The following is a 60948-nucleotide window of genomic DNA, read 5'->3' on the forward strand; positions in this document are numbered from 1 at the left end:
GCTTTAATTGCATTGTCCTATGAGAGGTTTGATTGCATTCTGAGAGATAAGGTTATGAGATTAGATCAAACAAGTTCTCGATACATTAACACATCTTTGTTCTGTCACATTTTTCTGTCTGTGATACCACAGCTGCTTTTTCAGTGGTAAAAAAAATGCCACAATTGAAGCTACATAGCGTGTTTGATATTCTAGAGATAGATTTAGGTTGAGACTATGCATTTAAACACTTGTACATCCTCAGAAAGATTGTCTGGCAAATTTAACTTAAATACTTTTGTTCATGGTGGAAAATCATTTACCCTCTATTTAAATCTGCAGACTACTCTTTTACACTTCAACACTGAGTCTGCACACCACCAATATCCTCCCAAAGAAGTAAGAGAACTAATGTAATATTGATTAGACTTTGCTTTGCTTTGAAGCCCTTACACTGCTTATACTGTATGTGGTTTTCTTTTTTTTCAGACCATTGAGTGCACTTGGCTTTACTAATGGAGCACCTTCAAGGAGCGTGGAAGACCCTGAGCAACGGCTTCGGGATGAAGGACTCGGCGTTTGAGGGCCCGTGCCTTTCCCCCACCATGGTCCAGGGCTTTCCCTACCAGCGCCGCTCCTCGGACGACAGCAAGATCCCAGACTCCAAGACTAGCAGCACTATCCGTGTCTACCTCCCGAACCAGCAGCGCACCGTGGTGAGTCGCTTTTTCCCACTGGAAGAAGATGGCATACAAGGCTGATGAAATACTGATGTACAGTTACTTACAAGAATATGGAAGAGTTAACCTTTTTTCCGCCCTCAGGTAAACGTGCGACCAGGTATGACTTTGTACAATTGCCTGATTAAAGCACTAAAGGTGCGAGGTCTGCAGCCTCAGTGCTGCGCTGTCTTCAGGCTGCAGCCAGGAGAGAGGAGGTGAGCTCAGGACTGTTTGAAACATCAGAGATTGAACTAAACACATTATTTCTTGCTACTGTTATTTTTGCTTGCTTTGATATCCCCTCATCCCCCTAAAGCTTTTCGTTGTTTTGTTTAAAAGTAAAAAATTACGAATGGATTGGCACACCGATTCCTCCTCCCTGATTGGAGAAGAGCTACAGGTGGAGGTTTTAGATCATGTTCCATTGACAACACATAATTTTGTGAGTATCTGAAGTATTTTCATCAAGCTTACACTTAATTCAGTTCAGAGTATCACTGCTGAAGTAATACATGTGTATTTTCTTTGTCATTTTCAGGTTCGGAAAACATATCTGAAACTAGCGTTCTGTGACATTTGCCAGAAGTTTCTGTTGAACGGTTTCCGCTGCCAAACATGCGGCTACAAATTCCATGAGCATTGCAGCACCAAAGTGCCCACGATGTGTGTGGACTGGAGTAACATCAGACAACTCCTGTAAGTGTCTTCAATAGCACATTCTGTAAATTCTGTACATTATGATTAATCCATTATAGAAATATAACTGACAGACATTTTGAATCTAATCAAAGCTGAGGTTGGATTCATAGTGCTTGAGATATAGTGTTGAGATAAAAAAAGAGAAAGAATGTTCTGCTGATACTACAGGTCTCCTGATTAAGCTCCTATATACGGATTTGCGTACTCACACTGAGAATAGAAGCTTATTAGTGTTATTTTGCATACAGGCTGCAGGACTGATAGTTATCATTTGTAGGATCCATATCATTGACAGTGGCGAGATAAAGCCTTTCACCTGACAACCATTGTATTCTTTAGCAGTCAGCTGTTATTTGATTAAACTCTGACACATTCCCACGCACTGAGGGTCTTTATCGCTGTCGATCTTCAGGTTGTGTCCGACACCTGGCGACAGCAGCGGCCCGTCCCTGCCCTCGCTCACGTCCCGGCGAATGAGAGAATCCTTGACACGGTTTCCAAGGTCAGGCAACACTTTTATCTCTGATCGATCCACAACCCATAAATACAAACTACATAAAAAATATTTAGCAGAATTGAGCCCACCTCTTCTACGGTCAAAGGGGCAAAAAGAGACAGTACTTCTTTTTAGACGGGTTTCCTTGTATACAAACCAAATGTATGCTTACATTCAGTGTTGCTTACCAAAGCGCATTGTGTGTATCCTTGAGCTCTACCAAATTAGTCTAATGTATTTTCTTCCACATAAAACATTTGAAAGTATTTCAAACCCGGCATTGTTTACTTGCTCACAGTCTTCCTCTTCGACTTTGCTGCATATCGCTACGTCTAACATAAGGAACATGTAACACGTCATGTGCTTCCTTGTACACAACATAAACAAAACGGGGACCTTCACAAAGAACCAAGTGTTGAACAATGGCGTATTTAGGCAGCTGTGAACATGATCATTTCCTGTTTTTTGCAAATCAGTCTTATTGTAATGTGTAAGGAACCTAATCTGAATTGAATTAAATCCTATTTCTAATGACGTCCTCAGCTTTATGAGGTTTTAGCAGTCCAAGAGCTGACGTAATGAGAGGCGTGAAAAGAGCCTGTTGTTTCAGCAGCACTTCAAATGGTTAAAAAGCACTCTGAGCTGCCAAATTAGCGCTCGCAGAGTATCAAGTTGTTCCATGCAGAGCGATCTCAAATACTCTTTGGAAACATGGTCCTGTGCTGCCAGAACGGGGATTGTTCTTAAAGAGAGCAGTGCATGGTTGTAATTGTGATTTAATATGATCTCCATGATTATACACGTCATTCACTCTTCATCGCCCCATTTTAAACAGCAGCTACAGTCCAGCTGTTAATAATCCAGTAACAGGAACACTCTTGTTCATATGTTTTTGGATATTTGAACTGGATCAGGTTTTGTGCGTTTTTAAAGTGAACATCTCAAGTCAGACTAACATTTGGTTTGTTAGCAGATTTACATATTGGGCTGGTGAGCTTTGTACTCAGCTGAGCCAATACTGATATTGGCAAACATCAAGGGCAAAATAGCTCTACTTTGTCAAGTGAGCCAAACATGGGGAAGGCCAAAGTAAAACTACTAATAACTACTTCACCAGTGTGTTTTTCCATTTGTGTTTTTTCCCCCATAGTATTATGCATGCGTGGTAGCAGTTTGTTGACGACACAACCTCAACATATGATGCTTGACTGTGGAAAAATAACAAACGAAACCTGAAAGCCACTGCATCAACCACCACCACACCCACGACAGTCCAGATTATAAAGAAGTCACTGAATTCACTGTTTGCTCTCCTGTCAAATGTCATTGGTGCATGTCATTTTGAAGCAGGGACAAGAGACGTCGACGAACAATAGCTGCTCTGTGGTAATATTTGGTCCTTGTCCACCTTTACAGCTCGGCCCACCGATATTCCACCCCTCATGCCTTCAACTACACCGCGCCTTGCACGCCCGCAGGCGGCTGGCTCTCCCAGAGGCAGCGCTCCACCTCCACACCCAACGTCCACATGGTTAGCACTACCCTGCCTGTAGACTGCAGCATGATTGAGGTAACTACACACCACCCTCTTGGGTACTCCTGTAGGTTGAAGCCACTCCTAAAATATCTCCTGCCTGAGAGGGATCTTGCCCTCCTACGTACATCTCAGGCATTCCAACTATCTGCGCCTTGCTTCTTTCTACCTCTTATCTATGTTAAGTGATTCACCTGAATAGGGTTGAGCCTGTTTTATGTTATTTTAAAATGTGCCACACTTGACTTCCCCCTCTTCAGGTCTAGTTTCTGCATTTTAAACTCATGTTCTTGCATAATCAGCTCTATATTTCCTCTATATTCTGTTCAGGTAGTAACTGAGAACTATTATTTTCCTCGCTCCTTCCTTACTTTGCTTTACTCTGTCCCTTTCCCCCCCTGTCTTCGCTTGCCTGTTGTATTGTGTACCCTGCTGGGGAGTAGCTAGACTGCCTGAATACGTCCCCCAGCTCCTGGTGCCATAGATTCTGGCTGAAGAGGAAAGTAGGTATTGTGCACTTCTCCCAGTCTTTTGTTGAGGCCTCATCCGAGAGACCAGAAAAGGTTAGAAAGCGGTGCGTCTGTGTGCAGTCTGAATTGCATGCATTGCAAACAGACTATCTGCATTCATATCTCAGTACGGAAGTCAAACCATGAGTGACTGCACAGCATGTTGTTCACTGTGTTTACTGACACCATTTCTTTTGTCTCTAGGATGCAATGCGTGATCATGACTCGTGTAAGTACGCGCTCTACTTTTCTCCTGTTGTGTACTTTTTTGTGTTGCATCACACTTCCTCCTTACACTGTCAACTAAAATCTCCCCCTTTTTGATTGTGCATTCATTTGAAGCAAGTGTAATAATTCAAAACTTGTTCTGTTTCTTGACTGCCTGGCTGTCTCTGTTTCCCACCAAATTGGGACATTTCTCATCAAAGCATTAGGTTTTTACCAATAATATTTAATAGACTTAAAAAAATAGCTTAACACTACAGGTGGTAGGACGGTAATACAAGATTAAGTTGTATGTGATTAACCTTCAAACAAGGAAAAAAGGCTCTATAGACATTGTAATTAATCTTAATACACCATTTTTACATTCATTCATATCAACAAATGTGTCGCCTATTTATTTTATCATTGGCCATCTTAGCTCCCTTTTGTTGAGCCTAACAGAAGCATGAAGGAGGAGGATAGGACAGGAGTCAAAATTGGCCTTTTTCTATTGTTGTGGGCATATAGATCACTCTTATATCCCATTTAATTAAATCTTAAATATCCAACACTTTATATAAATGTCATCCTCTGTGTAGATTCAGTAGTAAATGATTTTGAAGCAGCCTCAATCGTGAATCCATACTTAATCCCTTTTTTCTCTAATCTTCAAGCGGGTAGTTCCCCCAGCCAGAGCCCCACAGGCTGGTCCCAGCCTCCGTCCAAAGCCCCCGCCCCCAACCAGCGAGAGAGGGCACTGTCCTTCAACACTCAGGAGAAAAATAAAATTGTAAGTCCGATGCATTGTTTGTATGCAGGCGTGGAAGTAGTAAATGCCATATACTATCAAAACAGTTTCAAAGTAGTATTTTAAGAAGTGTACTTTGCTGCATTCCACTAGTGAGTAAAACAATCCTGCACCCATTTATTTCCTGCTTATATGCTGTATATAAATAGAAAATACTTTCAGACCAGTTATGGAGAACAGTGTCTGATGATAACTGGTTTGATTGATTGGTTATGAGTCTCACATACATTGCTCCTTCTTGATTTCTGTTCCTCCAGAGGCCTCGGGACAAGCGGGACTCTAGTTACTACTGGGAGATCGAGGCCAGCGAGGTCTATCTGAACAACCGCATCGGTTCTGGCTCATTTGGAACCGTGTACAAAGGGAAATGGCATGGTAGGAATGTATTTCAGATGGGGCAGGGCACTTTCAGGTGTAACAACTTGCACTTTTACTTGTCCGTACTACACTTAACAATTTAAAAAGATTCACCTGTGCCCATAAGGATTTTCATATGGGCTCACAAGGGATTATTGTGGATCATGGGGATCTGAGCACAGTCTTTTTGTTGTAGGTGATGTAGCAGTGAAGATATTAAAGGTGACCAACCCAACACCGGAGCAGTTTCAGGCATTCAGAAATGAAGTGGCAGTCCTGAGGTAAAGGTTATACATCAATACATTTACACAATAACCCTTTTTAAAGCTAGGTTTTTCAGCTGTTTAAAAAAAAAATGTAATTGCTGAAATCCTTCAATTTCACCGCAAAATGTTATGTTATCTCCAATTTGTGGTTTCCCCTTCCTTTCTACCTCGCAGGAAAACACGACATGTCAACATCCTGTTGTTCATGGGCTACATGACGAAGGACAACCTGGCCATAGTGACCCAGTGGTGTGAGGGCAGCAGTCTCTACAAACACCTTCACGTCCTGGAGACCAACTTCAAGATAATCCAGCTCATCGACATCGCCAGGCAGACGGCTCAGGGCATGGAGTAAGTCCTGACAAATGGATCTTTCCTGATTTACAAAATTAAAAGAAACCAAGATATCATAATAAAAATTCTCTCTCATTTTCAGCTATCTGCATGCAAAGAACATCATTCATCGTGACATGAAGTCCAACAGTATCCTTTCTATTAGCTGTGTGTGAAAGATAAAAGCACTTAATGCACTTTAACCTGTTAAGCCCCAAGCCTGTTTTTCAGGTCTCAGGCTCGAAAATGACATTCCCAGAACAAATGACTATAACTTCACTTCTAAAAGGGGTAAATTAATAATCTTTTTTCTCAAAGCGATGATAAACCTGTGAGTTGGATGTAGAAAAGTCAGAATCAATATAGATGTTTTTATTTTAAAGTAAATTCAGATTGAACATGGTAAAAACATGTAAATTAAAGTGTCCGTCCAAAAAGAAAACATTACTTATAGTGAAAACCACCCTTGAATGATGGGATAGTAGACTCAAAGCTTTAGGAATCCAAACTATAACATATAATAAGTACCCTGTATCAAGATTGATGCAAAACAAGTGACATTTGACCTTTTTAGAGAAGTTTAGAAAAAAACCCCACCTCTGGGGTCATTTGGGTGCATTTGCCATATCTCTGGAACCCATCGGTCGATTTTGGTGATTGACACCTCTTTTGAACCGTTAGAGCCAATAGGATCGAGGGGAAGTTCCTAAATCCATCTAAACATTACCATTGGTGAATGAGAGTGATGCACAGCCAGCATGCCCCAAACCGGAAGCTGGGTTACACTCTATAGAAAACGATGTTTATTGACATAAATGTTATGATGGATTATCAGTAATCATTTCAAAGTGACACAGAGACATTGGGTTAACCTTCAGCAGCGTTTATATGCGTTTTAATGCCCTTGAACACAACTTTTGATCAGAAAACAGCAAAGGTAAGACGTATTTGCCGTTTTGGCCCCGTAAAGTGAAGTTGTGTGTTGTCTTTGCTGGCTTGCTCCGCCGTTTTGGTCGCACAGTGATGATACTTATATCATTGGAATCTGTGGAATCTCAGCTTTCATATGATATCTAGTTTGTGTAGATTGCATGAAGTATAAACATATTGTACTGTGCTTTAGCACTCTTTCGCTTAGTGCTAATTCAGAGGCTTGGCGTTAGAGTTGTGTTTTGTTTAGGTAAACATTGTTCATATCGTCAGTTAGCTGAGTCTCTTTCCGTTAAGTGGGTATGACACATTAATAGGTTGTTAAATGTTAAGAAGCCCTGAGACACAGTTTCGTGAAAATTGTTCCGCCGGCGGGGGCTATCGGGCTTAACAGGTTAATCCTCATGGTGGTCAGGATGTGTGTTTTCTCAGTGTGCTTCAGCTGTGATTCCTTGACAGCGGTGTAGACATCTTCTTGCATGAAGGGCTCACGGTGAAAATCGGGGACTTTGGTCTGGCCACAGTGAAGGCCAGATGGAGCGGCTCGCATCAGGTGGAGCAGCCCTCTGGGTCCATTCTGTGGATGGTCAGTAACACAGCCTTCCTTTCACTGAAGCAATGAAGAAAACTGTTCTGAGACTCTTTTCATGTGAGACACAACAGCAAATATAAAGAAATGTGTGTTAATTGTGTGTCCACAGGCTCCTGAGGTTATCCGGATGCAGGATAACAACCCCTACAGCTTCCAGTCTGATGTCTATTCCTATGGAATTGTTCTCTTTGAGATCCTGACGGGAGAGCTCCCTTACTCCCTGATAGCAACAAGAGATCAGGTAAAGTCTCATCGGTTACACGTTTCATATTGTGTGTCAAGTGGCAATAGTTTAGTGGTACAAAAGGTCATATAGCTGAGACACTTTTGCCTAAACTTTTAAGTTGGGTTACAAGTTTGGTAATGTAAAACAGAGCTGTAACCCACAGTCAGTCAAGCTCTAGTCCTCGCCTGTGTCCCAGTGTCAGTCAGCGAGCCCGGGCCAGAAGGTGGTGGACAGACACTGGGTCGCTGTCTGGAGGGGGTTGTGGAGCTGGCTTAAGTCCCATCGTGGAACAGAGGCGGCCTTCCTGGAGCCACTGGCCTAATTTTAGACCCCGTAACACAACCCTGCCCGTGTGTTTGAAAAGCGCTGCATGGGAGTGCAAATGTGTGTCTGTGGTTTTTCGTCCTCCCGCAGGCCACGAGACCAAGTCTGGATCGTGTCTGGCTCCTTGTCCCGTTCAGTTTATTGTGTTTGTATTCAAAATAGGATAAAGTCGCTGTACAAAGTGTGCCCCATAAGTGCTGTTATGATCCACTGCTGACTGGCAAGCACATGGAGTACTCCTATCATCCATTATCTGAGCAGCATCAAGCACTCATGCCTCAACAAAAGCTCCCGTGTTTTAGATGCTTGTCACCTTTTTACTCTCTGGGTATTTTTTTAAACTTATCCCTGAGATGATCTGCTGATTAATCAGGTGCCTCCTGTTGTGGCACTGACTTGGATCATTAGTTGAACTCTTAAATGTTTACAAATGGGATCCATGCTCAAACCCCCCCCCCCCTCCTCCCCCCTCCTCTCAGATTATCTTCATGGTGGGAAGAGGCTACCTGTCCCCAGACCTCAGTAAGCTCTACAAGAGCTGCCCCAAAGCCATGAAAAGGTTGGTGGCCGACTGCATCAAGAAGTCCAAGGACGAGAGGCCGCTCTTCCCACAGGTGAAGTACTCACTAATTAAGGACTTCCAGCAGAATAAAGGGTGTTTGGTTGACTTAATAATTTTCTTTTCCATGTTATGCTTCTTTTGAATAGATTTTGTCCTCCATTGAGCTTCTCCAGCACGCCCTACCTAAGATAAACCGCAGTGCCTCAGAACCGTCCCTGCACAGAGCCTCTCACACTGAGGATATCAATGCCTGTACTCTGACCTCCACCAGACTGCCTGATTTCTAGAGTTTCAGACAGCCCTGCTATGCCTCCTCTCCTTACACTTACCCCTCCACCTTCTCTTTCAAAATATCCAGAACAGTCCAAATGCTAAGTATGCCCAAATGCTATACACACAGATGCGAATGTAAACCTACAAATGTACATACAATCATACATAAACCCTGTCTAATCAATACAATATGTGAGTAAGAGAGGAGAAGGAAGTGGATCTGAATGAAGATGGATTGCAGTGGGAAGAACACATGAAGAAGCTGGCTTAAGATGGTGCCTTGATTATCGCTGCACGTATTAAGAAGTATGCAGAGGCTCCACGGTGACAATTTGGTAACATTTGTAAATAAGTGCACGCACAGCTACCTAAGACGACGATAAATGGACACTGAAGGAAACGCAAGAGGAAGACAGATGTTTCTCTCTGGATTTGGGTTCTGTGATGTGAAGCACAGCCTTCTGTCTGACCGCGCTGGTTTCTGATGAAGAGGAATTTAAAGCTAAGATGCCTTAAGAGGAAACAAAGCCTGGACTAAGATCCTGCACAATTCACCTCCTCTTGTCATCACAAAGCCGTTGGAGGTAGTCCATTTAGTTGCACAATAGTAGTTTATTTTGCATTGTCTTAAAGGATAATGGTGTAGAAATGGGAAATTGTTTTTCTTTTTTTATTGTCTTTTTTGGGGGGGTCATTTTGGAGAACTATCAGCCTGTCGGACAGCGAGCATGAGTGATGACGGTAAAATGGAATTTGCACACACTAGCAAAAGCAATGGTTATTTCCTAACCGTATACATATGGCTTCATAGATCTGTAGATACACACACATTCTTATCAGTCCTCACAATGGGAAGGTTATCATGAGCTGGACATGTGGCGGTTGTCTTAAATGTTTTAAATGATTGGAAACTAATTAGTATTTGTTGTCTTTTGATGTCTCTTTCAGGAGGTTAAACGTTTTTTGTGTCCTTGGATTCGATATTTTAATAAAATTAAGTTAATTTCCTTTGCCAAATATGTGTTTGTTAAATGTTGTACTTATTATTATGGGTGAAAAAATGTAATTAGTCCACACACTGTACGTTATATAATTTTATGACCAGCATTTGAAGCAGGTGAGATTTGATCAGATTTGTACGGCCTCCTCTCTCGTTCACTCACACTAAAGTCCCACACATGTGCAAGACTTTGTGGTGGGGTGAAATGTTTGCTGTAGCAGTGGCAACGTGGTGTAACCTCACAGGGGATCCAGTGCATACACCATTATACATACACCAGGGGATTCCTCCATTGGCTGATGCTTCTATGTACGGCACAGCCATTGGCAGGCTCTGTGGAACAACAATCATTTAGCAAGGGAGGGACGTGCTGTGGAAAAAGAGGACAGTTATATTTTTGTTTTAGTATAAACATGCAACGTGTGGTTCCTGCTGGGCATGGGCGTACACATTTATAGTAAATATGGGCATCATTTATGTGATCTAAATAAGAAATTATTGATTATTTTGAATTGAAATGTATGCCAAGGCTGTAAAAAAAACATGATGGAAGCTTTTTTCAGCTCCTTATATTTCTTGAGTGACACGTCACAGGTTACAATAGTGCAGATGTCATCAAAAGTGGAGCAATGCAATAAGAGCAAAGTCATCAACTGACCGCTAGTCTTCTATTTTTAAGACGGTTTTGCTATATGTGTTTATCTGTTCTATTTCTGCTTTCTGACAAGCCACACAGGCACACAGTCATACACCCCTGGCCTACAAATAGCTCCATCTAGTGGCTGTTCCTTCAGGATGTGTCGCCCTTCTTCACACACTACTTGCAGGAATAGTGAAGTAAAAAGTACCAAGACAACAATGCAAAATATGCCAATATGAGCAAAAATCTGGCATTCAAACCCCTTGTTAAAATGGCAAGGACCCTGAACTACCTCATTCTTTTTAAAAGGAATAGTTGTGTAAGGAAACACTGGCTAATCATCAGGTTAATCATGCATTGTAGTTCACAAAAGCGTTTTTTAATGTGCAAAATAAATGTATTTTAAATATGCATATACACATTTATAGTTTATTTCATTACCAGGGTAAGTGTAAGGCAAGGCAAGGCAAGGCAAGTTTATTTATATAGCACCTTTCAACACAAGGTAATTCAAAGTGCTTTACAAAAATGGAAGACATTTTAAAAATGGCATTTAAAATCAGTCATTAAAAAGGAAAGATAATAAAATAAACATTAAAAGAAAAAATACATGGATAAAAGTTAAAAGTTACAGTGCAGTTTAAGATGTGAATAGTTCAATTAAAAGCAGCGGCAAAAAGAAAAGTCTTCAGCCTGGATTAAGTACATTTATAAATAATTCTCTTTAGACAATGCAGACTCAAAGAGAAGAAAGAACACACATTCATCTACTAATGCAGTGTAATAACAAGAGAGCCTCCAGATGTCTAGCACCAATATAAAGCTAATAGGAGCCCAGCTGCGATCGATGTAATAGTGTCTGCCAAAATCTCTCTCATAGCCTCTATCTGGAATAGAAACCCATTATATGAGTGTCACTTTATAATGAGCCTACAATGGAAGACCACATCTTTTCAATGGTGCTGTAACCGCAATCTTCACTGTATATGAGAAAGACAAGTGTGTTTTGTAGGCCTCTTGTGCCTCAAATCCACCACCAGATGGCATCAAGAAGCTTTGTGTGGTCCACCAGTATTTCCCAATCAAACTGCAATGTTGATGGTCTATATATTTTTGGTGTTTCATTGTAAACCATAAAGTATGAAAAAGGAACGTTAATATGTTAGAAATAAGAGTCTGGTACATTACATGATATGCAATGATCCCTCATTCACTCATTCTCCTTCATTATTGGAGGTGTTGGTGCTTCTCTCTCTCATCCACTGTGTTTTTCAGCAGATGGTCAGTGCACCAGGGTACAAGATTTCCATGTTGTGCAGCAGCTTGGCAGGCAGCTGGGAGGAGTCTAGACGGAGGCTCCTCAGCTGGATCTCCGGGGCCCTCAGTGTATTTCTGAGTTCTTCAGTGGCTTTTACTCCACCACCAGGCCAGGTCAGGTCAGTGTGCTCGTTAAGAGAAAACACATCAGCACCATCTGGAAGCCTCACAAACACATAAGGATGAGCATATTTTGATCCGTTGGAGATGTTTGCTGATATCATGACTTTGCTGTTTCCAAGACAAATAGCAGATGTGTTACTCTGATATGATATGTCATTTAGCTCAAGTACCTCAGATCTCTCAGCAAATGAATGCTCCCATCAGGACATAGAAAGGTCTCTGCAGCCAATTACTGATGAGTCATGTGTAGGCAGAACGTGCACAGTGCTGACCAGTCTCTGCTGTCAGGAACAACAAGAGGATAAGCACAGAAAGGCATCATACTAGTAAAATAACAAACTCAAAATGTTGAGGTTATCATTAGAATTGTGGGTTAAATGATCGTTGTTTTTACAAATATAAGACAAATACACACTCACTTCACAATGTGTTTTCTCTTTGTTGAAATAATTTAATAATATACTGTGCAGAGCAGTGGTTGCGTTAGACTTTTTCGTTGTCTGTCATTTTGACGGACAGGATCGTAACATTTCCGTCATAATCCATTATTACCCGTCATTTTATTTTTCATGTTTTAATGATGAGACATATTTAATATTTATGTTTGGGTACTAAGCAGCAAATGTTCATTCATTCCTTTTTTTTATGATTCATACAGAACTTTTAAGGGCATGGAGAAAAAAAAAGATGAACAGAGACACCGACCGTGCGGTCACTTTTCATGTCGAAACGAATATGAATGATTTATTTTTTCCTTGCCACTTGCTTGTCCCTCTGCTGCTGGCTGAACGTTGTCAGTGTTAGTCTTACTGGCTTGTCCTTCATCCTCCACTGCATCAATCCCTCTTCTTTCACCTCGTTTATCCACACCATCACAATTACTGGGCTTATTAAAAAAGCTTCGGACACTCAGCTGCCGTGACATTTTGCGATTGCTAAAGCCGGTTAAACAACGAGGAAATCAACGAGGTCAAATACAAGACTAGACAATAGCTACTTAATATGCACACACTCGCCACCAACTGGACAGGGGTGTGAATTACTAAATAATAGTTAAAGTAGAGTACAGTAGATCGCCCTCAGTCGACCTGGCCATAAGGATGTAATATAATGTGGGCCGCTGGTGGACATTTTGGCGCTGTTCCGAGTTGTGTTCTAATCTGTCAAAATGACGGACTGCTTTCAGAGTTTTCCGTCATTCTTGGAAAAATTACGTCATAGACGGAAAATATTCGGTTAACGCGACCTCTGGTGCAGAGTATGCAGGGTTTGTGCTTCTATTTATTCTTAGTTTAAAATGTAAGTAAGTTTTGAGTGTCATGTGGACATTTGAAGCCCTCCTGTGCACATACAAGGAGAATAGACTTAGTAGAATTTACTTCAAAAAACACAACTATATGTCTTAAAAACACAATATTTGTAATTGGTACAGCACACCAGGTCTGTTAACTTGACAGTAATTGCATATGCTGAGGGATCCTTGTGTACTCTCAGTCAAGGTAGCTTGGTTGTGGAAAAAAAGCATTTACAGATCTGGTGGGATGTTGTAACACTGTCACCAGTTGGCTGATTCAGTATAACTAAAAAGGCAAAACATCCAAAGCAATAAAGCAGAACAAATAATGTCATAATGGAGTGCACCTTAAGAGATATTTTTCAATTTGGTAGAAGCGTTATCAAGAGAATAATAAACCCGATTGACAAATACGCTTTGGTAAGTAATGAATGTGCTAAATGAGGTATTCGTAATATCATTTGTTACTGTCATGCAATGCTTGAAAGAAATGTTAACAACATTTTATTATATTTTATGAGCCAGAACTTCGTTTGTTGCTTCATCTAACCTCATACAATTAGATTTAAATCACAAAAGAGACTGTTCACATTCACAGGAAACTTCATTCAGGGATTGGCTTTTCGGTTTAAAACGAGGACTAACGAAACATAATCTAGGTCCAGTTGTGGAAACATTTGGATTGTTTCTGTCTGTCAAACCAAAGGCACTGAGACAAGAGAATTGTGACTCTATATCTGCAGAGGGAGTCAGGATGTTCACTCAGTAGCGATTCTATTAGGTATTCATGTTTAATCTTGTAATGTTCACTGGTTCTGGCAGAATTGAATCCTTAAGCCATTCAATGAGACAGTCAGTAGCAAGCATAATACCCAAGGCCCAAAATACAGGCAAGCTGGATGAGAACAGCCAGATCAGGTAAATACAGGCTAGAATACGCTGGAGAGTTTGGTAGAAGCAGCCAAGACAATCTGGCAGCAGCTAAAAGAGGATGGTATAAATTCTGAAGGGTAAAAAGGGACTGAGCTGCAGGGGAGGAGTGGGGCTGGGGAAATGAGGTGAGGGGAATAAGTTGAAGGCAGGATCTGAAATGACAGGGAAAACAAACTAAGAGATGGTGCATTGTGTAACGGATCAAATGCAAACCAATCTAAATTTGATGGCCATGTGTTTTTCTTGCACTGTCTTTGAAGAGTTTCTGAAAGTATGCCACCCTCATGTATCTGATATGAAAATGACAAACACATTGAAAACATCCCAATATCATTTAGTCCAGTACAACAGCATATTAAGCTAGGATCTCATTCAAAACAACATGTATTTGAATTTACACTTATTGTGAGTATTTGTGGATTCATTTTCAGAAAAGCGGTTACAGCCTTGAGGTTCAGCTTTGGAGCAGGCCTTTGTGAAAGAAATCCTTGTGGGGCCTTTAATTTTAGCAAAAGATAAATGTTGTTATGTAGGCATCGATGAAGACAGAGTGGTGAGTGAAATTTAAATGTACTTTTGCATGTTTTGATGAATGTTTTAATATACTGATCTGACTCAAAGATAGTAATGCCACATTGTTTAAGTGTGAGACAGACACAAAGAATGGCACAAACAAAGCGGAGGGAATACATTACTACAATATAGATATATTTACCACAATATGAATATTGCATCATGCATTGTTGTGTGCAGTGCAGTATGTAGGCAATATTTGGAGTAGTATGGCTTCCTCAAATTTAATTTGGTACATCCTGTATGTTTTTGATGAGGGGCGCCGCCAGGGATTTTGGGCCCCATGAAAAGATATCACATTGGTTACTTAAACATTTTTTTCTTGATGTTCTAAAATTGTTGGGGCCCCTGTCAGTCACGGGCCCTTAGAATCGTCCTAACTTTTCACCCCCTTACGGCGCCCCTGTTTTTGATCATAAGGGTTCCCTTCATAAACAGCACAACAACAGATGAGGACACAGACCATACATATATTGCAAAGGAAGCTTTATTGCCAGTGACAGAGGGGAAATATCCAGAAAGGAAGTTTTTCCACAATATATTGTATTCTGATCTTGATTTAAACAGTCCAACACCGGTTTTAAAAGTACATATATTGAGCAAGTTACCATGGCCCTTAATAGTTGCAGTCCTGCAGGTCTGAAGATATAAGTTTCACCTCAACACATCGGCCAAATAAAGACGTCCAGTTATAATTAGTCAAATATCGAGTCTCGATCACTGAACCAAGGGATGAACATGCAGCAGTTTCCTCTGCATGTTTCTCCCTTGGAGTTCAATGCCTTGACATATTTCCTATTGAACAGAACAACACACTCATCAAGCCCCAGGCATGGCTTTTACAAGGATACACTCACAGATACAATGGCACTTTATACAACTTGGTAAAGAATTGCACACAGAGCTTGCTGAACATATGTCATACTATAGTAACAAATACATTGGAAAACAGGTACAGATTTCTTTTTACAGTTGATTTGGTTGCTTTTTAGCTGTTTCACCATTTAGGGTATTTGATTTATGAAATAGCCTCCACATAAGCCACTGGACAACAACCAAGTGATTGTGATATTAGTTTACAAACGCTTAAAAAAAATTCATTGAGTGGATGACTATAGCTTTTTGAATCATTTCAATGGAAGATCTGATTTGAAAATAAAACGATTATTGAGTAAAAAACAAAGATTTGTATTGCACTTTCCATCAAATCACAGGAAGAGTGTTGAATATTCAGAAACACAGACGCTAAAATCTCAAAGAATGCGTATTGTTGTCATAGCAACACCACAATGATAGCCAATATCCAGTGTGAGGGCCACAGGGGGGCATTATATCTGGCAATTGAGTGGCAGATCATACATTATTCACCTTTGTATTAGTAGCCGTAATGCCCGCCTCCTCACAACCGGAGAGACCACAATTTTAATATATGGCATCAATTCAGTGGCTTTGATTCACAACAGTCTATTTGAAAACATAGAATTATTGTCTTGTTCTCTGGTGAAATTACACACACTGCAGCCCACTCGCTGATATTTACATTGTGGGTTACAGGAGTGCAAAGACCGATTGAAAGTAAATGATGTATTCTTTGGTTCAAAATTATATAAATATATTTAAGTTGTGTGTGCAGACACCTGCACAACCCTTCATAATATAATCTGTATCTTTAATAGAGCTAATAGATCTTAGACTAAGTTTTATTATTTATAATGTGTTTATCTATGAGTATCATAAAATCACTCATAACATAATCTCTTTTCTGGTAACATTGTGACAGTAATGATGAAAAGAAGGAGAAAGGCCACATACTGTATATCTCTATAGTATGTGTATGCACACTGGTATAACGCTTGATTGGTAATGGATACATGTAAGCTATTTAACTTATATAATATGCATTTCATAAAACACATTCACAATGCATGAATCACAGGGAACACAGCTTGGGTAAAACAGTGATGTTTCATGATTTTCCCACTTGATCAGACATTAGTAACTGACTTGCACCTTCTTTTGTATCAATCATGCAAAACAAAAATAAATATCTATTATATTAGTATGAAAATAATCACCACTACAGCCATACACACTCACGTACTGTACACATATTGAGATACACACACTTCAAACTGCACGATAGTCCACAGTCCGAACAATATCTAAGGTACACACCAAAATAGTCAACAGAAAAGGGGGTAAGGGGCAAATAAAATATTTATAGCTGGGTCAAACGGGTAGCACAGAGCAGCACTGGACTCAGTGGAGGCACAATCTGCTTTTTACATCATCAACAACAGCCCCAAAGAAAAACCACAGCTACTGAAACAAGGGTGACCTATACAAGCACACAAATCAACAGGTCAACAAGTAGACAGTACATTTTGACACTGCATAGAGTTAAAAACACAGTCCAGGGCAGCACTCAGCTGTTCCGAGCTCACGTCACCAAGATCTGATTCAAGCTGTTAGCATCCACACAAACACACGACCGCGCTTGAGTTTGGCTAAGAGACGTCGTTGTTATCTAGACTTTGAGAATTCTCTAGTTTCTCCTGGGCGACTCAGTTGGCCTGGACTTGTTTTTGGCCCACTGCGACGCCATTACAGTCGAGAATGTACTGCAGACAACCTTGAGGCGGGGCCACCGCACCGTTCTTAGCTGGGTCACCGACAACCTCTCCTTTCTGGCCAGTTCCCTAAAAAGACAAAGCAATTACTTACTCATCCCGCAACTTTGCTGGTTTTCTCATAGTGAGGTCTAAACATTTGAGTTTTTGATAGTATATAAACTACGATATGCTCATCCAACACATGTGTGTGTTACTGTACCTGGGATGGCTGAATGGTGGTGGGTCTCTGGGGAGCATTGGCTTCCTTCTCTGCTAACTGGTTCATCTGAGCCAGCACCATGTCAGCGATCAGCTGCCTGTCCTCGGCCTGGTGCTCCCCCACCAGAGGCATGGAGGATCCCACCACCTGTGGAACAAGGAGGATTTATTATAGCAGAGAGCGAGGATGTCGACACGTACATCTGTGGCATTATTCCGAAAGTACTGAACACTTGACCTTAAAGAACAGGTGTTTCATTGTACGCTTTCAAACTGGATTTTCTTAGACTCCTACCTCTGTGATAAAATCTCTGCCATCTTTCCCATGGATAGCTTTGACGGCGCAAATAGCCAGACCTCCAAAAATCTCTGAGCAGGTGTCAACCCACAGCTTGTACCTAGACAAAACAGTTCTGACTTAGACAAGCGGCAGCATAATGAGACACACCGGATTATCACAACTGATTACAGAAACAGGTTAACGCACCAATAGTTGCTTGCTTCTAATTAACATGTAACATAATACATTGAACGTCTTTTTCACACTGACATTTGTTTTTGTATTGGATCATAGGAATAATACACACCTATCAGTCATGGCCACCTGTTCAAGCATAGCTGAGCCCGTATTGGTCTTCCAGTTGCCAGATATAGACGTTCTCCTGAAGTGTGTAAAGCCCACAAATTATAACATCTTTGTTTCTCATAGTTGTACATTTGAGGTATAAAAAGTGGAGTTACACATACATGTAGGCCTTGTAGTCGTTGCCAATCTTCTGGATTCTGATGTCGTACTTGGAGTCGATGAGAGGTTCTGTGGTGGTGTACGTCTGGGTCAGAGCCACGACACTGGCTATGTCCTGGAACTTACTGTGATTGTCCACCTTCACCTGTACACAAAAACAGACATATGAGAAGAAAAACGAAAACTAATAGACTTTCAAATCGACATGGTGCAGACAATGTGTCCTAGTATTTTGATGATTTTCAAATGTCTTATATTAACAGCATATCATTTAAAAATGGTTCGCCCAACAAGTGTATATAACGTATTCTTTCCTAATACTGCACGAAGAAAAATGTCTTTACCTTTCCAATACCAGAGTGGGCATGTCCAATCTTCACAACTACAGGGAAGGATGGCATGCTGACCTGAAGTATGAAAGTTATTGCATTATATCTTTTTTCATACTGTACGTTCATCTTACATTCGCAAATAAGGAACAAATCTAGTTTAATGTCACACACATATTCTGAAATGAACTTTGGATTTGGTTCTCACCATCTCCTTGTAGTTGGGGTAAAAGGTCTGCTCAATAAGAGGGAACTTCTCAGCACCCAGCTTCCTGTGGGTGTTGATAAGTTGGGCAAACTAGACACACAAAAGGTAAATAAATCATAATTCATAAATCATTTCCCAAAGTAATCTTATTTACTTAGTATAAAACAATGCAGTCAGATTAGATCTCAATATTATCCTGTTCCCTGCTTCATTGCTTTACAGTAAGGTTCCTGCTGGGTGCTTACCGCCCATGGCTTGTCACACAGGTTGTAGATGGACTCCAGCGTGTTGATGCATGGAACGCCTCCATACTGCAGACCAATGACCAGGTTGCGGAAATCTTCATTCTGGGTCATGCTGAAGGCATGTTGACGAATGAGGACAAAGTCCGGCTTGAATGACCTGGTAAGTAAAATTTAAGCAAAGATGTGACAAAACTCTTACAAGAAATATGACAAATTGTGATAAGCATTGCTATCAGTGTGGATGATGAATGATGGAGGTGGATACTCAACATCCCTGTTGAATCAACCTTTAAATTAACTTGAATTTATGACTGTGGCGGATAAGTCTTCACTCTTTTCTTTTGTGTGTGTCTCACCTGATAACCTTGGTGCCATTTCTGTAGGCTTGCATGTTAACGATGCAGGTCCCGTTGGCATGAGCCACGACGTTGATCTCATTGAATTCAGCCTGAGGATGACCAGAGAGAGACACAAAAGGTGAGAGTAATAAACATTTCCTTTACATAATAAAATGGATATCACAGGCTTGGTAAAACACATACCTGCTCCACTTTGATCTCATAATCTCCAGGTAGTTTCTTCCCACGGAATAATTTTGCCCTGGTTAAAACAGAAAGACAACTTTCAATAAAAGCAAAAAAGGAAAAATAGTAGAGACCTTAATTGATTACAAACCAAAGGGTAAATTAAGCATTCACGTATCACTTTATATGAATTAATGTTGAATAAATCTTGCTTTGTTGGGTGAAAAGGGTTCATTTGCAGCACAGTATAGACACAATCTCCCTTTCACGCTCTTCAAACTGCTGAAGCACAGCCTCCTCAACACTTCTTCCCTTCAATCTGGCAACAAGTAAAGCGATAAAATATTGCAACACTATTCCAAGCTACATGATTGTTGAAAACCGAGCCCTTCAACAGCATACACGCAGATGCAATGAAGACTTTCCTACGGCCTGATCCACTAGCAGTACCACTCAGTGGGGTTATTTCAGGACAATGCAGTGATGAAAATGGCTGCATTCAGCACTCTTCAAAACAGGTTAAACAAAAGTGACACCTGTGGGTCTTTTAATTCCCATTTTTCCCATGGATAAATGAAACATTTTTGCCATGGGATTTAAGGCTAAGATGGATCATTGTCTACCGACACCACAGAGAGATGAAAGCTGCAGCAAATAATGATTGTCGGTGTGTTTGATTTATTTGACTTTTTCCTAGACCTATGTACCAGGGCTGGGCCTGAGAAGATAAGCCTTGAAAGTACAACTTGGGTGAGCTAAAATAAATCAATAATAAGGATGGACCAAAAAAACCTTTCTACCCTTTTACTTCCACAAATTGCCATGTAGGAGTTTTCCTTTCCACAGCTTCTCGCTCAAACTTAAACTTAGTGACATTTACTGCAGTGCAACAGTGTTAAATTGGTGTGAGGCTGAGCATTATGTAACTAATAGGATCCGTAGAACCTCCATGTTTTGGCTGTTTATATTTTTAGACGACATGCTGTGGAGTTCTCATTCCCTCTTCCTCTGAGTTTGCATCACCCTGCTGTCACGTACCCAGCACTCCCTGCCAATGTGGCGCGGAGGTAGATCTGCATTATTCATCCCCAATCTAATTAGGGCATGGGGATCTATTTGGCTAGGGAGGACAACAAGCATTAAAGTATGAATCACTGCTCATATATCTGGGAAAATGAAAAGCCTACTCTACTGTGATGAATATGCTTTGTCAAAACATACAGTGTAGACTGAGGCGGTGTTTCCATTACACGACCCCAGGAACAAACACAGACACGAGGCTAAAAATCCTATGATTTCATTTGAATGTTTGAATGTTTGAACTGTACTTTATCACTCTGCAGAACTCAGCCCAGCTTAGCATACTGAGCATGGAAGCCCCGTGTTCAAAGAGGAATCCACCCTATAGTTCCTTTGAAATCTTTCAGCACAGTGCATTAATATGCATAAGTATTTGATAGTCAACTCACATTAAGCAGCTCCTCTGCATGGAGGCCCTCTGTTTAGTTTACCTATTCTCCTTATGTTTGCTTCCATCCAAAAATAAAGGACGTTATTGTTATGTATAAGCAACATTTCTGCCATTTTCCTTGGGTAACATACTGATCTTAAAGAAAGAGTTAGACTCTGGGCAATGTGCCTAACTGCTCACTGAGATGTTTACTTGGATGTTTCATTTGAAAGAATCAATATTTGGACTCTTGACTAGAATTAAAGATGGAATGAAAAACCAAATAAGGCCAGAATCCTCTTCCTCTCTTCTGATTTTAAGAGTAAGTAAGACAACATAGACAATGAAAAATTAAGCAACCTCATTAATTGTTGCAGCTTGTCAAATTGCCAAATTACATATTGCTGAGAAATTTAAATCACTATTTATTCATTCTGATGAGTCACCCGGGAGCTTGGTTAGCGGGAGTCCATGTTGAATTTGTATGTCTCATCACTTAGCCTACTTAAGATTCACCCTTACACGTGGGTAGGGTTTGAATAAGGTACAGCTCACAGTACAAAACATTCATGTCCTGATTCCTGTTCAAAGCAGTCCCATTTGTGTTTTTGTAATGTTGAACAGTGTGACTGAATATAAGGACTCTGAGCCTCTCTACTTTAAATTGAGCGACAACACGGAGAGAATAAGAAGCAGTACATGTCGGCCATTAGTCTGATAAGACAGGGGAACATCTGCTCCTCTTGCCATAAGAGACATTTATAGCTCAGTATTCCTGGCACAAAACAAACCTCTCTGACTGGCAGCCTCATATAACAAGTCAAAGCGTTGTCTAAATGACAAAATGCTGCTTTCTCTATATGTGCTGTGAGCCCGGTAATTTGCATTGATGTTATCAGCATGCATTTAATCTACAGATAATTATTCTGCTTAACACAACCTGTTACACAACCCTTTCTTATTCAGATACATGTCCATAATGATGTGCTTTTCTTTTCTATAACTGGCTGATTCTAATATTGCAGGACATGTTTGCATTTAAAGGCCCCTGTGGAATATTTCTCACTTACAATTCAGTCACTGTGATTTTCCAGAAATATTAAGGTTTACACACAGTGTTATGTTTCCCAATATTGTCAGGGTGACACAGTATGCAGACAGTGCTGTACGAAAATGTGTTTGTGTGTAAAATATCATCTGGGATCTTAAAAATAGATGTTGATGACAGAGCCTTCTGCCAGATGCAATTAGTCTGAAGGACTCTTTCCTGATTTCATTCTGTGTCACCGGTATTCATCACTCTGGCTTTTATTTACAGCATCAGGCAGATATACTGTCACACAAGATAGATACAGCACATACATACGCTGAGAGACTCAAGGTGGGCCAACATTACAGAGGATGTTGGGTACTTAGTGAAACCTGCATGAAAATATAGACATATTTCATCTCCTTAAAACTTGCCTGCAGCTTTATTTTTTTAAGGTTTTCTTCCTGCCTCTTTGAGAGCTGAATACAAAGTACCCTTTTATACATTTCAGCTCTTTTCTCAATCTTTCTCCTCTGAATCTCACTCAATGTGATATTTGTTTCTTTATATAGTTAATGGTCCAAACAGCACAGTTTGGTACCACATAAATCACCTATAAGCTACAGATTAGACAATGTGAATGAAGCTGACACTACACAGAGTAAATCAAGATTGATTTGTTGTGCCGTTGTGACCTAAACCCCCTTGGTGAAAGATCACTTAAAAGCAACCAATAAGAACCAAAAACATGTACAACTCCAGACTCAGTGAAATTGAGCAGTCATGAAAAATAGATGCAGCACTCAGACGGAGGAAGCCTTTTGAATGAAGCATTTCAGCTCATTCTCCCAAGTGGATGTGTGCTCGATATATGAAGCAAGAAACCATTTAAAACGATACTAGACTGCAGAGCCCACGGACCCAATGAACTAACATTATATCAAGCAAATTGCACAAGGAAAGAGAAATAATGTCTGAGCAGTAAAACACTTGCTGACAATACTTCAGATATTGTTTAATACGGACAGTTCGAACAATGGAGTGTATCTCACTCCCAGCTCTACCAACTCAATATTCTCAATTAGAACGACCTTTGATAAAAGGCATGGTTTCATTTATTATACTGCGTTTCTCTGCCAAAACTGCAGAGCAGAGTCAGTGTATTGGCACATCGGACTGTAATCCTTATTCTCCAACAAGCAGCTTCCTATCCACTCACAACAAATGTGGAACAAGTGGACGCAAAAGTCCGGCGCCCATCCCGCTGATCTTATTAAAATTGATCAAAGGTTCTGTTATATAAATGGCTAGTCCTGCACGCATAAACAGTGTATACTGCAAGTCCACCTGAATAAACCATGCTGATATCCTAATTTCTGTGGGACTTGTTTTAAGGGCATTTTCCTCTGAAGATTTAATTACATTGTCTGTTTATATGCATCTAAATCAGCGTGAAATTAAATCCTGCATATGCAGTCATGAGATACAGATGACATACAGTATTAACCTTGATGTGTTAACCATGTATAAAACAAGACATCCAGACCAGATGCATCCAAAATGGGAAGGCCATCCTGTCTAATCTGTTTCCTTGATCTGTTGAACAATGTTTACTGTAGGTAATTTTCATAAATTCAGTTAATTTCACTGAGTTAAAAATCAGCTCCAACTACCGAATATTGTGATTCGACAGCGGCTCTTCTTCCTCCGCAGGCTGAGCAGGTTCAACATGGGCTCCAGGATACTCTGCAACTTCTACAGGTGCACCTGACTGACTGGCTGCAGTCACGGCCTGGTACGGCAGCTGCACCGCCCTCAATCGTAAGGCTTTACAGAGGGTGGTGAAAACTGCAAGGAACATCACCAGGACGGAACTGCCATCCATGGAGGACCTTTACTCCCAGCGGCTCAGGAAGAAAGCCCTCAGGATTATAAAAGACCCCCATCACCCCAGCCACAAACTGTTCAGTCTGCTGCCGTCGGGGCAGGCGTCACTGCAGCACCCGGACAAAAACCACCAGATTCAGAGACAGTTTCATCCCACAGGCAATAAGACTGTTAAACACCTGAACTGTTGAAACAACATCCATACCATTCATCTGCTACTTAGTAATTATTTATCTATTTATCTAATATATCATTCCAATAGCTTGCATATAGACTCTTATTTCACTATTTCACTTTTTTTAAACTATTTTTCTGTTTGTATTTACTTTTTAATATTTACTTGCACTATATTTTTCTGTTTATCTGTATTATTGTGTTGCACTGTTGGAGAAGCCTGTGACCTAAGATTTCCATCAACATAACTACTCTGTAGCTATGTTCGTATGACAAATAAAGAACCTTGAACCTTGGTATTATCCAAGCATTTGGAGTCAAGGGTCCATGAAATCAGTTTACCATCCAGTGTGAAAGTGCTGAACATTAAAAAGGCATCATAAAGCTGAGTTTTGGTTTCCTGATTTTTAACTGGTGACTTTCCATAGATGCTTTGCAACAGAATGGAATATCACATAAGATGAGTTGTGGGATATTCAGTAGAATGTGATATCCAGATACACAGCTCTACACACACACCTTGCTGTGGAAAATGTGTCAGCTGTGTAAACAAGTGTTGATCACGAGGTTATAGAATCAACATAATGTTTAATTTACAAAAATATATGAATAACTACACAAAATAGGTTTTGTCTAAGGCTGTGTGCATACTGATTTGAAGCAATTGAGTTCCTTACTACAGTTGACTGACAACAATGCTTGTTCTAAGCTACCTCAGAGTTAGATCCCACAGGATGCTGACTGTCAGTGCATCAGCTTTAATGTCGTAAAGGAACCCTCTATTGACATTAACGACACAATGGTCCTTGCTCCCAGCAGGATGAAAATATGCAGGCTATGACCACCCTATATACTGCACATGACTTGTATGTTCGACCAATGGAAACCACCATGTGCTGCAGATACATGTCATGTGATCTATCAGTGAGCAGGGGGCAACCCCAATGATGGAGGGAAAGCACTGCAGTATTTAGATCACTAGCAGGGAAATAATGTACATTTCCATATTTTGCCCAACTTGTGGATCATCTTTTTTCAGAATTTCCAAAAGTTACATTAAAGGGCGTATGTTGTGAGTTAATGGAAAACATGTTTTACAGGCAGCTGTCATAAACCCTGCTTTCTGTTGCTACGATAGTATAACCAAACCAAATGCCAAAGAAAAACCCATCCTAAAACACAGACAAATAGAGGACAATAAAAATGATATATCTCTATCTATTGTAATTACTCCTGAAAATGAATAGACCGTATTTACTTAATTACTGTCTGCCTCTTGTAATATCAATACACAGGGATGCTAAACCATCAAACCACAGGAGTAGTGCCCATTTCCATCTGCAGGGTGCATGAAACACATGTTGTTGTCAAAGGATTCATGTGTAGAAAGGATGAGCAAACAAATAATACATAACCCATAAATGATTTGAGATGGATTTAATGACTGAGTAGAGAAAACATATTGTCTTACCACTCCTGTTGTGGTTCATCAATTACCAGGAGAATCTTGAACTTCTTAGGCGTCGTGACTTGTGTCTGCTCCACTAGCCCTGCTGAGGCAGCTGTCTGCTTAACAACGTTGGTGATGGAGCTGAAGAAGCCTGCTCCGCTTGACTGAGATGGCTGGGGTTTTCTCTCTGGAGCAGGGGAAGTGGCCGGAGGTGAAGGCCCAGTAGTAGGAGACTTGGCAGGTGTGGGGGAGGCAGGTGGAGCAGCCTGAGCCTCAGGCCTCTGGAGGTCTGTCATGTAGCCATTGGGCAGGTTGGAGATGAACGTGCTGTCCGAGAGACGCCGACGCAGATAATTCATGGCTGCAGCTGAGAGAGGAGAACAAGCACTGGGTGTGGAAAATGATTCTGCAGAGGAGTCCCTGTTCCCAGTGTGCAGCTGACGATGGCTGAGCTCTCAATGCAAACTCCCAGCAAATGTGTTCACTCCCAGTTCAGCAGAGCATCCTCAGAGCACCCCCTCATGAGCAGTGACGCTTCGCTCTCCCTCAGCCAATCCCTTTCCCCTGTGCTTCCCTCACCCACTGCAAATGATGCTCCAACTCTCCTTCCTCCTCTCGTTCTCTCCTCTCTTCACTCTCACTGGTGTGCCTGCCTTCCCTACCCCTCCCCCATTATCTGCTGCCTCGCAGGCGTCATGCTTTCTTGAACCACAGCATTTTAGATAGAGGGGTTTCCAGTGTAAGTGCAGGAGGGTATACAGAGTACTACACAATAATTGCCTTCCTCCGGCTCTCCCTATTTATTGTGTTTTCTTTGCCCTCTGTCCATGCGCAGCATGTGTGTGTGAGAAATGCAGCCATGAAATCTAAAATGGCTGTTTGGACTAGTGGGCAATGTTGAATGAGAGGAGAAGCGTCAGCAGCAGTCCCCTGAGACACAAGTGCCTGCAGTAAACCCTCTCTCTTAATTGATTTATTGATCCCATTTAGCTACTGATTTTGGTTATTACATTTTCCTACAAGACATTCTTTTCCTGACTGTTTTATATGACTTAATTAGAAGGCACTTGTCTACTATGGCACAACAATATTATGTGCAATTACATTTTGATATACACATTTACGTGTGTACACAATCGAAATGCTTATGAAAGCACAAAAACACAACATACATTTTCTGTATTATATTGTCTGTAACTGAACATTTACTTTCATACATTTTGCTGAAAAAAAGATATTGACCAACTTAATGTCTTATTTAGCAAAAATAATGTGAATGTCAAAGGAGGAATCTGCCCCTGGTACTCTTTTATATAATACATTAATGGCTGTTACATGTTTTCATTGGTAAATACAGGGAATATACTTAGAAGGAACTAAAGCGGTTTGATGAAAACCTCATAGACTACCACATCTCGTTTCCAGTAATAGATGAATATTTTGAAATTGCATCAGGAAACAGATCAATAGATCAATAACTCATCAATAACACACTCACCACAAATCTTGTCATGGGGCTGCACAGTTCACACGATTCTGAAAAATACAACATTGACTCGTAAGCACAAATCAACCTAAGATTAATAAATGTTATTACTAAGGCAACGGAATATTTATTTCTCCGCATGAACACTTTAATACGCAAAAGCCATGAAGTTAACCGCTTTGAGCAAACTCCCTCAGCCATCAGGAGATTTAAACCGCACTGACAGGCAGAGGCCACTTGGAAAATTGAGTAAATATAGCAACGGGCTATTTGCACAAAAACACTCTAACCTTTAGTACATGGGAAGTAGTATATCATTATACAAAATAGTACATTGTGTATGAACTGGGGATAACAAAAGAATACTACAAAATATCTTTCGAAAATACATCCTTGCATCTTTTATATCCCTTTCATTGTTGAGTATAAGTGAACGCTTTATCCAAATTTGCTTTGTATTATTCTACTGCTACTATTTCTAGACTTAATGGTGCACAAATAAATATATCTCTAAGTTTTCAGAGGGTTCATTTGTTTAACACACACATGTCACTCATTTGGGGATGGAGCTTACTTAAAAATTACCATTCGTCAAAAGCTTCACATGAATAGTGGAGTTTTGTTAAATCCATGAGTGACAAACTCCAGCTCTAATTATAGGTTGTTTGTTTGCACTTTAATATTGCCATTCTGTTTCCCTATATTGTAATTTTGCTGTCACTCATTCTGGTTATTCTAAACAACATCTGTTGCATACCTATTTTCCACAGTCAAATGTTTCTCTGTTATTGAATTACATTTTTCTTTATTGAATCTATGGTTTAAGGAGATAAGTGGAGACCATATTTGGTGATATATAAATAAAGGCTTTAAAGTGTATTTACATTTTACAGTATGAAGAACAGTATAGGATGAGGATATGGGGCACCCCTTGACTGAATATCCATGTAAAAGGACAAGGGTGTCTCATTTACTTTTTGAATGTTTATCATAACAGACAGTGGTAAGGAGGGTCTAAATGTTACTTGTATTTTTACTTGAGAAAAGCTGCACCACACACCGGTTCTTATAAGGGTTCTTATTCAGTGATACTTGGGTGACATCCACTGGTAGCAGCGCTGTAGTGAAACATTAATACCAACCTCCACACTGTAGAAATTCAAAGTCACTGATATGTCTATAGATGAGAAGATTATACAGTAGGAGCCGAGGCCCCCCCCCCCCCCCCTTATTGTCTCTGTGCTGCAGTCAAGATTGTGTGCAGTTTCTTGCATTGGCTGTCTGATAGTCCAATATGTTGTGCCTATACATAAAAGTGTTTAATTTCTCAACTTTTGGAGACTACAGAGAGTAGCATATTGTCCTATTGCCTACATGAGTGTCATAGACTGCATGGAAATAGATGGTTAAATCATCAGATGGTCAATAGTTAAATTAAAAATGTGTATTATTTCCAGCTGATCAAAGAAGGCTTTGTAATCAAATGTATTATAGTTACAGTACATATACACATAGGTTGTGTCGATGATAGGCAGACCCCCAGTAGTGATGATAGAACTACTTAAAAACACATGTCAGCCTAAGTAAAGGTGAAATAAATACTTTACCCTGGACAAAGTTATAGTGGGGGTGTCAAATCCGGCAGCACCATCACCTGGTCTGCCATATGTGGAAGCCCCTCTATAGTTTTTCACCTGCTGAGCCCAGAGTAAAATGCTTTTGTGTGCACAAACTAGAGGGGGACAGCCAGGGGCGTCGCCTGGACCTGAAAACATTCGGGGCTTAGCCCACAGTGGCGGCGGCACTACAGTGGCATTTTTCACTGCAACACTCCCCACACACACAGTACACCCGCGACTGTTACAATGAAGGCTCGATAATCAGCTCACGGCATATAGGCAGGGGTAAAGTGGTCTTTTTTATGAGTGGGTGGCTCACCTCCTCTAGGGGGGTCCGGGGGGATGCTCCCCCGGGAAGATTTTTTTTTAAATATTGAAGTTAAATGCATCAATCTGGTGCACTTTGAGAGCAAAATGAAGAGATCTATGGATACCTCTCTCAACACCCATATGAAGCAGAACTGTAAACAGATGTACTTTTTCTTTATGGATATTTTACTAATCACTCCCCTTTTAAACTCTATTCTTGTTTTACTACCATATAGTATTTCATAACTGTTTTTCCTTCATTCTCTTTTTTTTAATAACTATAATGATCATATGAAGGTGTGCCGCGGAAATAATCTTTTGAATAATTTGTGACCAAACCGTTTGAGACCCACTGGGATAACTTACTAAAGTTAACTATCTAAACACTCAGAGAGTCCTTTAGCTCAACTGAGTCTCTCAGTCTGAGAGGAGAGGACTCTCCTCCAGCTTCTTGTGGAACAAACAGCTCCTTATGTCGTTAGTGCAGCTAGCTAACCAGATGCTAACAACACGGTCCATGCTGACACCGGACCCTCCCTCTCTCTCTCTATCACACAATGCGCTATTGCCACACACACACACAGAGCCGAGCTTGAATGACACAAGCACACGTTTATTTCCATGCAACTCTCTGATTGGTCTGGTGTCATGCCTCTGTTGCATTCACTGAACACGGGAAATTACAGTGCTGCCGTCCTCTCTTGTGTCATGATGAGGTTCACGTAAAGCACGGTTAATGTATTATATTATCAGTGGCGACTGGTCATTAGGGGCAGGTGGGGCACAGCCCCACCTAGTGTCAGCAGAAAGTATTACACATAATGATTACAAAAAATGGAAAGAGATGCAAAAAAAGAAATAAAAAAATATATAAAATATATTTTAAGGTCATGTTTAATCATCTGATTCGTCTGTACATTGCTGTTTTAGTCTGTGTTCTTCTAATTAGTGTCTACAGTGCCGTTTTGAGCCATGTGGGACAAAACCTGATCATGCCCCACCCTTTCACTGTCAAAGTGAACGGTGACTGTAAAAACTACACTGCGCATGCTCAGAGTATTTTTCAATGTAATGTGTGTGGCAAAAATAAAAACACCATAGGGGCACAGAGCTGCCATCCCCACCATACGTCATCTCACATCATACAGAGCTGATTGGCTGTAAGTACGTGTGCCGCGAAAAGTGTGGTGTGTGAAGAGCATGGATGTATAATAAGAGGAGACGAGAGCTGCAGTGACGCGTCCTAAAACCAGGAAGTAAGCTGCAAAAAAGCAATGAAGTTTCTCCATAGGATTTTAGAAAATAGCTCGAAATAAGATCTGTGGGAAACGTACCTGTTAGATAAATGCACGTTTTGTTCAGCCGGATAATATCCACATGTCTACCCTACTTTTATAATTTTCGAATCATAAATCTATCGATTAGATTTATGATAGACTTTTGAAACTACAAGAAGATAAGGAGGACTTTTACAAAAAAGTTATAGAATTTTTTGTCCAGAAGGATAGGCAAATGGACTTCATCTTCAAGTCAAGGTAAGACCGCAATTTTTTGAAAATGGGATCTTACTAAGAGAGAACAATTCAATATTTAAATGATAAAATTACATTTTTTGGGTATCCTTTTGTTGAACTGTCTGTTTAAAATTAATCGAAGCATCAGACAAAAAAAGCTTTTGAAAATAATATTATATTTTGGTTTAGGTCAAAATATAAGATTTGTAAACCTGAAGAGTCAGTGCCAGTGCCTCACCAGCCATGAACCTCACTGCACGTCACTGCAGAAGCTTATAGACATCTAAGTTTTTTGTGCCCCACCACTTTTGTACATATAAAAACGCCACTGTATATTATTGAGGGAGAATTGTCCGGGGCTACAGAAAAAACATTCGGGGCTAAAGCCCCGGATGCCCAGGCCAGGCGACGCCACTGGGGACAGCAAACACCAGTGTGATTTTGGTGACAGTACGACTATCTTGGACAAAGTTATAGAGGGGGTGCCAGATCCGGCAGCACCATCACCTGGTCTGCCACATGTGGAAGCCCCTCTTTAGTTTTTCACCTGCTGAGCCCAGAGTAAAATGCTTTTGTGTGCACAAACTAGAGGGGGACAGCAAACACCAGTGTGATTTTGGTGGGAGTACGACCACCCTGGACAAAGTTATAGTGGGGGTGCCAAATCCGGCAATAATGTCTGACTCTATCATATGTGATATCATTACTTGTCATTTTTGTATTCGTGGTTATCAAGTATCAGACACTTAAACAACAGAGAATGTTTTATAAAATAGTAGGCCTACTATACTGACAAAACACATATTATCCTTTCACCATGTATTCTGTAGGAATAAAACATAAAAACACTGACGTTTATTCCAATACGAAAAATGTTACAGAGTAAATCGTTTCTTTCGTTCTTCCGCTTAGAAAACTAGACGTAACGCCCAATAATTGAAATTACGTCAGCCTTTCGCGTCCCTGCGAACACGGCTTCAATCCACGGCAAACCTTCAACCTACGGCACAACACCGGTACCTTACTCCCTGTTCGCCTGGTCTCCGCTAGGGCCGCTCACCACTCTTTTGTTTGGGGACTGGTGCGGTGGGAAAGTACGTGAAGGCAGTGTAAAGGCAAGCTGGACTAGCCATGGTGGTGGTGAGGCTGTGAAGCGTTTTGTCGATAAAGTGAGTAACTTTAACATAACTTTTAATGTTACGCTGTTTTGGAATGGTGTTGTTGGGCATACATCCAGTAAATGTACCGTAATGTAAGTGCTCACTTCACTAGTTGGTGTAAGGTTGTTCAACGTTTATTCTGTTTAGGCGAACTAGCTTGACTACAAAGTTTTGGACTAGCTTAGCTGCTAATGGCTAACGTTAGTTTGTCAAAGTCGCTAAAGTTAGCTTTCCAGTTTGTTAGCTCCTGTAACTAAGACAGCAGTTCCGTAACTATTGTAACAACCATTGTACAATTATCGTAGCAACGTAACTTTCTGATCTACTTTACTCATGTGTCAGTGAAAGGTAACATAACATTGTAGCGGTTAGCTGAAGCTACGTGTTTAACTAGCAGGACTGCTAACTGTTAGCATTCAAAGCGTTAACGTCAACGTCAGGAGGATACCTATCGTTAGCCAGCTAACCGCTAACGTCATGGGAACATTAACCTTTTCCGTTAAATTACTTGAAATATAAGCTAATCTAACACATCGGTTTACGTTATGTTTCCTTTGTTTCTCTTTTATAGGATATCACTTTTTTGTTGCTTTCGCTGGTGTGTCTTGCTAACATCAATGTTAGCAACAAGCCTGTTCGTGTAAATGCTATTCACTAGAATGGACCTGTTGAACTCTCAGTTCCTGGACAAGATGAACAATAACATCGGGAGACTGCACTACGAAGGTTAGTTTGACATTGTTTGCGTGTTGTTATGTGTCCCAATACTGTGTATTTCACGTGTTATGTTGAACCAATAAGTTTAGTTTTCTTTCTATAATTAAAATATCATTTTTTTTGAGTGTTTTGCTTTTCAACTAACGCTATTTCGGAGACGCAACTTTTTTTTTCTTCTTTTGTTTTTTTTGTACGTCAATTTAGATTAAAGATACATCGGCATATGTTAAACTCACATTGTTTTGAGGAGATAAAGTGAATACTACTGTCTGCATGTTTAACTTCTTAGTTGGAAAGACTAGAACTCACTAATTATTCACTACTAATTCTAAATACCGGAAATGCTACAAAAAAATGACCATCGGTTTTTCTCATACCCTCCTTCAAAGCTTATAATAAACTCTAAACACACCTAATAACCCACAAAGATGTGAATACTGTATGATCCAGATACATAATATGAAACACTATATAAATATGGCCTAATTTGATGTAGGAAGGACTTATGTCTGTGTTCGCTGATAGTGTCTATGGGGAGGCCATCCTCCAAAATACATCTTGTTAAAATATGAATAAACACAGTTTCTAGAGAAATATATTGACAACAACAGTGTTGTTTTTGTTTTTAAGGAGAGGGTTTTACTTCAAAACAAAAGGACTCTCTTGTTGATTGCACAACAATTTTAATCAAAGCTGCCTTCAGAAATAAAATCCACCTCTGAAGACCAAACAAAGACCTCAACCTTCCATATTTAGGAGGGTAATCTGGAAGACAGGTTACTTGCCTTTTTAAGAATAATTTTTCAAGAGGATATGACTAAGCTAATAGCCTTAATTAAACACATTTCTGCTCTTATTTAGCAGGCAAACACCAAATTAGCTGTGGTCATGTTCATGAATCTAAAGTTAATCAAGGTTATTTATACTGCTGATTCCTTTACCACAGATGAGTCCAGGACACCCTCCCTGCCGACTGCCATGTCCAACATCACTGGCCCTCCTCCTCACTGCCCAAGCAAACGGAAGTATGGCGAAGAACAAATGGATGACCAAATCAACTGTGATGATGACCACATGACCAAAATGAGCAGATTGTTTGCCACTCAACTGTAAGAACCTATACTCAAAACCATGTCGAAAATACTTTTAAAAAAAAAGTCAGTTTAGCTTTTCACATACATTTTTTTGTACAGTATATAATTTAAGTCTTTAACCTACGTCAACCACCAAAAGTGGAAAAAAGAGATATGTAGCTGGTTCAGAACTCATTATGCTCAGTTATGCATTTTCTTTTGCCAACAAATTGAAATACGTAGCACAAGGCAATTTTACGAATATTTAAAGGTACTGTGTGTATAGTTATTCAAGAGTACTGCTTTATATTAGTATTATCCATTCCCCAAACCCCAACATTGTTATTTACTCTCTGCCCTGCCTTAAACGGCAGAAATACAGAAACATTGTATTAAACACATACACACATATCAAACCATTCAGCTTGAAAAAGTCCAGTTTGAAGTTTTTTAAACAAATGTCTGAATGCGACCTTACAGCATTAACTCTGGTGGAATGCAAGGATCACCTCCAGGCTATAAAGTGTCATAAAAAACTTGATTAGCAGCAAAACAAATTCTGCAGGAGTGAAAAATCACAACAGTTTCTGAGAGATGCCTACAACCACTGATGTGCTGCACAATACCAAATACAAGACCACCACCCCAGTTTACGCTGTGTAGATGCAGCTATGGATTGTCTATGAAAAATGTAGTTGTTGGTATATATTTAATATGAATGTTCTTTTTCTAGGGCCCGTCCCTCTGCTGGAGACAATCGTAATGAACACTGGAGCCTTGCTCATACTCCTATGGAGCATGTTACTTCCTCCTCCAACGGTCTCCATGGGAACCACCTGTATGCTTCTTATTCTAGCTATGCTGTAGACCAGCCTCTGGCTCTGACCAAAAGCATCCACGACGTTGGAGTCAGGACCAAAGGGAGGTCTGTCATTAGCGGGACTGTGGAGCGACAGCAGGTATGTCAACTTCTATAACTTATTTATGGTATAACTTAAGTTAACAGTAAGAAGAAAAAAGAAAGCACTTAACCTTTAATGGGGGAGTGATACAATAGAGTGTGCGGTATAAACATTAAATCATTTTGATAAATTCAAGTGGTGTTCATGCCTGCTGTATCTGAGCGGCCATGATTGATCCACGTGATGTACATTTTATCGTGTGACTATACACGCGAAGGTCCACCAGTCTTATTGCAACTGAAACATTTTGACTGCGCAAGCTGTAGCGAGACACTTCCCCACGTCGATGCTTCTCATCTCCGACGATGTACTGATATATTTTAATCTCCTTGGTCCTACTTTTGGTAAGCGGTCACACCCATTTTCCCTTTATTCCTCCTTCTTGTTGTTTAACCTAACACTTTCCTGCTGCAATGAGATCGGCATCTTATTAGCTATTGTCTGTGTACACAGATCCCAGACTGTAGTATGTATAAGATTGCGTCTGCTTGCAAGTCTACAACTGTCCGTGTACATATTGTTTTGATAACCCCTTATTCTAATTGTATTAGATTTCAGATTAGTCTGTTGGGTGTACCACTGTCATGTTTTTTTTTTGGTAATACCTTGAATCGGCTGGAGACAATTATCTTGGTATTTACATATTCAGAGAATGTTGAATTCTCAATTTACCTTGAACCAGTAGAGTAAACTCTTATCAATAATTTATTAACAATGTGTACAATATATTAACAATCTGGAACAATATGCTAAGCTGTGCAGAGTATTTTACACAGTTCTTTGTAGCTGATTGTATGAATGTTTTCCACCTATAGAATCGTCCCTCTGTTATTACCTGTGCCCCTGCGAGCAACCGTAATTGTAACCTCTCGCACTGCCACATGAACGGCTGTTTACCCAGCCCACCTGCTGATGAGATGAAGACCAACGGTGAGCCATAATCATTACTATACATCATCATAATAATCTAATGTTTATATATAGTAGTATAATATTTGTGATATATTACATGCATGATAATAATCAGGTTTTATTGCCTCCACACATAATGGCCTTTCAGCCAACACAGAATGCGATCCTGTGATTGAGGAGCACTTTCGTCGCAGCCTTGGAAAGAACTACAAAGAAGCAGAGCCTGTGTCCAACTCCGTGTCCATCACCGGTTCAGTGGACGACCACTTTGCCAAGGCGCTGGGAGATGCCTGGCTTCAAATCAAGGCTAAGGATGGGGGTTGTCAAACCCCAGAGGCAGATCAATGAAGCAGAGGGAAGTTAACATTACCATCACTTCCTTACTGTTTCCATATGAGAGTGGAGATGGCCCACCGTCATTTCTTGCCAAGCATCAACTTCCCTTAGCCAAGAACAATGTAAGTCATATGGTGCTCACATAGGCTGTTCCCTTGTGGACATCCAGGTCGACTTTTTAGAACGCTCAGTTCATATTTATACTCTAAAAATTGGCTCTTCATTGAGAAAAGAACTATTGCGTAGTTGGGTTGACAATGTTAGATGTGGAAACTGTACAATCAGAATTTTTTTATTTTGCATTTAAAATAAGATTCACAAAGTGTTTGGTTGTTTAGGAGCTCATGTTCTTGTTTGACTTTGCCTTTACTTTGCATCAACAGCCAAAGAATTTCCCTTCATGTCCCATCAACATATAAGCCATAGATCTTCCTTTCTAAAATCACACTGCTCTTTAATCTTTTTTTACTTGAAAAAGTCAGCCAGATGTCATTTTCTCTTTTTACAATTCTGACGTTTAGGTAGCAGGTTACCTTCATAGATTCGTTTTGAATCAATGTGTTCAAGAACGATCCTTGTGTTTTGAAATTGTGGACATGCAATTAATGCCCCCCCCCCCCCCTTGTACTTTCTGAAGACATTAATAATGTCTTATTTATGATTCTGAACTGGACTTATCCACTATTAACTGAATTATTTTAGTTTCCTGTCTATATGCTAACTGTGGCTGATTACTTAGTAAACTAATATCAATCATAGTAGATGTGCCTAACTAGAAAGCATGTTTCAAATAGCTGGTTTCTATTACAAACCTTATTCTATACTATATATTTACTCAGAATTTATTTTTTATCTGTAACATTTTAGAAATACTCACTGCTGGTACAGTTGTACTCAATATATTTTTTGTATCTGGTTTTCATTACTATATGTAGGTGTATATCTTAGCACCCACCTACAAATCGCAGCCTCTGGAAAGGTTGTCTGAATGCAGTTTAAAAGGCTAACTTGCTTTGTTATTCTGTGGACCTGGATGCTTACGCTTTCTAAATGACTGAATACAGCAACATCTGACCTTTCAGTAGCAGTCTGCTAGCAGTGGCTTTATTTATTTTGAACATGTCAATAGTTACATTTTGGACTTGGTGACAACAAACTAACTGTTACTTTCTAACAGGAAGTCTTCAATGCTTCAATTGCAAAGCAGTTGATTCCCCTTAGAACTAAGATTTAATGCCCATGCAATTCCTGAACAAATATTATTATTATTATTATTATTATTATTATTACACCATGGCTGCCTGACCCTTATTCGTCACTCCAGTTTTGTTAAGAATGACAAGTATGTATGTCTTTTATGATCAAGGCGGTGTCGTGGTGTGAGCTGCCATATCTTACTTTAAATAGAGAGAAAGGTGTCAGTGGGTAACAAAGGTTTTTTTTTTGTGCAGATTAGTTTTGTTGAATTTTCTTTCTCACCCTTCTGAAATTCTCTACTTAAGGTAGCCTAACCTATTTGTCAACACTGATTAAGATATGGTATTGCAATTTCAGTTTTTTTTGTATGTCAATTAACTGTCATATACATTTGTATTAATATCTTACAGTTTTTGAAATTGTTACATACACTATCCTGTCTTTATATATTTTATTTTACTCATTTAAGACTATCGTTGCGCCGCGCGGAATGATCATAGATATTTGTTTTTATTCAGAGTAGTGTACTCCTATGTAGCATGGGTGCTTATTATCTTCTAACCATGCTTTTGTATCTTCCTAAAGTTGGTTTATCTTCCCAGAATTGTCAGATGATGAATACGTGCAGGAACACAACAGTCTTTCGATCAAAGACTTTCTTGGTACAGTGTCAAAGACTTCTGTACTAACGGTTAAAGAGTTTGTTTAGCTTCTGTGTGTACCTTAGCGGAGTTTAGGGATTATCATCGAATCTGTTTGTTTGACACAAGTAGATGTTTCAGTAAGATGTTTGGGGGTATTAGTCCATTGTTATTTAATTGCTATATAGACTACCTGTACTTTTAAGACTGTTTGCAGAAATGACCTGCTGCAGGTGTCATACACATAGAAAAAAAAGTAATATTTGTTCACTTTTGTCCTTTTTTCTCTGGAAGAAAATGCCACTGTTTTGTACTTAATTTCTTCCAAATAAACATAAAAATACCTACCTTTTGCATATTCTTGTAACATCATTCATACCAATTAAATGTGAAACAATCCACTCATTCAGCCACATACATAATGTTAATTATAATCAGCAACATTAAAAGTATGTTAATCCAGTTAAAATAATGAAGTTTATGGTTGGTATAAATAAAAATACTTATCAATTGGGTTGCTAGGATAGTAGGATGCAATTCAATCTCATCCAAGTGTCTTTGTTGACAATGAATCAAAAATAGGGTGCTTTGGAAAGAAACCACTTTAAGTTGTAAGGTTATTGTTTATTGCAGACTGTTGATTAACATACAAATTGTGTTATAGTACTGTTATATTGGTTAATTGTCAAACTCAAGACGTCTTGTTGCTTCAATGTACAATAACAAGGTGGTTACTCGGATTAGAGCCCAATACAAGCAATAAGGAGTCATGGCTCCTTCTCTATTGTCATTGGACCAGCGCTGCCACGGCTACAAAATGAAGTGATTTGACAACATGTTAACCAGAACTGTTTTGTTTTCCGAGGGACCAACATTGGAAAAATGTCCTTTTATACTACTCCATAGATATTAAATGTGATGATACTATCTGTAAATATAGTATATTGGACAGTGCCTGGTGTGTTCCTGGTGCATCCATAATTGTACGTATGTTGACAGTCTCATAACAGCTGTATGTTTAACACCTTTTATTTGTACTTAATGGCTGTTAGTGCGTAATAAATTCTATGGCAGAGTCATCATGTCCTTGACCAACAGCTGACGTCTTCCCACAGACATTAAAGTTGAAGCCTCTTTGGCTAGAGACATTGTTTGGTTGATCTGGTGTCATGGTAACAAAGAATGGGATGATTGCTGTTGGAAAAATCCATTGCTTTTAAAGAGAGAAAAGGGTAGGATTATCAGTGATAAAAATGTTTTGACTCAGACATTGATCTAATAAGCCTTCAGCCTCAACATTATTATGCTATAATGGAAATGAGATACTGTATGACCAGGCTGTAGTTAAATCAGAGATAAACTGGATTCTCTTTCCCAACCAGCAGATGGCAGTGTTAAACCACTCTACACACACACACCCAAATTCTCTTATTCCCTGGAGATCAAACAAAGACACGGGCGTCATCATTTTGGGAAGAGTGATATGGATGCAGCATTTCTTCAATGTGTCCGTTAGTAATGTGAAAATGTCCTTTTGTTTTAAAAAGAGTCTATATGTGTCAAGAAATAGCTGTCATACTGAGAGCAGAATGGATTGTAGATGTTACCCAACATGGCTCCATATCCCAGACTATTGCCTTAAAGGATCTTTTTTGAAATGTAATTGAAGATGTATTTATGTATGGGAAACATTGCGTCGGATTAGCATATCCCTCTTTAAATTTTAGGATATAAATAGATCCCTTAAAGGCTGAATGGAAATGGAAATGAGTATACCTCCACTTTGGTTAATTTGAATTTGCCCAGCACCATTCATAAAGCAAATCTTTAAACTAGAAAGAGAGCTTTTTTTTCTTTCTTTTTGGTATTTGTTGCTCTCACCCCTCGGGCTCAAATCTGCTCAAAAGCCCCTCCAACAGACCACTGCCTCCACGAGATTAGAACGAGCCATTCACCAACCACAATGCCCCTGCTTCTGCTGCACCATGCCTTCCAAGGACGCCTGCTCTTGTGGGATTATAGAGAGGGGAACACATCTTTCCTACTTGTGCAAAACCAATCGCAGATCCACACACCGACAAACTACTGCACGCACATACTGTAGATATAAGGCCACATTGATAGCCGGCATGAAAATAGTGTCGAAATCAAGATGACACATCAGGGTCACGCCAATTTCGACTTGGCCCCTTCAATGTGTGAAGGCCACAAGGAGCATGACATCTGGGCCTGCGATGGAGGACTGGTCTCTCAGTCGCTGCCCCCTGTTATTGCTGTAACAGGATGGACTCTGCTGCTTTCAGACATGGTCAAGACACACATATGTTGAACACTGTTCGTTCCGTTTTGCTCTTGGTTACATAAAAGTAAGGAACCAATGGAAGCTGTTCAACAGAGTGGACACGGTATGGAGTGATAATTAATCCACATGGATAAATGCATGATTTTACTACAGACTGAATGGAAAAAGTTGCCCCAGCAGTGTCACACATGTTGGCTCAAATGTTGCCTACATAGCCTATACAAAAATAAAGATCTTATTATTTGCATAATTCCAAATTTGTTATGCCTGAATAGAATGCGAGGCTGCACCCGTATCTACAGAATCCCAGAGTGCACAACGTCTGGGGAATTTGCATGATTGCCTGTAGATTATTTCAACATTATCCATTCCCCCTCCTCTTTTTTCTTATTTCTGTGGCTCTCTGCTGTGAGGATGCACACACATCCTTGGGCAAAAGCATCTAAAATAGATCATACAAGCAACTGGAGTAGATGCACAGGCACAGGAAGCAGCTCACGGGCACACTTGAGTCATGCTGGCAAGATCATGCACCCTAAGCTGACAGCCCAACACACCCGATTACCAAGCACGTCATTTCTAAAATGCAGCCGTAGCCTCACTATAGGTCGCATGCAAGGGCGGAATTATTGCGATCAGGCGCTGATTTACCTATGAATGACTGTTGAATGTGGTATTGATTGAGTGTAGGGTAGGTGCGTACTTTAAGATTTGAGCATCTCTGGCTCCAACAATTGTGGCTCATTCATTCTGTCATGTGGACTGCTGGCAATGGCATAACCTTTGTGGAGGGAAGGGAAGACAACACGGTCACTCTGGATAACAGTCTCACGATGAACAGAAACAGACCCTGTCAGGCCATCTCAACATCAGCTCTCAGCTGCACACCACCGCCAACACACTCTCCCAATCGCTCTTTGCCTTTTCCTCACTTCCTCCTTCGATCAGTTAAGACAGCTCCTTCTTGATTAGGCCGTCTTGTGTGGCGTGCATGTTACATTGATTTGGCAGGGTCCTATTAATACATTTCTCCTTTGCAACCCTCCATGTTGCATGCTGTTTCAGCTCCATCTTTGACCTGTTTTGTTGCGCCACATTTGGCTTGCCATAAGGCCGTATGGTGCTTGACACAGCCAGTCATTTCTTACCAATACAGTTGGCTTACACTTCATACTTTTATATATTATTGATTGATTTGTAAATGATTGATTTTAAGGGCCATATGCTTTGCAGTAGCATGACTGTGCTGCCATTTTGCTGTTCCTTCAAGGTAATGAATTGCTTCCAATTAGGGCATACAAATGATGGGCTAATATTTCGTGTTACAGACTATATTTTTCCTACAAGATCAGGAACCCATGTAATTATTCAAATGAATTCTCTTAACAATCGACCAAAAGGATGTGTATTGAAACAGTTAGAACTGGGCACTGAGCAGGAGATAAATGTTTGAACCATCACTAAAGGGCATTCTCATGTCTCATTATGAGGCTTGTTAGGGCCCACATTACAGCTGCTTGACTAAGCAGCTGTAATAAGGAAAGTGACCTAACACCAATATGAGCAGCAATGTTTTCCCTCACAAGTCCATCTACTACTCCTGTCTTCCAGGGCCCTATCTCTTTCCTCTGATCTGTCTGCCCCCCCCCCCCACCCCGCCTTTGCCACAGCGCACCACCATACCACTCCCCCCGTGTGTTTTGGCAGTCACACAGTCGGCCATGTGTGTGCTGAAGACGTTACATAATGCCCTCCTTTCACTGCACTCCAGATCAAAGAGACCAATCCAGCACAGAAAAATGTCTCCTTACTGATTTTTCTTCTCTTCCACCTGCGCATTGTTTTATCAGACTTAAGGGCCCAGAGATTGTACAGTAGACTGCTTTATTATCTGCTCCAACATTCCCCTTCATGTTGAAACGCTTACAGAGCAAATGGGGAATGGTCAGAGGTTCAATGTAAAGAAGAAAAAAAAGCCCCAGGTTCGACCTGAAAGACAAGATTCTTCATGTGCATAAATCTTTAGATTGCACCTTTTTGATGAGCTTTCATTCACACATTTGATGTATATTATACACAAATGCAGGGAATTTGACTTTGACCCAGTCAGAAGAAAGGATCAAATTAGGTGAGCTGTGGCGATTGATTTTAATTAAAAAAAAAATGTAATCGCTTCACGGAAAAGCTACAAAACGATTGAATACGTCGTAGCTTTAACGTTTTATCCACAGGGGCTGGCCTCTTTTACAAAAGGAAAAACATCCTTAAAAAAATGATGCAATTTTGATGAAATTACTTTTGAGAAAGGGTTTTGCAGATCTCTTTTTTAACTTCTTTGTGCACAGGGAGAATGATTGTCACTGTGACGCAGTTACATTTTCAGCTGTTTCACCACACATCCTCACACAAAGCCAGGTAGTCTTGATAAATCAAACAGAAATAGAAATAAATAGAAAACAAGGTCAAAACAAGAAAAAACCCAAATCCTTTCTCTATCAAGTGGAAGAAATGGTGACACAGAGAGAGAAAGAGCAAGAGCATCAAATGCTGTCAAAGAGGCCGGGTCTGTCCACTGCGTTGTAAGTATTGAAATAATGAGTGTGTGCTGGGGGAACATTTACCTCCAATGCCAAATGTAGGCAGCACATTTTGAGACTAAAGGGCACTAATGACAAGATAAAGAACAGAAAAAAGCCGTTAGTGTACAAGTGTGAGGAAGTAGTTACTCTGTAAGAGGAGAAATGTGTTCAGCCTTTGCACAGTGGTGTACAGCAGTCTAATAGGATGAGGAACTGTATTTGGTGCTTGAAGGTGTATGTATAACATGCACCATTGTCGCTGACTGTCTCCCCACAGTGAGCCTCAGCCCTATTTGATTTCCTCTGAAGAGCTGGGATCAGCAGCAGTCCTTATTTCTGTAAAACCCCCCAGTGATGGAGAGAGGTTGGCGGTGTGAGAGAGCGGAGCATCAGGGTTATATCTGGTCCTCAGCATCGGGGGAATGTGCAGGTGAACCAGGGATAAAGGCATCTTTAGGGTACTGCACATGCTTGCAGTAGTGCATAGCAAACTGTGAGCTGTGCAGCTGCAGCATCAAATGAAAAGTAGGGGAATGGGAGAGGGCAAGGCTTCAGAGTGGGTTTGGTGCTCAAACTGTTATCACACCTGACAGTGTCTGGTTTGGGATCCAGTGGTGCACGCGGCATACGTAAGCGGCTGGTCATCTGTAAGGCAGAGTGATAGGGTGTGACGTGTCACATGCCACATTAGGCCCTGCCAGAGGATGTGTTTGACAGACCACAGGAACTTCACTCCAACTCCAACACTTTGCCTCCCTTCATATTGTCAGACCTATTTGATAGTTCCAAGCTCAGATCCACGGTCTTATTTATAAAATGTAGGGTTGTATTTCATGGCCAGAATATGGAAGCATGATGAAATAATGAAGTAAAAAGGGTGGCCATTGATTGTAAAGTAAAGTTATTTCAAAGTATCACATTTCCACAAATCAAAACTTTTTTTATCAAATGCTTTTTTACAGTTAAATTATAAAATCTTTGTAGCTTTAAAATAACACTGGTATTCCTTATGATATCTTTAGAAAATAACCAGTGGCATTCAAAGTTCGATTGAGGTTTGAGGAGGAATTTAATCAAAATAGATAAAAGATCTGCTATACCTTGTGTAAGCACTACATAAAAGGAGAGGATGATATATTTTTAATTAAATACATTAGCACTGAATAACTAAATATGATGTGAGCCTAATCCGGTTTAATTTCGTATGAAATAACATAGCATCTGCCCATGTGAAATGATGTCTTATGTGCTGCTGAATAGAAATGTGTCCTGTCCTTCACGTGTGTCATAGTACGTTTCTGACAGTGGTTGGACTCTGTTTGCACCACTTTTTTGGCTGTTTCTTGACCTCAGTGATCTCTGCTGTGTCTCTCAGCCCTGCAGTGCGCAGGCGGCTCTCGGGGCGTCTCACCTGTCACCGTTTATGTCAGAGGAGGGAGAGAGCGGGGCTGAGGTGCCCGAGGAAGAGGAAGGACAGACTGGGCAGGACTCTGTGGCCCTTCCTGGTCCGGCTCACTCATCAGTGAGCACAGTTTCCTCTCTGACAGATTAGAATAGAAAGCATGCACCACATCAAAGCTATGAATCACTGCAGCCCTGAGTCCACACGTGCCCTGAAGGCCCTCAGACCTCTTAATCATCGTGTGTGCCTCTGTGTGTGCATGTTGTTTAAGGAAGAGAATGAGACAGACAAGGAACAAATGAGCTTGTGAGCATACGACAGTGCTTCTATTAAAGTTGCCCGTGTGTTTTTAACATGTCAGAAAGAGTAAACCGCATCTGAACAGGCCTTCAAAATGTTTCCCAGAGCATTGCATTGTACGTGTCTCTCGTGTTTGCCTCAGTTTTCGGTTCATATTTGAGGGAGCGGGGATATTTATGTATGTGGGTCAGCTTAAATATCTGCCTCTTATTCCGCACACTCATAAAGTGTAGTCAAGGGCATAACTACACGAGTGAAAATGTCATGCAACAGGAGGGATAATGCATGCAATGCACGTGTGGAGGTCACTTCGTCACATTTGCATATAAAATAGGACCAGAAATAATCACATCAGCTCACAGAACAACACCCAAAAGCACAAAGACAATGAAACTGTGATTCTCACCTACTATGAATACAAAACAGCAATGCAAGAGTTTTTGCTTACCTTCAATTTACTTAACATTACTTTGAAATAACAGACATGAGTCATGAACCTTCCTACTCACCTGTGCCTCACCTTCCACCTCACATTCACTTCCTAGCTGTACTAAACTGAGCAGACTCAGCCAACATCCTGAGGAGTCAAGTGTTATGTGTGTGCTGGCGTAATCTGACAAGAATTCATTTAGAAAGCAGGTCTTTATAACGCTTTGCCTGGAGCAGCTGCCTGCCTTGTACACTTATCAAGAGTTTTTGTACACTTCACATATTCACACTAGTTTGTGCATCCGCTTATGCAAACTGTACACATACTACATGCATATACAAGCATACAGAATGTGTACACTGTGGACACACAGAGGTGCAGCATTGCTAGTCGGTGTGGGTTAAGTTCCAGGACATTTGCTATAGAAAAAACAGTGTGTTTCTTCTGTTGTCCATTCTGTGTAAGAGCAGGGAAACAAATAACTCAGTTTGATGTCGGCAGAGTTTTTCATTTGTCAGCTATTATCAAAGTCGCACAGCCTAAAGAGGCCCAGGGTAGAGCACAGGGCCTGAAACCCTTTGGGCAGGGAATCCAGGAGGAAGCCATTAGAGGAGCTTCAGTGGAGAACTAGCCCTTCCTCCCACTAGCTTCACATCAGAGCACAAGATCATTCAGAGCACCCACTGTGCGTGACATCCAGGCAGAGTAACATGTCTTGCTCACCATGTGGAATTGCTCCCCTTCGCTTACGTTTGAAAAAGCCTGCTCTGATAATAGTCGTTTAATATGAGAAAAAACCCTGGCTCTAATATTCTTTTAAAAAAAAAATGTATATTCAAATATATGCCAGTCCATACACACACATTCAGCCAAACACACTTGAAATTAGAAATAAATTATACGACACATATGTACAATAAGACAAATATTGCAGTTTATTTTCCCTATATGTCCTGCACCCTGATTCCATTTTCCAGTGCTTCACTTTGCCTGTTACTCGGCCTGATTTGCATTCAGTGTTTGACCCAGGCAGTAATCTGCAATGACTCCCCCATAAGCCTCTGGCACATTGGGGAGACATTATAAGCTGTGACAAAAGACAAGAAGCGCTACAGCAAACTGAAAGTAGCTGGGGACAGTCTTCCTGATTAGCTGAAATCGTCCTCTTTATTGTGACTTCAAATTCACTCACAGAGATTCACTTTGGTCACAGATGCTTCAATATTCCTTCATTGAAAATGCCATCCCCTTTTTAGATGATACAGGAAAACTACACAGTTGTGTGTACAGAAACAGAAATTTGAATAGTACAAATATTTACATTAGACATCAGACAGGTGCAAGGTTTTCCGTGTGATGTTGAAGGTTTATGAGCTGGCAAAGTGGGGGAAGGGTAATGTAATGTAAATTGAAGTCCTTTTTGAAGGGTCTATATGTATAGGGATTTGTTAATTCAAACCCATAGATGTTCTACGGCGCGGGTGATTAGCGCTTATGATTTGTGACAGAGTAACCTCTTTGGCATAGGATTCAGACTTACATTTGCATCTGTACTGAAATCATATGCTCTGCTTGCCTCCGAGCCTCGCTGCCTGAACAAACTGCAATATTTGCTGTGTCACGAGAGCACAGTATCAAACGGAAAAAATCATTGGGAATCCACAATTTCACATGTCCCAGAGTGCACCCGGTAATCTCACATCTCACCCAGCTGCACGGCATAAATGCTTGATAAGTAAGCAGCAGTGCAGTTTGCGTGCATGTGCAAAATGACACCTTAAAAAGTGAACTGGTAAACAAGTTCATTTCAGAAAGGTTCATATTCAGATTGGAAAATGGAGCCCAATTAGCATATATGCAGAGAGGCTTTGCATGCTTGACATCCTCTCAGCCCCTCTGCTGGAAATAGCCATGCACACAACATCCTCTGATTACATTGATATGTAGATTCATGCATCTGCAAAGATTAGTTATTCATTAATGTATTTGCTTTGAATTCTCGGGTGAATGTACCTCAGACAGAAGTCTGGAGCAAACCAAATGCACCAGAGGAAAAATGTCACAAATGATCACACAAAATCCACATCAAACATATGCAGGTTCAGTGACCCACAACAACATAAACCCAATAGGGCGTTCCGATAAAAAAAAATCCTTTGACACTGGGGTTAAAAACAGAGAAAGTATAAACATAATTATCAGCCTTTTCATCTTCACAGCAGAATTAGTTTTCCTTCCTTTAAGTGGGCTATGAGGATTAATCATTGCAGCCTGTGTGAGTTTATAAGCTGTAGCGTTCTGTCATCCTTTCATAAAAGCATCATGGATCACCAGTTTGCTTCTTCAGTGTCCTCTCTTGCGGCCAAACTGCAAGCACTTTTTAACTTTAAAAATAGGCTCGCCACAGTGAGCGCCAAGAAATGCGAAACACCAAACAATGTCCCCTTGCTCAGATCTGGCCACAAAATGGAGCTAACAGACCCAGAGATTGCATGAAAAATTGTGTCATATTAATTAGTGCTTTTTTTTATATCTATTCATGTGTACAGTGCTGGTACATACACATGCAAAATGTACATATTTGATGGTCCATTTCCTGAATTCACCCCTTTATCACAGTGACAGAATAAATGGGTTGCAGATCATTCACATAATGAGATAAGAAATGATGGGGGGGTTTGGGAGTTGATCTCTTTATTTGCTCATTAAGGCGAGAAAGAGAAAACTGATGAACATGGGCTGACAAAATGAGAACAGAATAATAAAAAGCAGTAAGAGTGATTGAGTGAAAATCCAAGCTGTTTAGACATCAGCATCAACTTTTCCACCATCTTCAACTGCTGTCTTAAAGGATCAGTCATCTTAGGAACAGATTTAGTGACACAACGGGGTCAGCCCTATAAAAAAGACTGTCCAAATATTGACAAGTGAGGTGTCTCTTTAGGCAGACCTTTAATAATGATAAAGGTTATTTGTATAGCACCTTTCAAACAATGTTACAAAGTGCTTTAGAGAAAAACAGAACACAATTAAATACAAAGAATGAAATTATGTAGAAACCGTATTGAAACAAAGGAAGTCAAACAAACCTTGAACAACACAGTAAAACAAACCAGTAAAAAAAACATTAATAAAATAGAGGCTATTCTGAAAATGTGGGTTTTTAAAAGAGATTCAAAAGAGTTTGCCGCTCTGATCTCCTCAGGCAGCCCTGGCAGTGAAGGCTCTCTCCTCTGTGTTTGTACCTGGACTTTGGGACGACCAGCAGCCATGCTTCTGAGGATCTCATGGTGCAGGAGGGGACATAGGGCAATAAGAGGTCAGACAAATAGCTCACAGTCTCTCAGGGCTTTTTAAGTAAGCAATAAAACCGTAACATCGATTTCTAAAAGCAACTATACACAAATAATCACTAGTCCCAATCCAGATATTATTAGGTGACTATGTCTTACTGCAGCTCGCACATTTTTCAAGTATCTAAATACTATAGAGGAACCATTTTCAGTGATGTGTTAACTATGATCAAACATCTGAAGAGGCAATGAAGCCAACATTCCTAATTCAATCAATGAGTCACAGGAAATAGCATGACACTAAAATGGCAGCAAGTATTGGTTGTTGGAGAAAGAAGTTACGAATTAGGTCAGCTATTTGTACATCCTCTCTGGAAAAAATAAATATATATATATACTGAATATATATTGGTACATTTGTAAAGACGTTTGATCCATCACTGCTGAAGCTGTGGAAGACTAATTGTGTTCTGCTAGATTGGTCCCAACTAATCAAGACCTTCCTCGTCGCTGTCCTCCCCCTGCCATAAACAATGATCTATGGCTCCTGTTGATGTAAGACATCAGTTTGGGTTATCTTGCTGGTGACTGGTTTTCATAGGTAATGATGCTAAATGACACAACTGGGAATAAAGGGGGCTAGTTTATTTGAGCTGCCATTAGGGGCATTATTCAAACCCCAGTCCACTCCAACACAGCTTTCTGTCCATAACCTTTCTGCCCCCTCCCTTTCTCTCTCCCCCACACACAGCTACACACAGGCACACACAGTTTGCCACGAGCTACTAGAGGGGACATCTCATTCTTTTATCCACGGCGAGTCATTGTGGTGGTGTCAGCTGGTGCTGTCTCTTTTATCACACTGGAAGCTAATGGAAGCAGCAACTGCAGGAGGTGGGGGAGAAGATGCAGGCACACACACACACACACACACACACACACACTCAAATACACAGAATCAAACACGCAGAGCCATAAGAGGTTGGGGAGATGGGGCGGGTGGGCACGCCAGGCCCCCGGGCAGGAGCTGTTCTATGGGGATGTTTTTCATGCCGAGGCCTCTCTATCAGCTTGTGTTTCTGACACTTAATAAACCGCAAGGAAGGGCTAGAAACAATTTTCTCTATTTCTCTTTTGATGTTTCATTTGACTGTAATGGTTATTTCCCTTTTTCACCCCCATGGTAGAATAAAGCTAGTGGCGGAGGAGGTTTTGTTTGATTTTACACGTCCAACCTGGGTTCTTTCTAAATACACAAAAAATGAATCCAGCTATATAACACTTTGTACTGATTTCCACTTCATTCCTGCTGGTTAATGTATTGGTCTTACATTTTTCTATATGTTTGGCTTGAAATACAGTAAAGACAACAGGGTTTATCTACAAAGGAGTAAACAATAGCCAATTACTGCTAGAGGATTCAGCGCAGAAAACGTCTTTTGAAAGGATAGTTGGGTTGACCTCATTTCCTGATAAGAGTGTTGAAAAGCGTGGGGTTGCTACTTGAAACACACATGCTATAAGGGACATATGCCAGGCATATATTGAATTTATATTTTCTATAATTCTTTATTTTTTCAGTCTTTTTCTGTTTGTATAACATAACAATCGTGCTTTATCATGTGACACCATTTAAATACATATCATGTTTATATTATGTTTTACATTAGGCAGTGAGACAGTTAAAAATATACAAAACAATATTGTTTTACTAGACATAGTTTCTATTTTTAATATAATCCTCAGTATCTTCATTGTCATCATCATCTCGTATATTTCTGTAAGATATGTGCTTTAGCTTCTGTGATCAAAATATTATTGCAGAAAACAGCAACTCCATTTTTTCAACATTTAGACAATAACTTCCAATGTATTACAGACATTCACAGTTACATGTTTTACACAGTACAGTTTTACAACAAAGTTCCAGAGAAAACTGTGGTAGAGTAACTTTATACAAAATTCACAGGACATGAACTGTAGCCATTTCACATTTTCGCTCAGTTGTTTTGCTTTTCAAAGTAAACATGTTCTGTTCAACCAGATGCCTTTCACAGTAGCTGCCATAGAAGCAAACTAACATTGTCCTAACACGCCATGGCAAAAGTCTGGGGAAATTAAAGCTTGTGCTTTTTACTAGTAAAGCAAAGACAACATAAACAAAAAGAGAAACAGACCACTTGCTTACTGGCCTGGACTTATACATCTACATATGTATTGCTGAATACATATTGATCAAACTATAATTGATCATTACACATAAAAAAGACTTTACTTAAACACAGAGTTGGTCCAGGTTTTTGTGCTAGCATACAAAGTTGTATTTTGTAATTCTGCCAGTCATGTAAACAGACTATGGCTTTGTTGAAATTGGTGTATTGGCTTAAGGCCTTCTCTCTTCTTCTTTTTTTATTGTTTGTCAGGAGACATTTCAGAACGTTTTCACTGATGTTCCTGAGGAAAGCATGCAAGACGTAAACAGGATTGACTGTCAGCATTAAGGGATAGTCAATGTTTGTAAATCACTTCTCTAACCCCGTGCTTTTTTTTTTGTTGGACTTCTTTGTACCCTGTGCTTTGCCAACCAAACACTAAATGGCATAGTTTTTGCTTTTGTCTGCCTATTGATTTTGGTCCTCCATCACAACACATATAGTATAAAACATCCTAAAAATAATTCTAAAAATGTTTCGATCACATAAAAGTTTTCCCTTTTTTTTTACTGAAAAAAAAGGAAGGAAAAATAACAGTCTCTCTCACACACAAAATCTTTTGCAAGAGCTCCTAAACATGAACTTCTTATTGGCATTGTGCTTACTCCCCGTTTGTCTTGTGGCCTGTAGTTTACCTCACAGAGTGCAACGTTTGGAAAAGAGACAACTGTGTGAGGTTTAGTAAACATCCACAATAAAATTGACGACATCCCTTCCACTCTTCAATGATGTCAATTTTTCACTACTTCATCTACTATATTCACACGGTATTTACTTGAATCATGAAGATATTCAACAAATCTCTAAACTATATCTCTGTTTTTTTCTTTTCTCACAGTATTACACAGTATGTTTACATTTCTTTTTTTTTTTACTCAGATTTATGGTTGTATTTGTCAACACTAACAGTCTTTGACATTGTTTTCTGAATGCAAACCAACAATAAGACATAATTGGTTTGGTTTTTACAAATGCAGAAAAAATTATAGATGGTTTGAAAATCAGTTTTGATCACATATTGCCCCTGGAGGTAGGTGAATCAATTAAAATCTTGGAAGTCCTTTGTAATGTTCTCTTTTGTCTACGTGCTCCATGAGGGTTTCTTTGTTGTCTACACATTGGCCTCTGCATTGGTCAGGTTAGAGGTCGGGCTCGTTGGGTTTGGGGGGATAATAGGCTCCGTTGGGCTTGCTGGGTTGGGTGGTGGGACGGTCGGGCTAACAGTTGTGATAGTAGGGTTAGCCGGACTGGCCGTGGTGGTGGCGGTGGTGATGGTGACAGTGGGACTAGTTGCCGGGTTCACCGGGCTAGTGGCAGTGGTTGGATTTGCTGGCGGAGGGGCCGGGTTAGCTGGAGTCACAGGGCTGGTGGTGCTGACTGGAGCTGGAGTGGTGGGGCTGGCAGGGTTAGCCGGGGCCGGGGCCGGGCTGACAGGGCTGGCGGGGTTGACAGGGCTCGATAGGGTAGCGGTGTTGGTTTCTGCCTGCTGCTCAGGTCCATTCTCCAGAGGTCGCCTGACAACTGCAGGAGGGTGGAGCATTATCCTCAGTCGCTGGTAGAGAAGAACAAGACAAATCATTAAGGGGTTATCTTGCAGAATCAGAATAGATAGAATTATGGTGAAACAGGCTAGCAATACCTCATATTCACCTAACAAACCCAACAGAAAATACACTTCTTACCTCTTTGTAAGTTCCCTTGAGTCCGAGAAACATATAGACCATGTATCCTGGTATGAGAATCATGGAGGACATGGCCATGAGCCAGCCTACTCCCTGACCCCAGCCTGGGAACACATAGTCTCCCATTTTGAGAGGAACCATTTGTATGGCGCTGAACAAGAACACACCCTGTGGGAGACACGAGACGCTTTATGCATCCTGACAACACTGACTACAGGCAGCACTGTCTCAGTGCGACATGGCTGCAGGCAGGTAATATTGACTTTATTTATTATTTCATTTTTCATGTCATGACATTAGATGTACGGTTGTATTAGTTCAAAGTACTCACACCAACAATGAGAGGGGTGAACACGACCCAGCACAGCTTCCACCATATACAAGGCTTGTAGCCAATCATCTCCTCAATGTTGTCGTAGAACTTGTCCACACCTGCGAGACAAATGAATCTATGATCAAAATATTCATAACCAATTTATTTCAATTTTGTGCCGGTCTGCCATGCATGATGATGAGGACGGTGAGGTGGAACACATGAGTTCTCCTGACCTTGAGGCTGAATGACGTTTGAAGATGCGCAAACATGTCTGGATAGGTGTGACACTTTCTAACCTGGCTATCTACCCCAACTTTTCACGTGTGATATTAAGCTACCTTAATCTGTTAAATTGTAAAGAACATTTGAATGTTTTTATGACACACACCGTAGAACCAGGATATGGAGATGCATTCAAAGAAGACCAAGAACAGGAGACACATTCCACTGGCAGAGTAGTAGTCAAACAGCTTGAACACATAGATTCCACCCTGGTTACAGAAAAACAGGAAAAGTGTTACAACTTCAGTTACACAAAGTAGATGCCTGCACTGCATCTTATTGTGTGCCATTAATAACAAAAACGGCGCCTCTGCTGTACCTGTGTGATGTTTGAAAGTCCAATTATATAGGACACGAAACAGACGGCCGCGATGAAGATCTCTCGCCTTCCCCTAAGAGCTCTGGGATACTCATCCACCAGTGCAGTGATGAAGCCTTCAACAGTGCAAAACTGAAAAACAGAATAATAGAAACAAAATTAAGATAGTGTGGACATGTGCACTATATGCATCTGCTGCTTTTTTGTTCTTTACCACAAATATGTTTTCAATACATACATTGTTATTTTTGTCTATCTTGTAGAGGTCTGTGAATGTTTTGTAGAAACTTTTTTTTATTCAGTGTTATGTTTGTATTTAGACTGACTGATGATGATAAAGAGTTGCTGTGTGCACTGAACCATGGGACAGAAACACTAACCTAATCTTCTGAATGACCAAGCATCCACTTCTTGGAGGCCATTCTAGCAATAGCTCGGATATGCAAAGACTATTTACCCAATTTACAATTTGGTCATACATTTTTGTCTTATACTTTGGAGTTCTGGTGGTTATATAACTACATGTATACATTTTTTTGTTGTTGATGTGGCCCTATTCGTACTGGAATAGCATACACAAGGGTAAGATACACAGACAGGAAGACCTGCGGCACATAGAGGTGATATAATTGCCTTAAAAAGACCTGACAGCTGATGTCAAAGCTCAGCTATATCTGTCCGTAAGGAGCAAATTGCATGCTTATCATGCAGAGACCAGGGGTGGGCAGCATGATATGTACCTGCATTTAAATATTTAGGTCAGCCCATGAGCAGATCATCCCCAAGCCCCTTACCTGGCTGTCTATCCCCAGCATGAGCAGCATGGAGAAGAACAGAATGGCCCAGAGAGGAGACACGGGCAACTGGGTTACAGCCTCAGGGTAGGCCAGGAAAGCTAAGCCAGGACCTGGATAGCAAATAGGAGAATCATATTTCATCAGGGTTATACTGATAGTACCCTGATATGACAGCAAACACACACATGCACATAGAAGTGATGATAAATGCTGTATTAAGTAGTCAGTATCAATGACAGTGCTCCTTTTTTGTGTGCAGTGACAGAAACATTAAAGAAGAAGAACATCTTACCTGAAGCTGCTACGTCTGCTATGGGTCTCTTTGTCACATTTGCCATGAAGCCAACAATAGAGAAGATGACCAAGCCAGCAAACATGCTGGTACAAGAGTTGATGCAGCACACAATGATGGAGTCTCTGGAGAGAGGAAACATGAAATAGACCCATTGATATCTTTCTTTCTCTGTATCAAGCTTCCATAAACATTCAACATTGCAAAGAGACTGAGATCTGAAAGGGTAGTTGTGAGGATAAATCACTGCTATTAATTTCTTTTGATCATGCAGATGTTTGAACATTTGTATTGTTTATGACAGACTTAAACAGATCTTATTAAAGAACTAATGATAAATCATGAAAATGATTTCATGTAGTTTTCATAAATGTAGATGTAGATCTAGAGCGCACAAAATAAACACAATTATTTTGATGTAACTAATTGTTGATGTGACCTAGAACCATGGTGCTGCAGGAGATAACATTCAGGCTTTGCAATCACAGTTGTTATTTTCCTCCCTCTAGCACGCACATCGAGACGAGAAACAGCCTTCTCCTTAGATTGTTATTCAATTCATGGCAGCGACTCACATTAATAAGACCCTTAAAGGGCTCTTACCAAGTATCATTGAATACGGTCTTGAATGGGAGCATACAATACAGTTAAATAACAGCAATTTAATTACCGCCATCTTCAGCCATTATGACTTGCTCTGATTAAATTCATTTTGCCAGCGTTCTTTATCTCTTTCTCAGAGATGATCCTTAGTCGTGAATCATCACCAGTCTTACCTGTAAACATTGTTTTTGAAAGGGTTATAGCTGCCCAGAGCTATAAGTGACCCCAATCCCAATCCGTAGGAAAAAAAGATCTGCGTAGCTGCATCCAGCCATACCTGACAAAGAAGCACATCATTTAGCTGCATGATGCCGAGCTCTCCTCTTTCAGGCATGCAGTACATAGGTATGAATGATATGATGATATTTTATTACCTCAGATTCTTTGAGTTTTGCGAAATCAGGGGTGATATAGAACATAATTCCATCCATAGCTCCAGGTAGAGTCACCCCACGGATGAAGAGAATAAACAGCATGAAGTAGGGATATGTAGCTGAGAAGTAAACGACCTGTACAATGTGAGACAGCAGGATCAGCATCATTACACCACTGAACTATAAGTAAATGTATGATGCATACAGAATTTAAACATTTAGAATTTGACCACCATACAGACATTTTCATGAAGGTTTTTAAGATTTTCTGTCTTCTTCCGAACAAAGAAAACATCTAAACAGATAAAGAGACCAAATATTTGGCAAAGAAATCCCTGGAGCTTCACTTTCAATTGCTATGTGCGTTTATGATACTGTGCAAGCAATTTGTGAGCAGCGTGTGCAGGGGGATGGGGTATTTTGTGACCAAAACAAATGTTATTTGCCATGGACACGTGATGTACTAGACTTTCGAAATGTGGCATCACAAGGGAGGGAAACTGCTCCAAGTAAAGGGAGAGGAGGAAACCAGATTGTAGCGTATGCTCCTCCTATCATGAATCCACACTCGGTATAGACACCGTGTCAGGAGAATTGGAATTAGAGGAGCCACCATGAGGCAGGGTGGGATTAGTGGACATGAGTGTTTGATGTCTCTTCTCTTATTATAAAATCAGTCTTGACAACGCTGACTGCAGTCTAAATGAATGATGAGGTGATATTAGACTGATAAATATTGCATTGCTGTCAAATGCTGACACTTTTTGGGTAGCAGTATTGCATAAGATGTATTGGATACCGACATTTGGCAAACGTCTTACCTTCCCTGTCCAGGCAACCCCTTTCCAGATACAGAAGTACACAAGGACCCAGGCGATGGCCAGTGTTATTGCCAGTGGCGCTCGAATCTGGCCTGGTTTTTCCAAGCCATCCGTCATTTCATGCATGTTGCGCCTGTAAGTCAGAGCGAGCAACAATGGGACTATTATACACACAGGGAAAAAAAGCATGCAGCAGAGGAGGCTCTCTTTTATGTGTATCTGGGATGCAAGCTCTGCTGTTGTTAAAGCAAAAAGAAAGCAGTCAATATCTTACTCCCAAAACTCCACCACTGAGCTGGTGAGATTGGTGGTATCTACAATGGAGTGGTTTGTATAACATTTCTCTGTGTTCCAAGCGTTGTGACATGAGCTCCATGGAAGGTCCTGCAAAACAAAAATGATGGTGTTTTTTCCTGCTTGACACTTTTATGGATGTTACATTTCTTACACATATCACAGGCTATAATTCCTAATGAAACAACCTTGACCCTATGCTGGTTTTAGCTTTTTTATGAATCACGTGAGCATACTATGTAATACTTACATAGGTGAAGGAGTTGTACAGGTAGTAAATGGCCCACGAAATGATTACAATGTAGTAAATGTTTAGGTAGAAGGACACGACAGCTGCTGCAAGGCCCACACCTATCATACAGAAATGAATTAGGCAGTGTAAAACTATCATTGGATATATGTGTTATTTGGCCTCCATAAATCCTAACTTAAATCATTTATATGAAAGCAACGAACACCATACATATTTTTAAGACAGGCCTCATATAAAGACACTTTTGTCCAGAAATATTTTGTGAAGTATACCTTTAAACATAGGAGCCAGTTTCCACACACCAAGCCCTCCAATAGAGGTGTATTGACCAAGGGAGGTTTCCAGTAGAAACAAGGGCATCCCAGCAAATATTAGGGTCAAAAAATAGGGAATCAAGAAGGCTCCTGCATGGATAAAAGTAAATCAAGTTATACATTAAAAAAAAAAAACAATGTCAACTGCTGAAACTGCACTGACGCATCACTTAAAACACTTCAGCACAACGTCTATTAATTATGGTTCTAAATATGTGATATTTATCATTTTCATGTATTCAACACTGTCAATTAAATGCTCCAATATGCATCATGGAGCTGAATGGGCCATGCAGTTTGCTTAAATTAGCAGTGAAAATATTGTTTACCTCCACCGTTTTTTCCACAGAGATAGGGAAATCTCCATACGTTTCCCAGTCCAATTGCATAACCCACACACGACAGGAGAAAATCAAATCTCCCTCCCCATGTTTCTCTAACAGGCAAATCCTTTAGATTCTTCTCGGGTTTCACGTCCAGTGACTTGGGCTTGTCGTTAGTGGCCACCTCGTTCAGTTCTGTGACCTGTCCGTCCGTTTTGGTGCCGTTCGTCGCCATGTCTCTGGGTTTTGCAAAGGTCCTGGCAGTCGGACGAGAGGCTTCAGCACCAGTCCACACAGCAGATTCGCGGTTTCTAGAGCTTACCCTTAGATCAATTATCTGGAGATGAAGCCTGTGCACACACGGCTCTTCAATCGTCGTTAACCTGCAATCGTGAATAGAGCATTTGGTCGGTTTTTTCAGTAGGCGCTAAAAATACGGTCACTTGTAAAGCAAACACATTTTCCACTGCATTTATTTACTCCTCGGCAGGTTCAACAATGCATTTGAATTACTGAATAGCAATTAAAAGACGCACTCATTTATAGCCTACTGAAATATGCGTTTGAGAACTCGCACTTATCATCTCATGAACATTTGACCGCCTGACAAATGTTCATTCATATCAAACTCAACAAACACTGATAAAAAAAACATCGTTGGCAAAGTAAGGCTGGATTTGATCCCATAACTAAAACACATACGACATATTTCGCGTTAATTAACAGCATCCAAAACCAGATCAGCACACACATGATCGCCTTAACAAAGTCTGCAATTAATACAGCCACACAAAAAAAGTGAAATTGATGTTTCTGACAAAAAAAGAAAACTTTAAGACAAATTACACGATCCAAACATGCACTCCAGGCGCAAGACGCACGGCAGCAATAGCAAACAGCCGGCGATAATAAAGCATTATAAAGTGGAGTCCAACAATTCCCACCTGCAGATTCTCCAAACAGTTATCCACATACAAAATTGCAAGCAGAATTGATACGGAGAGGTCTCAAATAAACTGGGGCACAAAACGCATACTGGAGACAAAGGGATGTCCAATGCGTAAAAGCTTTACGCACCAAGCTGCACAAATATCCACCCCATTCTATGCGCTTAATTGAGAACTAAACATGTTATCAAACGCACGAAAAAGCGTCTCCACATTTGCACCATCCAATAGACGAGCAAACAGCGATCAATTCGGCATGTAATTGGCTGTAGCGTGTAGGTGCAGAACTCATCGTGCAGTCATTACATTGACCCCAGCAACACACTGACAGTCTCATTCACAATTTAATCACACGCACAATCGCTGCAAAGACACATTAGAAAAGAGACATGCATTAACCAGACTCGTTAGTATGAGGTTTCCAAACACGCACACACCCAGACTCAATATTTCACCAACCAGTTTACTCACAATGAATCTGTGTTGTGTGCCGCCGAGGATACGCTGCCTGCCACAAATCTCGAAACGAGGTATCCTTAGATTCCTCCTGTGGATGAAGTTGTAAACTCCCAATATTTCTTGGAACATAAATAGATTTTACTTCCATTAAAAGACTTAAAGGGACCATGCAGCGTTAGAGATGTCCAAGCAGGAGCTGTCCAGCGGGGAGCAGTGCTGAAGACCAGGAGGAGGAAGAGGAGGAGGAAGAGGAGGAGGAGGCTGAATCAACACGGGCAGCAGCCGCTTCGCCTTGTGCGACTGTCTAACATCAACAACCAGAGACTCAACTCCCATCTACACAGCCTCAATGTCATCTCAAAGTCGCCCCCCCCTCTTCGTCTTCCTCCTCATCATCATCTATCGGCTACACTGACATCGCACTTGCAGTTTGTTTGTTTTTTAATATTAAAAAAAAAAATGTTTTACTCTTTCCCTCCGTTTTAATAATAAAAAGCTATTCACATGTTTTGCCTTGACCTTTACATATAGCCATTCACGTTTTGCAATCCTAAAAACAAAGACTATCCCAATTTCAAAGTACTCAAAATTGGTCACTTTTGGGGCTTTTTTAAAAGGTATTTAATTCAGGTTATTTACCTCAAACACTTATAGGATTTGACTGTTTTTTAAATCAATTGTCTCTGCGCCCAGCAACACAAAATACCCCCACCCCCTCCACAAAAAGAGCACCCCCTCCCCTCCAGTAATGAAATGTATGGTCGAGGTGCAAAATGGAAACATATGGGGGGTAATATAAGCAGCATTATCTGGTCCAAACGCGTTTATGTGGACGGTGAGGCCAGTCAGCGGCTGTCTGCAAATCTGGCAATAAAGGGAACCCGTCAATAAAGGGAGGGTGCAGTGTCTGGTGTCTAACTCAGCGTCCAAAGCCCGGCGTCTTCCACAAATGAGGGGAAGAAAAAACTCGAGGACTATAAATATGAATAAAAACATATTTAAAGTAAAAGATAAACTGTTTTTAAAATCAGCGGGAAAACACACGGGACTGGGAAGAAGTGTTCACGTGGACAGCTAATCAGCGAAAAGTGGATCCAGCCGCGGATTTTTTATCATGTTTTTGTTTTGTTTACAGAAACCGTCCGGAAAGTGATTTACAAGAACTACAAATGACTTCAAAGAGCGGATCGTCAATTTCAAGAGCTACGGTAAGTGATACTAATGTAAACGTGCCCACTTGTTTGATTTACTTGAGTTTTTAAGTTTCTTTTCAGCTCAGCTGTTTTTGTTGCGTGAACTGTGATGTCACGTTGGCTTGTACCTGTTTGTGATTTACAAACTTTCCAACATTTAAAGGCATGGTAGTCTGTTTTCAAACTCCACGTGTCCTCCTGGCTGCTTTCACTTGTCAGAATACGAATGGAGAAGTTTCAGTAAGGTTAGGGAGTGCACACTGACTGTTGTGCAAACTTCTGGAAAGGCTCATGGCGGAAGATCAGGAGCGTTTAGATTGCAGTGTGCATTTCCCTATCACAGGCTGAGAGGGCACCAGATGGCAAACCAATGAGGGGTGAACTAACCTACTAAATGATACCACATGAAATGCAGCATTTAAAATCCCATCTGGGTTGCAGTCCCTGCGGACATAGGGTGTGAAACATGACACATATTTATACACCTGCTGATGGAGCACACAGGCATGTCCAATAGGCTGGTGACATGTAGCTCAGCCAGCTGACCTGCTAACCCCGCAGCTCTGCTTTGATGCAGCTCACTGCCCTTTTTCTCCAGCAGCCCACAGTCTGCTAATTTCAGTCGGAAGCTCGTATTTGGCTGTTGTACGGGCTCCATTAGGCTGAGATTACTTGTCCTTTCTTGTAATGGCTTTTAAAGTGTGACTGAGATTGACTCTTGGGTTGTCCCTCTTTACCGGCCCACTGGCTGTAAAATCATCTTAATGTTAGGCGGAGAACTGGAAGAATGATGTGAAAAGTGCTGTGATTCACCTTAGTTGTTTCTTGTGTATTCAGTTGGCTGTACAGTATACACTTTATACCCTTGAGCCATATATTTCTTGAAATAATGTATTATTGGCAAAATATGTTTAGAAATGACAGTAAATAAACTTAAAGCTAAACCTAAACATGTAATATAAAAGCCTAAAAAACACAAAATATTAAAAAAAGATAGATCCAATTTATCTCATGTATTTCTTAATTGTGTTTTCTAAGCTCAAGCTAAATTTGAAAAACACGAGATAATAATAGATAATTTTGGATCTAACTGATATCCTTTGTATGTGTCTCAAGCAGTACAGGCCACTCTATAAGACATTTTCTCCCATCATGTGTATACTGTTACATAATCTACCTTGAAATGATTGCTTTAGCTGCTTAATTCTCTGAGCATTTCTCACTTTTCAGAATGCATTTTCATGGACTCATATTCCTCAACACCAGCCTGCAATTTGAGGGCACAAAATGAACTGATTAGCATGATGATTAGTCATTAGTATGCTAATTATAAGCAATTCACATATTTTATTCATATTGTCACAGACTTGTTTTTCTCCTTCTGGTAAAATTGTGTACACAGCCCTTATTTTTATATTGTAAACATGCAGTCAATCTGGTGACGTTTGACAATCACCAGTGAGAATGGTGATTTGTACACATAGTGCATCTAAACCCAATGTTCCCATTTGTACTTACAATAGACAAAGATAACATAAATGAAATGATAAAGATGAAAAATAAGAAAATATTGCTTCAAACCCCCGTTCAGGATAAATCTGGTTGCTTAAAAGTTGCTACATAAAAACAACATCTGCACAATACAATTCACAAACAAGAAATCACTT

At 40.4% G+C, this 60948-nt stretch overlaps 4 protein-coding genes across 7 annotated transcripts in view; 2 read left to right on the forward strand and 2 right to left on the reverse strand.

Annotated features, from left to right (window-relative positions):
* Positions 1-9833, forward strand: part of raf1a (Raf-1 proto-oncogene, serine/threonine kinase a) — a 12279-nt gene extending 2446 nt beyond the window's left edge. Inside the window, exons 2-19 of one of the 4 annotated variants that reach the window (XM_034126476.1) lie at positions 322-378; positions 469-695; positions 804-916; positions 1041-1143; positions 1240-1397; positions 1813-1902; positions 3313-3466; positions 3874-3993; positions 4144-4168; positions 4818-4933; positions 5209-5326; positions 5505-5589; positions 5749-5925; positions 6011-6057; positions 7305-7423; positions 7539-7670; positions 8459-8593; positions 8688-9833. In XM_034126476.1, the coding sequence (XP_033982367.1) occupies positions 495-695; positions 804-916; positions 1041-1143; positions 1240-1397; positions 1813-1902; positions 3313-3466; positions 3874-3993; positions 4144-4168; positions 4818-4933; positions 5209-5326; positions 5505-5589; positions 5749-5925; positions 6011-6057; positions 7305-7423; positions 7539-7670; positions 8459-8593; positions 8688-8828 (2034 nt within the window). In that variant the 5' untranslated portion in view covers positions 322-378; positions 469-494 and the 3' untranslated portion in view covers positions 8829-9833. The remainder of the gene's footprint in view (positions 1-321; positions 379-468; positions 696-803; positions 917-1040; positions 1144-1239; positions 1398-1812; positions 1903-3312; positions 3467-3873; positions 3994-4143; positions 4169-4817; positions 4934-5208; positions 5327-5504; positions 5590-5748; positions 5926-6010; positions 6058-7304; positions 7424-7538; positions 7671-8458; positions 8594-8687) is intronic. The other 3 variants (XM_034126473.1, XM_034126474.1, XM_034126475.1) reach the window with 3 other exon arrangements.
* Positions 9834-15162: 5329 nt separating this feature from the next.
* syn2a (synapsin IIa) lies at positions 15163-26159 on the reverse strand. The gene is made up of 11 exons (XM_034126487.1): positions 25589-26159; positions 19595-19652; positions 19409-19500; positions 19053-19209; positions 18808-18897; positions 18615-18677; positions 18273-18415; positions 18113-18187; positions 17821-17923; positions 17527-17673; positions 15163-17393 (listed from the first exon to the last, which is right to left on the reverse strand). Exons 1-11 carry the CDS (start codon positions 25924-25926, stop codon positions 17259-17261), a joined length of 1401 nt encoding a protein of 466 aa, XP_033982378.1. The 5' UTR covers positions 25927-26159; the 3' UTR covers positions 15163-17258.
* Positions 26160-31474: 5315 nt separating this feature from the next.
* On the forward strand, positions 31475-37841 carry LOC117479504 (transcription cofactor vestigial-like protein 4). The gene is made up of 6 exons (XM_034126488.1): positions 31475-31664; positions 32227-32381; positions 33319-33481; positions 34179-34404; positions 35223-35337; positions 35468-37841. The coding sequence occupies exons 2-6, from the start codon at positions 32300-32302 to the stop codon at positions 35665-35667; spliced, it is 786 nt and encodes a 261-aa protein (XP_033982379.1). The 5' UTR covers positions 31475-31664; positions 32227-32299; the 3' UTR covers positions 35668-37841.
* Positions 37842-50203: 12362 nt separating this feature from the next.
* Positions 50204-58437, reverse strand: LOC117479611 (sodium- and chloride-dependent GABA transporter 1-like). The gene is made up of 15 exons (XM_034126712.1): positions 58101-58437; positions 56689-57065; positions 56318-56449; positions 56043-56143; positions 55773-55882; positions 55499-55631; positions 54678-54812; positions 54477-54580; positions 53701-53825; positions 53406-53518; positions 52612-52743; positions 52399-52501; positions 52026-52126; positions 51695-51862; positions 50204-51564 (listed from the first exon to the last, which is right to left on the reverse strand). Exons 2-15 carry the CDS (start codon positions 56915-56917, stop codon positions 51124-51126), a joined length of 2127 nt encoding a protein of 708 aa, XP_033982603.1. The 5' UTR covers positions 56918-57065; positions 58101-58437; the 3' UTR covers positions 50204-51123.
* Positions 58438-60948: the final 2511 nt, after the last annotated feature.

This window comes from Trematomus bernacchii, unplaced genomic scaffold (genome assembly GCF_902827165.1).
Source record: "Trematomus bernacchii unplaced genomic scaffold, fTreBer1.1, whole genome shotgun sequence".
Lineage (NCBI taxonomy): Eukaryota > Metazoa > Chordata > Actinopteri > Perciformes > Nototheniidae > Trematomus > Trematomus bernacchii.

Excerpts from the sequence above, each read along its gene's own strand:
- syn2a (XM_034126487.1), bottom strand. The coding sequence starts at position 25,926 with ATGAATTATCTGCGTCGGCGTCTCTCGGACAGCACGTTCATCTCCAAC. Across the intron at positions 18,678-18,807 it reads ACCCCAACTACAAGGAGATG|GTCAGCATGCCATCCTTCCC; the intron begins GTGAGAACCAAA and ends TTCATACTTCAG. Across the intron at positions 17,394-17,526 it reads CCACCATTCAGCCATCCCAG|GGAACTGGCCAGAAAGGAGA; the intron begins GTACAGTAACAC and ends TTGTCTTTTTAG.
- LOC117479504 (XM_034126488.1), top strand. The coding sequence starts at position 32,300 with ATGCTATTCACTAGAATGGACCTGTTGAACTCTCAGTTCCTGGACAAG. Across the intron at positions 32,382-33,318 it reads CGGGAGACTGCACTACGAAG|ATGAGTCCAGGACACCCTCC; the intron begins GTTAGTTTGACA and ends CCTTTACCACAG. Across the intron at positions 35,338-35,467 it reads TGATGAGATGAAGACCAACG|CCAACACAGAATGCGATCCT; the intron begins GTGAGCCATAAT and ends ATGGCCTTTCAG.
- LOC117479611 (XM_034126712.1), bottom strand. The coding sequence starts at position 56,917 with ATGGCGACGAACGGCACCAAAACGGACGGACAGGTCACAGAACTGAAC. Across the intron at positions 56,144-56,317 it reads ACTGGCTCCTATGTTTAAAG|GTGTGGGCCTTGCAGCAGCT; the intron begins GTATACTTCACA and ends TCTGTATGATAG. Across the intron at positions 53,826-54,476 it reads TTCAAAAACAATGTTTACAG|AGACTCCATCATTGTGTGCT; the intron begins GTAAGACTGGTG and ends TCCTCTCTCCAG.